Source organism: Lotus japonicus, chromosome 1 (genome assembly GCF_012489685.1).
Source record: "Lotus japonicus ecotype B-129 chromosome 1, LjGifu_v1.2".
Classification (NCBI taxonomy): Eukaryota; Viridiplantae; Streptophyta; class Magnoliopsida; order Fabales; family Fabaceae; genus Lotus; species Lotus japonicus.
Window position 1 is genome coordinate 104,763,005 of NC_080041.1, and position 72,089 is coordinate 104,835,093.

At 35.2% G+C, this 72,089-nt stretch overlaps 4 protein-coding genes across 4 annotated transcripts; all 4 read right to left on the reverse strand.

The window, feature by feature from the left end:
- Positions 1 to 10,820: 10,820 nt before the first annotated feature.
- On the reverse strand, positions 10,821 to 14,781 carry LOC130728704 (ribosome biogenesis protein BRX1 homolog 1-like). Its single transcript, XM_057580251.1, has 9 exons — positions 14,628 to 14,781; positions 14,205 to 14,433; positions 13,869 to 14,010; positions 13,321 to 13,399; positions 12,990 to 13,114; positions 12,300 to 12,401; positions 11,555 to 11,623; positions 11,371 to 11,469; positions 10,821 to 11,264 (listed from the first exon to the last, which is right to left on the reverse strand). The coding sequence occupies exons 2-9, from the start codon at positions 14,417 to 14,419 to the stop codon at positions 11,133 to 11,135; spliced, it is 963 nt and encodes a 320-aa protein (XP_057436234.1). The 5' UTR covers positions 14,420 to 14,433; positions 14,628 to 14,781; the 3' UTR covers positions 10,821 to 11,132.
- Positions 14,782 to 23,293: 8,512 nt separating this feature from the next.
- Positions 23,294 to 26,405, reverse strand: LOC130728705 (zinc finger protein CONSTANS-LIKE 2-like). The gene is made up of 2 exons (XM_057580252.1): positions 25,299 to 26,405; positions 23,294 to 23,888 (listed from the first exon to the last, which is right to left on the reverse strand). Exons 1-2 carry the CDS (start codon positions 26,136 to 26,138, stop codon positions 23,529 to 23,531), a joined length of 1,200 nt encoding a protein of 399 aa, XP_057436235.1. The 5' UTR covers positions 26,139 to 26,405; the 3' UTR covers positions 23,294 to 23,528.
- Positions 26,406 to 34,160: 7,755 nt separating this feature from the next.
- On the reverse strand, positions 34,161 to 35,661 carry LOC130732371 (uncharacterized). The gene has a single exon (XM_057584432.1). The coding sequence runs from the start codon at positions 35,609 to 35,611 to the stop codon at positions 34,478 to 34,480; it is 1,134 nt and encodes a 377-aa protein (XP_057440415.1). The 5' UTR covers positions 35,612 to 35,661; the 3' UTR covers positions 34,161 to 34,477.
- An 11,154-nt stretch (positions 35,662 to 46,815) lies between these two features.
- Positions 46,816 to 51,356, reverse strand: LOC130728706 (protein NSP-INTERACTING KINASE 1-like). The gene is made up of 11 exons (XM_057580253.1): positions 50,914 to 51,356; positions 50,709 to 50,841; positions 50,539 to 50,610; positions 50,181 to 50,324; positions 50,017 to 50,088; positions 49,859 to 49,918; positions 49,669 to 49,766; positions 49,289 to 49,438; positions 48,684 to 49,025; positions 48,097 to 48,476; positions 46,816 to 47,583 (listed from the first exon to the last, which is right to left on the reverse strand). The coding sequence occupies exons 1-11, from the start codon at positions 51,011 to 51,013 to the stop codon at positions 47,263 to 47,265; spliced, it is 1,872 nt and encodes a 623-aa protein (XP_057436236.1). The 5' UTR covers positions 51,014 to 51,356; the 3' UTR covers positions 46,816 to 47,262.
- Positions 51,357 to 72,089: the final 20,733 nt, after the last annotated feature.

A 72,089-nucleotide genomic window follows, 5' to 3' on the forward strand; every position in this document is an offset into this window, starting at 1 on the left:
TGATAATTTAGATGTTAAATGATATGAATGAATATTGTTCTCAAGAAAAAAAATGATATGAATGAATAATTACGCCACTGAAAAGCAATTTTTTAGGTGTTGTCAATCCCTTGAGGATGTTCACAAAAACTTTTCAGTGCCACATACCAAATTTTTCAAGGATGATAAATAGGCAATGGAAAGATTGAATCAAACTAAGAAGAAAGATATAAAGAAACTGTATAAAAGATGAGAGTTCATAAAGTTTAATTAGTTGGTTACCTTGATATGTACAACTTTTTAATGGCTAACACCAAGCCTAGCATGAGAAACTTCACATCAGTTACATTATACCTTAGAGAGTAGATCTACAACAAAAATAAATCACACAAAAAGTAAATTGATAAACATGAAGTCAGTGTTCCGGAAATCCTAATCTTACATCCTTATAGAAAATCTAAAGAAAACAATAAAGAACAAAACAGAATATGTACACTATCTAAAAATCACATTGTTTTTTTGTGCAGGATTTATAAAACTTGAAACCTAAAACAAAAGCTGGTAGCTCACCAATTTCACAGCAACAAAAAAAACCCTGCATAAAAGTTACTGACAACTCTGCAACTCAAAAGTGTAGATGGGGTTATAGGAAATATGAGGACAAATCAAACAGATGAAGAGTATTTATATCTAGAGACTAAACCATGAAGGATATGGAAAGCCTTAACAATTATCTTCCTCATTCCATTCATTAAATAATATTCATTTTAGAATCAATTGAAATTGGAAGAGGAGTTTTGGAAAATGAAAAGTCATGAATTATTAATTTAGAGAAGTTGAAACAATAAGAATATTAAAAGATCAATAATTTTTTTAAAGTCATAAAATCATTAAAGTGCTATCAAATTTTAAAATCAATTTCATAAGAGATGAATTAAAAATATTTTTTTGAAAATGTATAAATATTTGATTGGACAATGAAAACAAAACTACATAAATTCTATAAATTTAGAATAAATGAAAAACTATGTGCCAATAAAATAACATATTTGTATCACTCACAAAAATCACATAGAAAATAAAAATATTGTTTAAAAATAAGTATGCTTCTGAAATAATTGTTGATTTTTTTTTAAGCTGAATTTTGTTGATTAAACTAATGGAATACAAAGAATCAATGTTATAAAAATCACACATTAACTAATATTTAAATTTAAAACGTTAAGTTTTTTGGGAATATAAACATGTATTACCATCTAGGTTGCATAAACTTCTTTTTAAGTATAGATATATAGATAGATATTAATTAAGTTTGAATTAATAATTCAATAAATGAAAACTAATTATGTTTGCCCAATGGAATTCCATAACTTATATGATTTAAATGTTAATAAATATATTTAAATAAATTGTAAGGACGGTCACGATCAAAACTAATCAACGGTCAAGATTGATTTCCTAGAAAATATTCTACAAAATTACATAAAGACCCATGGTAAAATATTCATTCATATGTCATAGTTAATTGCATGACTATTTTACCCTCCTTGTTGCCAAACTTCACTTTTATATAATATATAGATATAGATATAGATATAGATATAGATAGATAGATAGATAGATATAGATATAGATATAGATATAGATAGATAACTTATTTAATGCTAAACATTTCTTTTGCAATAAGCAATTTTTTTAGTAGTCATACAATCACTTTAAGCAAAGTCACAAATACATAAAGATATAGATAGATAGATATTGATAGATATAATTTTTTTTTATTTTAAAATTATTTTATCTAAATTATTTATTAATAAATATTTAATTTTTAATTTTAATTTTTAATATTTATCTAATGCAAAGCCCAAGTCAATTTTAAGTTTATGAATGTTGTTATTTTATTTTAGTAGTTGAATAGTTTTCTAATTTTTTTTTCAGTTTTCAATATATTTAATATTTTTTTTATTTTTTAATATATTTAATATAAATGTATGGGAGCTTTATGGTTTAATGCATTTAATACATGCAAAACCTCAAGTCTCCTTTACATATATATATAGATATAGATTAGGTAGTTTGAACCCCCCAAAGTTTGATTATGGTTAAAACTTTATGGGTATTGCTTACCTAGTAACACTAATATTCAAATGGATTAATTAAAATAAATTTGTATGCTTTTCTAGTTATGCAATTACATTCTCAATGTTACTACTAAATTTTATAAAAATCATGCATCTCAATTTTCAAATGTTTGGTGGTATACCATGAGTCATTTTTTTAAGTGGCTTATATTAGACTTCGGCACATTTTACACATTAAGTATCAAAGATCGAATCATGATTCATTCATGAGAAAATTATTTCATGTTCCTTTGTGTGGGATTTTGTGTCTATTTCTCTTTTTATATGCATTAAATATGCCAGGTCATTTGAATATTTATAAAAAAAGAGATAGACACAATATTTCACTTACATTAATATATCCAAATCCATGAAAGATTATATTTTACGCAGTATAGTCCGTTAACAAGTTAAGAACATCAATTATGAGATCTAATATGGTCTAACGACTAACGTGAAAAATATTGTGCCAACGGATTTGGATCCTATCATGTCATGTGAAGACTAGAGCCTTTAATTATACTTTAATGAAATCTGGGCGCTTGATTGATATTTGGAGAGAGAAAATTAATATTATGCGAGAAATAGACCATCAAATTTCATTAAAAAAGTAATCAAAAATCTAATCTATCACATGACATGGTCATGTGAGATTGACACATGAGGGGATCCAAATCCCGTTCCAACACATAATGAATTTGTGCTTTTTTCTTTTACATTAATGTAAAATGTGATTTGACTTATGAAGTGTAAATAGAGAAGCATAATTTTTATAGCATCAAGCAAATGTTTGTTATTTATTATTTAATCTAAACCAAAACAAAATCTAGTTTTAAGCTTAAGTGAGTTAGGGATGGCAACAGATTGGGTCGGGCTCGGGTTTTGCCTTTCCAAAACTCAAACCCGTCGGGCAAACTCAAACCATCCCCCCCCCCCCCCCAAAACCCGTTATAGCCTCAAACTCACGTTCTAACCTAACTTGATGCATATAGTTTTTTGCAAAACAAAACACAACTTATAGATTTTATATAAAAAAACCTTTTATATCTTCTTCGCAAAGAAAATAGTATCTTGTTGTTCAAATATAATCAAATTGTTAACAAATCAAGTTGTTAACATGGTATATATAAGAGTAATTTTGTAATTATATATATATATATATATATATATTTTTTTTTTCGGGTTCGAGTGCGGGTTTCACCAATATCAAACCCAAACCTCATATCGGATTTTACCCGTAAAATCGGGTCGGGTTCGAGTGGGCCCCACGGGTTCGGGTTATGTTGCCATCCCTAATGTGAGCAGACTATAAATGTCAGAATTGATTATGAGAAAAAATAATATGATTCAAACCTGTTATAAGTTTAATATAAATCAGTGTTGAGTTCAATGAAAATTCAAGCACATTTAGTGTTCTTTTAATCCTGTTATGTGGAAAATGGAATGAATATGGAATTAATCGTGACTTGGTATGAGGAGAAAACAAGACTCTTTTTGGGGCAATTTGGTTTAAAATAACTCAGTGGGAGTGGTTGATGGAGGGGTCCTTTAAGACTTACTAACGGATCAGGTGAAGAATTTGTTGGGAAGCCACCCAGCACTCATATATTGTTGTAGCATTTGTATCACTTTTCTCACTCACTGAGTTTGGTTTTTTTTTATCTGACTGAGTCTGCATAATAAAGAAATTGGACGAGGATGAGATGATCTCAGTTCATGTCATATACCAAATATCACCAATGGGAATGATAGCTAGGAACCCAATTATTAGGAATAGGCCCAATACTACTAAGAGTTCATGAAAGTAAGAGGAAGAGGTGCAATGCACCAAATCTTTTCCCTTGAGAGGAGTAACCGCCTGCTGAGGTGGCATGAGCTGTGCAGGTAGAGAGAGAGAGAGATTGGGGATTATATAAGCATGTATTGTGTGAGAGAGAGGGTAGGCTTGAATTGGGTTTAGGCTTGGGACTTGGGAGAGAATAGAGGCACTCTCTAACTTGCCTCTGCTATCTTTTCATTTATTCTTCTATCTGTAACTGCTACACTGATTCTTTGTGATTTCACCAGAATCTCAGTAGATAATACCAGTTTATTTCAATCTATTTCTTCCATTTTTCTGGGCCCTAACATTGGTATCAGAGCACCAATCTAGGTGCTGTGGTAGCCATTGACTCATGAAGATGTTTCCAGAGTTTGATGGGAGATGGGCTTATGGATGGATCATCACAGTGGAGCAACACTGTGAGGCCAAAGGAGTATCTGAAGAGAAGAAATTCTCAGAGGCAGAGAAGGCGTTGACACATGATGCGCTGATTTGGTGGTACGACTGAAAAAGAAGAAATCAGAGGGCAACATGGATGGATTTTGTGATAGCATTACTAAGAAAATTCGAACCAGATTCTGATTCGTTCCTACCAGATCCAGTTCAAGATACAGGGGAGGAAGAAACTCAGAGGGATGAAGCCAGAACAGCCAAAGCCACCAACCTGGAACTGAGAATAAATTGGTGTGAAGAATGGATCCAGTTTCATATAAGTGAAGATGAACGGCTCGAAAATGACGGAATTTCAGAGAACAAGAGAAGTGAGGCGATTCCGACGAAGATCATCGTAACTACGTCGGAGGAAGAAGCTGGAGCAAAAAGGAACCAGCAGCAACCACCACCTAAACCACCGGATCTGGTTTTAGTAGCAGGGGTTCACGTGGTGGGGAATCTGACCAAGGTTACGGAACGTCAAGATCGCGGTTCAGCTCCGGCAATGTTCACCACCATGGCTAATCGGCGACCACCACCCAAGCCGCCGAACTGGGTTTCACAAGCAGTGGCTGAGGGGAAGCAAACAGATGCGACCTTGGAAGAGGTAGCATCAAACGCGAAAAAGGACTGCGTTTTGGGAATCAAAACCCAGGAAAGGGTAAGACCGGCATTTCAACATTTGAGCTCCACTTTTGACCTAATGGGCTTGGCCCAACAGGTTAGTAGTTGTGTTGTAATACAAAAATTGTTTCAAAAACCTCAAAGTGCTCAGGGCAGAATAGAGTGTTATTTAAATAACTTGGGCCCAGTGTTTGACACAAGGTACCATGGCCCAACAGTAAGTATACAAAACAAGCCTTTCAGTAAAATAAATTCTGAAATTATATTGGCTCACGTTGGGAACGCTGTAGATGGAGAACAGGGGCAGCTTACGTTCTTCACCCTAGAGCATCAATCATTCTCCCTTCTCCTATTTCTCCAGTGTATGTGAGTCAGCTAGAACTACCCAGGCCTGAATTGCATATGGATGGGGTGAGAGAAGTTATTCCAAGTAAAGACACTCCCAGGGGCAGAGAGAACATCGGAGTAAAGAGTAGAATTGATATTCAGACATTTGTTGGTACCCGTGTTTCATCTTCTTTAGCAATTGCAAACATGCAGAAAATCCAACACTCACCCAAAACTTTTGATACCATGGTGGGGTCATGCCTATGGCAAGGAAAACCAAGCTATAGTTGTACTGAGTTACATAGACTGAGGGGGGGACTTGAACAGAATTGGAAGCATTGCCAAGTGATAGTCAATTATTGGGAAAATTTGAAGTTGCAATCTCATGAATTAGGGTCATTAGATAAGACATCTAATCAGAATTTAAATGCTGATGTTTGCTCTAAGGGAAGTTGTGTTTTCTCATTTGCCTTGAGCTTTACACATTGGGATCCTGGAGGTTGTTCTTACTTCTCAGCAACAATTGGGTCAACAAGTGTTGCCTCATGTTGGCTCATTGTCTCTACCGGATTAAAATTTGAATTTCAAAACCGGGGTTCACAAGTTACTGAGTTCAACAAAATAAGGGGAAGACAAGAACATATTGCGCGGCACCAACCTTTTGGGAGTACTTTGAGTTCTTTTCACTTTTGTTCGCATGGAAGTATGGGGCTGATTTTTCATGGTGACTCTACTACTGGTCGAGTTAAGGATTTGTGGGCTCATTATATGTTTGATAATGGGGAATACTGCTACTTGCTTCTTGTATCATGGTTTGAAGAAGAGCTAGTACCTGAAATGTTGAGTACTATTCTGAAGGCACTAGATCAACTAAGTGCTCAAGCATATCAGCTGCAAAGACCACTGGAATTGCTGACTGGAAATCGACTAAATTCTCTGTCACAACTTCATAAATCAAGGTTACTAGCTGAGGAACCCTATCATGCATTCAATGTTGGTTCTCATGGGAATTTCAAGGAGATATTGAGCATGGGAATGGAGGAGTATGAGCTGAAGAAGACTTTGGCAACTCCACAGCAAAATCAACCTCTTTTGCTTATGTTCTTAGCAGAGAATGAACTGTCAATACAGACTGCACAAGCGATGACAACAATTATAGGTTCTCTGGTTGCATTACACGGACTGATTACATGGCAAAATCTGCTGGACCAAGATGATTTAGCGGTTGAGTAAAAGGGAAATTATGATCTCGCATATGCCCGAAGCTTGTCTGGTTTTACACATTGGAATTCAAGGGGCTGTTCTGATTTTTCAGCAACAACTTGGCCCACATCTTTTCAACAATGGGATCCAGGTGGTGGATTCTATAGTCCATACCCATATTCTGCAGGGAAATGGATCAAAGGGAGGCTGTTACAGGTCACTTTGGGGGCAGCAACATACATTCAAGAAGGATTTTCCACATCCATCCTTGAGGACAAGGATGTTTGGAGGGGGAGTGATGATAGGAACCCAATTATTAGGAATAGGCCCAATACTACTAAGAGTCCATGAAAGTAAGAGGAAGAGGTGCAATGCACCAAATCTTTTCCCTTGAGAGGAGTAACCGCCTGCTGAGGTGGCATGAGCTGTGCAGGTAGAGAGAGAGAGAGAGAGATTGGGGATTATATAAGCATGTATTGTGTGAGAGAGAGGGTAGGCTTGAATTGGGTTTAGGCTTGGGACTTGGGAGAGAATAAAGGCACTCTCTAACTTGCCTCTGCTATCTTTTCATTTATTCTTCTATCTGTAACTGCTACACTGATTCTTGGTGATTTCACCAGAATCTCAGTAGATAATACCAGTTTATTTCAGTCTATTTCTTCCATTTTTCTGGGCCCTAACAGGGAACAAAAAGCCAAAGCAATGGTATTCAAATTGTTAATTAGAGGGTTAAAGGTGGAATATGTTCTGTTTCCTCTGGAGTTACATGAGACCGGTTTATATTTTATGACAGTGGCTTTAGGAGGTAACCAAAGACTACTCTTCTAGAAGAGTGATTCACATGTTCTTAAAAATTCTCCTACAATTGACTATGAAGTTAAGATCAATTCTGATGAGAAGCTTCTCTTAGTAGCTCTTGAAGCCACAATTGATTCTTGGGGAAAAATATAAGTTGATCCAAACATGTTAAAAGAATTTGAGACCAAAACAGGAAATTATAACTTATGATGGAGGTGTCTTATCTGTCATCTAAAGGACAAAAATATGGAGGTTAAAGTTGAGATTCACAAATAGTATAATAAACTTAGGTTCCATTATGAAAATATATCAAATTAAGTACAAGACCAGATCCTAAAGCATATTGAACTATTTGAAGCACTAATTTCCTTGCATCTGTAATTTTCTAAAATCTTGATGGAATTCTTTCGGGTACAAAGAATTTGTGATCAAATCAGAAATTATAACTTATGATTGAGGTGTCTCATCTATGACCCTAAAGGACAAAATGTTCAGGTTAAAGTTGAGGTTCACAAATACCGTGCTTATAATAAGCTCAGGTTCCATTATGAAAATATCTCAAATAAATTACAGGATCGGATCCATAAGCATATTGAACTCTGGTGAAGCACTTTTGCATGCATGATTTATATATATGTATGTGTGTGTGTGTGTGTGTGTGTGTAAAATTCAATTTTTTGAAACAGGAAATGTAAATGTCTAAACAAATGTAAGAGAGAAAACATGACAGAACATCAATAAACCATAACTTAGTTAAATATTTAACTAAGTTATGAGTTTATCTACTTGCCTCCCTACGCGTATGGTGAAAAGAAGTAGAAACAAAAGATGAGGCAAGCAATTAAATAAGAAAATCAGCTATAACAAAATCAGATTTCACACAAGATTAGAGAAACATTTCACAATATTCAGGTTCAAACATTTCTTTATCACCACAGTTTCAACGAATTCCACTCTCAAGTCCACACAATCACTTGAAACTGTTGCAGGCTTGCAGCCACAACTTGCTCATCTTGGTCGCGAAACACAGAACCATAACCCAATAAAGCTTTGGTTGCGTCGACGTTGAACTCAAGAAATTTGTCAGTGGAGGACGCTAAGCATGCTTCGGGAGCTGTGCACCACCTGCCAAAGCTCAGCAAAATGCAACTGCATCAGTTAGTACTGGCACAACTCCTTGGAAGCATTTGAGGCAGTGGTAAATGCGTCTAGAGCCTTACCCCCAAAAGAAGAGATTTTGAACTCTCTATATTTGATAGCAAATAGCACAAACATGTTTAGTCACTTCAATTGGAGCTTCGAGGAGAATTTCATAAATTCATGTAGCAATGACTGGGTCGAATCAGGCTCCCGTGTGATGCCAACACTAGGGGTGTTCATCAGGTCGAATCGATCCGACGAAACCGAGCCAATTAAATTGGATCGGTTTTTTTATTCGGTTTAAAACCGATGGAAACTAATCAATATTTGTTCAGTTTATGGTTCAAAGAATTAAAAAGTGAAGAACCAAATCAATGATATATATATATATATATATATATATATATATATTTAAAAAATAAAAAATTTGACATGTATAAATACTTGTATTAGATGGAACTGAAAACCCTAGTTGTGTTCCTTTTCTCTACTCTCAATCTCCTCCCACAAAACACATATCAAAGTCTCCCTTCATCGCAATTCTAGCACACCACCACCCCTTCAATGACATCGCAGTTCCACCACCACGCACACCTCCACATCGTCGTTGCAGTTCCACCATAAGGCCTCTACATCGGTTCGACCACCACACATGCCTCCACATGAGTGAATTATTGATTTGCATTTTGCTACATTGTTAAGTTGTGAATAATATGTGATTGCAGTCTCATATGTATTGTTTACACCTATTTATTGCTATATATTTGAAGTTGTCTTAAAAAAAGTTGTGCAACCGATGAACAAAATCAATCCAAACTGTTCATCATTGGTTTGGTTTCGGAATGTTTTTGCTAACCACCGAACTAATGAATTTTGATTGTATCAATTTCTGGTTTCACCCAAAACCGGTCCAAATCGAACTGCAAACACCCCTACCCAACACCAATAGGAACCAAACTCTTATACTCCACTCGCAATCTGAGAAAATGTGGTCCACAGTCTCCTCCATTCCCTCACGTGGGCACCATAACGGGCTACCAACTCCTCTATTCCAAAAGCCATACCCGAGCTGGAATTGCGTTCTTCAAAATCCACCAAACAAGGTAGTCCTCACGAGTAAAACCTTAAGCTTCCTCAAGGAGCTGAGTGCACTAGTGACGAACCTGGGGCATCTTCCCTTTTACTAAAAAATTACTATCATTATTTGTCGTCCAAACCCAAAACTCATCACCCAAATGCTCATATTAAATATTTACCTCATTGTTCATAATAAACATTATAAAGATGTTTTTTACTGTTGTAAATTCTGAATTAGTCAAGTTCCAGAAGTACTATCGAAATATAACAAAATCATCTGAACACTGGTGTTTTTCTTCAAAAGTATAATATAAACAAGCTCTTACGAGCTTTTCAGAAATTAAATTTTAGAAAGCAATAAATTTCAAACTTAAAAGGAAAACAATTACTCAACTTTTGCAATTACTCAACTTTATTTTGTAATTATTATTCTTCCAATGACTTCTGCTGTCATGTTAATATTTTTTGTATTGAAAATGAAGAAAAAACAATTTGGTAGCCCGTTATGGTGCCCACGTGAGGGAGCCCAACATCCAATGTCAACTTAACAACATAGCCCTTTAACTGATGCGCGTTAACTAAGGACCCTACAGAGGATAGATGGGAGAGCTTGAAGGAATTTGTTGGACCTAGAAGTTTAAAGGCAAAGAAGGCTAGAGGTTTACTACATTCATACATGGCCTTTTTGTCTATTCTACCAATGATTCAGCATGAAAGGACATGATACACAACTAAAAATTATCTAAAACATGAGAGCTATGGCAATGCAATCAGAATGTATAATTAAGTACAAAGCATGCACACCATTAGTTTATCTTTTCTTCATTATCTTACTAGGTGTAAGTGCATTAAGAGTGTCAACCAACCATTATTCAAACAAATGTAACACCAGAATCAAAAATCATGTTTGCTTAACTTTGTTTTTCAAATGTTTTACTATTTAGTATAGAAAATAATTTTAGAACTTTTCTTCATAACCGGACATGACTTTATTGGGAAAAAGTAGAAGATTTAAAAATGATTTTATTGGGAAAAAGTAGTAAGAGTGTTAAAAATGACTTAAGCACCTTTTGTCAGTTGATGCTTTTTTTTATATAAACAAAATTGTAATGAAAATATACATTTTTAAGCTTTACTAAAAAAATACCATAAATGGCTGGTTATCCACATGGGCCTAGAGCAAAGCTCACACACAGCTCACATCTTATGTGGAGGCATCTTTATAAATAGCACTTGACTAAATAAAGTCTCAAAATAGTTGCAAAAATCAACCAAACCTCAGGCTGGAAATTACAACCTTCTCTACCAAATATTACTTTCCATAAAACCAACATCTTATCAGAATATATATAGCATAAATATATCATACAACTAAAGATGGATAGGAAACACCCTTGCAAAATTAAAGAAAATAACATGGAATCACAAGAAGAAACTACCTTTCATGCTAAAGATCATAGTGTTGATAAACAGAAGTTCAGCCTCTAAAGGAGTTCACAACATCAAAAGGTCCTATAAAGCATGGGCTGCCAGCAAAATTGCCAATTCATGCTGGATAGAAGGTAAAATATTGATTCTTACTTTTAGTGAAAGTCGCAGATGTGTTCAAATTAATCTTTCCACATATCTGCAAACTCATCAGGCTCCAGAGGATTAGCCATCTCGTGCATTTTCCGCCTTGTCTTTGCTTTGACCTTCTTTGCAAACTTTCCAGCCTTCTTCCTCTTCTCCAAAGCTCGAATCTACAAGAACCGGCATAAGTTGATAACCACAGCCAATGATGACAGTTATTTTCAGTAGAACACTATAGACACTAGACATGTGCATGGAGAACATTGTGGTCAGTACCTGATTTGGAGACACGTAGAATGGATTCTCGTATAAAGTTGGGCCTCCAAAACTGCCTCCAAATATTTTAATTGGGTTCAAGCAGAACCGCGGACCAACCTAATCAAGTAGTTTACAGACACAAGTTAGAGAAATTTTAGAAGTTGACAAATCAAAATATAAATCAATTAGAAAACTTTCATACCTCAACCAATGTCATTTTATCAAGGCCTCCTCGAGGTAATTTGTCTGACTCATTATGAGGAACAGAGATCTGCATGGGAATAAGAGTGTGGTTTAACATGTAATGTTTCTCAGTAAGCACTAGTAACAACACGAAGCAGAGAATGATCAAACAGCATGCAAATAATCAAATGTATGAACCGCCAGTGCATTAGAGCAGGTAGTGTCATGGTGTTCAGGACATGTATATCTCACTATATAACAGTAAGTACTTGATCTCACCCATTGCCAGTGTTAGGAGTTTTACACTATATAAGGTTTTTCCTGCAATAGTGCAATCTTAAAAATGGGATGGAGTTTTTGATCCATTGTTAGTTTAAAAGGCTTAACATAAGAGACTTCTCAGCCATCATTCTCTAGGTCTTCAAAGCTGTGTGCTAAAGCTTATTAAATTTTTCATATGCTTAAGTATATTTGTTAGGGAATCTATGGCTAACCCTCCAAATTGGAAAATATAGAACAACTTCCCTTCTGTCAATAAGCTAAAGCTACCCAAAACAATCAACATATTACATAATTATAATCAATACGGGTACAATTTGTGTTCTAGAATTAGGTTGGAATGGTTATCCAGAACAAAAGAGCAGCAGTCTTTAAACTCTTAAAGAGGGAAGTGCCCAAGGAAGGGTTGGGCGGTTCTAATAATGCAAATTTGAAAAAGGTGCATAGGCCAATAATTTAGATCTTGTGCAACTAAAAACACGAACCTGGTAATTCCGGAACCATATATGGTCATCAACTATTGAGAAAACAAAAACGTGATCATGGAAAGGCTTAGACTTTCTATGGTCCTTTGGTGTTTCAAATATCTGAATGAAAGAAAGTGCATGTCAGCAATAATCAAAATTATGTATAGCTTTATTAATTAATCACGCAGAAACACAAATACACACTCACACAACCCACTGGCCATGCTCAACACAGTACTCAGGCACAAATATCAAAATCAGAGAAAATTCTAGATAGGAATAATAAGGGTGTGGTCCAAAACACGCTCAATTTAAACTAAGCAAGATGTGCATACATTAATAGAATTTTTCTGGTCAATGATAATAAATCAAGATTATACCTTTAAGCAGATATATGAGAACTGTAGGTCTGTAGGATAAGATTACAAATAAAGTGATCATAAAAACAACTCTCTCATACTGCAATGTCAAGAAGAATTATGGAACAAACCTTTTACTCTTGAATCTCAAACAATTCTCATTTACAATAGAAATTTATACGGCACCCACAAAGCATTATAGAACTAGCCTTTACTCTTAGATCTAAAATGGTACATATAAATACAAGAGTAATCAACATGTCGATAGAAATTTCCTAATCTTGCTTTCAGATCAAACTAATTAGACAAGAAAGAAACACTGCTCATATGGAAGGAGAAAAGCAATTACCTGTAACAACATCTCCTTCAACAGTTTCCAATGTGCATCTTTTTCAAAATTTGTTGAAAACGTCAAAAGTGGGCGGGAAGCTTTTAGATGATTTCCAGTTAGCTTCAATTCCTCCATTGTGTGAACTGGAAAGCAGTGGGGGTAAAGAGAGATCAGTAAACTGGCCTCAATAAAAAGTTCAACAGGGAGAAAAGGGGGGAGAGAGAAAGAAACAATCATATAATTAAACAAGCATGAAGAACAAAGAATACAGAGCCCAGAACATTACATTATCATAACAAGCAAAATCATTAAAAGTAACCTTGTAATAATAATCAGATGAGAATATTACCAGCACTAACTAAAAACTTTACGGACGGACCATTAGGGCACTTTGACATCCAGAGAAAAAGATCTTTAGCCTTCCTGCACTGAAATTCATATATAGAAAAAGGGAGGAGAAGACAATTATCAGAATGACATAAGTTGAAAAGACTTAAAAGACTCGAGCAAATGTATAGAGGATTGCAAACTCAAGAGTTTGAGTGAAAAATATCCCCTCAATTGGATAGTTCAAATTAAATTAACTACATGTTTTTGAAAAAAAGAGAGGATACAGGCATGACATGCTTTAGAAATTAATATGGACAAAACATAAATCCATAAAATATATAAAAAAAATGCTTAACCCAATCAGAAAAGGAAGAGATCATATGGATTTGAAAGGAACCAACAATAACATATCAATTTGTGCAGAAAAGCTAATAACACAAAGATAAAATATAAAACAAAATCAGATGATTAAAGAATTCTTACACCATAAACAGGCAGAAAAGCTAATAGCACAAACATAACAAATAGATGGCAGTGGAAAAACCTAGTAACATATAAAAAGAATACCTCGAAAAATAGACAAGAGGAACAGTTTTTGAGCTCAACAAGCTCGTTCAGGGTGGCCCCTTTAGTTTCCTTGGATTCAACCTTGTTATCCTTCTTGCAATGAGGTAGAAGTGAGACCACATTCAACATCAGATGCCGATACCTGTAAACTCATGAGAAACACACCACCCTATCAACACCATATCCAAAAACAAACCCACAACACAAAGTAAAAGTTTCATTGAGCTTAATTTAACAACACAAACACACCATCATAACTTTTCTGAACATAAAACTAACCAATCCAAAATCCAAACCCTGTAACTACAATAAGATATATAGGTTTGTGATTTATACCTGTAAATAATGCGCCTAGAGCAAGTGACCAACACTTTCTCTTTATTCCTAAACACAGGTGAATGACCATTCTCGTTAACCTCATCATCTTGATTGACAACATTCTTATCCTTCCATCCCAAAAGGGTTCTAGCTGGTCTCTCTGGAGCAACATCATCCTTTTTGGGCGGTACCACAGCTTGAGCAGCTTCACTGCGCTTTCTCTTCTTGGCCATGTTTAGCTTAAAACCTGCAATACCCATCAACCAAAATCACAAAAAGAATATATTTTTGGCACTAACATACTTGGTCTCTTCAACTCACAGAACAATCACACTGTCCTCACAAACGCACACAGAGTGCGCCAAAGGTGGCAGAAGAACAGTACAAGCATGCAGAAGAACAAAGAAAGGAAAGAAGAGAGGAAGGAGAGAAGAAGGGTACCTGGGTTTACGCAAAGGAAGGAGATGAAGGAGGAGAGGTTTCGCCGGCGGTGGCGGCGTTGGGTTTGCGATGAATGAGGGTTTTGTGATTTTTGAAGGAGAAGGAGAATGTAAGGTGAAATTGGATCTTATATATGGGCTAGTTTAGGCCCAAGTAAATTGGGCTGTGCTGAGAGAAGAAAAAAAATATGGTTTTCATTGATATGAGCTTAAAATAGTTGTGGATCTATTGACAAACACAAACATAGTAAGGCAGTTTTTATTTTACCAAAAAATAATAATTAGTAAGGTGTTTTTTTTAGTGTCAAAGATATGTAAGATTGAGGCATAAGCTAAGTCAAACGGTACTTACAAATTAATAGTATCAAGCCTTAGAGAGAGCACTTGCAGCCTATCACCACTGACAAGCTATAGCATTCTCTGATGCAATTGAAATGTTGTCGACCCAAACTCAAACAGGAACAAGAAATCTAACATAACCATGACTAGAAAACAAGCTTTATCTACATTAAGTTCTTGATCTTCCAATCTTAAAAAGAAAAATGATTTTTATACTTTTTTTGTCGTTTCTTCTAATTTCCAAGCCTAGCCAGCTCTGCCGAAACTGCAAAAGTTCATCTGCGACAAAACCATCATCAACAATGGTGTGCACATGATGCACCATCAAAACACGAACTTATAAGAAAGAAGGGAAGTCATGTTGGAGTAAGAAGGAGTGCACAACAGCACAAGACCGAGGAGAATGGGGGTGGTCGATGGCAGTTTCGGGTGGGGGATGACGATCACAGATGGTGGTGTGGAGGCCGAAGGTCGATCTGCAAGTTGGCTTATAACTGGTGGCATGGTTGATGACGGCAAGATGCAGTGGTGGCCGCAGATCTAGTTATGAGAGAAGAAAAGAGAAAACGGTGGATGATGGAGGCTAAACGACAAAGGGAGGATGGTTGTGCTGGTGGCCAAAAGAAAGGAGAAAGTAAAAACAATCAAACTTATTTGGGTAATAAACCACCTAATGTGGAAGAAACTAACTTGATGTGGACGAAGCACATAAAGAAGTAGGAGGATGACCTTCCTAGTGGAGAAGGAGAACCCCCTAGAGGGTGATAGCACAACCTGTTTTGTGAAACCCTAGTAAAGGCATCCTTAAGTTTGTTGCTTATGTTCTTTAGTTTATAGCTCTATAGTAAGGGAACTATTGTATTCCTTGTTTAATTGATGACTCTTGGATGGAGGTTTTGTATTTTTTTTTAGTATTTAAGTTTTGTTTAACAACTTGAATGAGATTTTTTTAATGGTACTTAGATTAATGCTAAAACGGTTGTCCGGTGACACTAATTACATTAGTGAGACTAATATTCAAAGAGTGAAAAAATTCAATCAGATAAAAAATTTAGAGCAAAGCATACATGCACACTCATACTAACACAAGTAGCTAATATATTAGCAACCAATCAAAGCCTCTAAATTCCCAGGCTCAACACTGAATCAAGCTAATTATAACTATTTGAGAAAAACTTCAATCCTTTTTAACTAGAATCTCCATCTATATCACCTCATATGGATATGCCAGAGTTGCAATTTGCTTAGCCTTCATGGAAGCTTAGGTTAAGGCTTCAGCAACACCGAGAGGAACCAAGCTCAACACAGAGACCATGAAAACAAGGCAACTTCATAACATAGCCACCAACAAATAGAAAGAATAGAGAGAAAGGATGGAGATGGCAGTGGCGAAGAAGGTTGTGGCCAAGCCGAAGGCGACATCACCTTGTGGAGTGGAGGAAACCAATGGTGGCTACAAAAAGGGTGGAACCAGACTAAAAGGGGAATATAAGCTCACTTATTGGGTAGCAAATCCACCAAATATAGAAGAGAACCTATTTATTGTGAGAGAAATACCTACCTAAAAGAAGGAGAAACCTCCACGAAGGAGGGGAACCCCAAAAGGGGGTGCATGTCGATTCTCTCTCTTGTTTTCCAACCCTGGAAAAGAAAACTGTAAAAGATGATAACATTTTTTGTTTTAATTTGCTCCTCTTATTGCATAGTAGTATGCCTCTAGACGACCGTTTGGATTCTAATCTAAGTAGCTAGAACAAAAAAAAAGAATTAGTGGAGTCATAATAAAAGCCTTGTGAGCGTCATTTTCCCTCCCTTCGATAGGGAATCTTCCCCTTCCTCATGGGAGGTTTTCTACCCACTTTAGGTGTGTTATCTTCTTTTTTTGGTGAAAGTTTTCTTTCATCTTTGAAGTAGGATTTTCTTCTTTTTATCTTTCATCTCCTATTTCTTTCAACTCTAGTCACCCCAATCTACCTCTCTCTCATCTCTGATGAATTTTCTTTTAATTTCTTTTCTTCAATCTTTGTAAACTCTCCCACTTCTCTTTTCCTTAACCTCTCCATCAGACTTAATTTGACTCCAATCTACCACTACAAAGCATTGGTTTGGTGTAGAGGTATTTTAGGTGGGTCAACATGCAAATCATATTGTTTTAGAAGGGTCAACCTGCCACATTTTGAGTGTAATTACTCATCATTTATATATTTTTTATTTTATTTTTGACATGCCAACCTACAAATATGTTGTAAAATAGGGTGGGGCGCCTTACCCAACTCACTTCTCAAATTTGGGGTGGGACGAGTTGGGTCATTTTACACGAGTTGTTGATGGGACATGCTTGATTCACACGTTTTGCCACCCCAACCAATATTGCATTCCCATAGAATTTCCTCAAAAGCTATAAGAAAAAAGTTTTAATTGGTACATACTCATTGTGTCACAACACCATATTAGCCTATCTTTTTTACACAAGTATAGCTTCATCACTTTTATTTTACTTAAAACTTTTAAATTTTTATTTTGTACTGAAAAGTTCACAAATTGAAAAACTTAATCATCATATACACTTCTTTCCTTAATCTCTCTAATCAAAATATTAAATTTTAATTAAAAATAAAAAAAATCCCAAGATTTTATCCTATTTAAACCATAGTCTCATATCTTATCAAATCCTTAAAAATGTTTTTGAATCATAAACCCATAATATTGACAAAAGAACTATATTCGCTTAATATTTAATTATAATGAACTTAATTATCTCGGAAAAACAAAGTGAAACTAGTCCAAACTAGGATCGAAGGACCAAAGTGCAGTTAAGTTGAATCTATTTGAATCAGTAAGATGCCATAAATGACTTTACTTTAGGGCTTACCTTGAAATATATTAATTATTGGATTATAAGAGATTTTGAGCTTATTTTATTTTATAGTATAAGCGCTTAAGAAAATGTTTAGAATAACTTATGCAAATAGTTTATGACCAACCTATTAGCTTATGCGATAAACGCTTATATTGCTTAAATAAGTTGTTTTTCCAAACACCCCTAACTACGTTGCTTGGTTTTAAAAGTAAAACAAACCCGGCCTGGATGCTTGTATGTCATGGAAGGAAATTTTATTTCTAAGAAAAAAAATTGTTTGGGGAATCAATTTTGTGAGTGCATGTACTTGTCTGAAGCTCATCTCATCTGAAAGCCAGTGAACTTTGAGCCACAACCTCCACGAGTTCTTCTACATTATCACATGCCTTCAATAAAAGTGGAAAAGTGCAGCTACTTTAGGACCACTATGTGACTTGAGTAAAATTATTTGATGTAAGAAACTTAAAAAGACAACTTCACTAAGATATAGCACAAGCTTATATTTCTCTGGTAATTGTTTAATTACAATATTGGCAGAGACATTATCTTTGCAAACATCTCACAAACTTCTGTTCACCCTTGATGAGTTCTTTTTTAAATCGATGAGGATTTTGATGTTAAAATAAAAATTTCTATGTGTTTGACTTCATAACGAAGAAGATTTGCACAATTTTCAACATGAAAAGCATGCTCAAAGTCACAAGGCAAGAGCATAATTTACATTTTCTGAAGGAAAAAGAGATATGTCTGTTATTGATGAGTTCATTGCTGATGTCTGGATTTATCAGAAGATGAGTGAACTTTTATGCAACTTCTAATATACAGAGTTCAACAAGTTAAGAATGTTCCACTCACCGTTTTTACTTTATCTTTGTATTGCAGTCATGAAATGTGGCAAAGAATGTGGACTACTATCACTAGTTACGTGTATCAATAGCAATCCAGATTTTGATTATTCCAAATTCCAATATTTATGATCAACCAATGACAACCTGAAAAAAAATTGAGAAGCATCAGCTTGATTCAGCATATCTGATAGCAAGATCATATGGTCATGAATGTCTCTCCCATTGATTCATTTAGATACCACTATTCTTTCTTTTTTTACCTTTTGTCCTATATTCACTTCCACGATGGCAAAAAGTGCAAGAGAACTTTTCTATAGCACTCCAAGTCAACAATATGAAATTCCACTTTGGAAGGGGACAAAACATTACATTCTCACTATGTGGTGGAGAGTAAATTTGATTCCTCTATAGCTCACATCATATTGAGCCATGGTTTAATTTCAACCGTAAAAGTTTTCTTAATTTGTTTCTTTAATTTCTTCTCCTTTGTCCCAATCCAATAATCTATCATAATTTTTTTATACATGTATCTCTAACTTATAGTTTATAGGAGGGAGTTGATATTATCTATGCAAACATTTCATAAACTCCTATGCACCCTTGATGAGTTTATTGTCATATCAAGGTGGAGTTTGTAAAAATAAGGGTTTTGTTTTATTTCTGTTTTGGTTTTATGTTTCTAAAAATAGTTTTTAGAAACAATTTTTTAAAATAAAAAAAAAACCTGTTTGAATGAAATATTTTAAGGTATTAAAAAAATTTAGAACTAAAAAAAACATGTTAGTTTGCCCTTTGTGTCAAGGGTTGAGCATCGGCTAAATCAACACTAACTTTCAGCGTCGACCACTTGGCCGACATTACATGTTAGCTTCAACCCTCTCAATGTTAGCCTTGACACCGACATTAAATTGACTGTCAGTTTTCAAATTGTTAACGTTGGCTTTCGGTCGATGATAATAAACGGTTTTCCTGTTGTGACCTTCACTAAAAAATTAAGTGCATGCCTGACAAAAAAATTCTATAATTGATTCCAAAGTCAAAATCAATTATAGAGAATTAATTGTGATGAAAAAGAAGTTTATCTAAACATTTCGTAAGCCTTTAGCTTCTAAATAGAAGTGATTCTACAGCATTTTACAGTGGAACCAAACATACTATTTATTGACTTCATGTCTTGATTGATCAGATAACGAGTATACTTTGGCTTAATGGTAGCAATACTACCGCTTCTTTTGGAGCTATTGTTTGCAACTTCTAAGAATATTCCACTTACCCTTTTTTACTTTGGTATCTTTGCTTTGCAATCATGAAATGTGGCAAAGAATGTGGCCTGCTATCGCTAGTTACTTGCAGCCATAGCAATGCAGATTTTGATTATTCCAATATTTATGAACCAATGACAGCCTGAAAAAAAGTTGAGAAGCATCAACTTTGATTCAGCATATCTGATCACCATCCTTCTGACACAATGGGTATATAGCAAGCTCACTGTTATGGATGGCTCTTCCATTCATTTAAATATTACTATTTTTCTTCTTTTACTTTTTGTCAAATATTCACTTCCACGATGGCAAAAAGTGCAAGAGAACTTTTCAATGGCACCCCAAATTGGCAATATGAAATACCACTTTGGAAGGGGAGAAGACAAAACATAACATAACATTCACACTATGTGGTGGAAGGCTATATTGATTCCTCTATAGCTCTCTCATCACATTGAAAGTAGGTCTTATATTACAGATGTCTTGTAATTCATTTCAAATAGTACAAATTAAAGCATCTGCATGATAATCCTTCAATCAACTAAGTAGAGGATCAAACTCAGGGATGGAACCAGAAAAAAAATAGTAAGGGGCAACTAAAATATAACACACATCAACAAAATTTAACAATAACTAATTGAAATAGGTAATATAAAAAAGCAATGTATTTTAGGGAAAATATTATCAGACAAATGGGTTTTATCAACACACTAGCAGGGGTTTCTAACTGACGCCATTGTTTGCTGTTGTTTTGACCGCCGCTAAACAGTGTATGGATTGAATGTCCGCTAAAAACCTTATGTACACGTATGGTCACTCTTATTTTGTGTATATTTACTATGAAGTTTGACAGTTAATTTGCACATAATTCAAGATATTTTTACTCATAAACTAAGTGCATGTTAGGAAATTTCTTCTACAATTGACTATGAAGCCAAATCAATTCTAGGGACAAATTGCTGAGTGCCAAAAATTGATTCTGATGAAAATAGAAGGCGATTCATACATGTTAAGACTCATAGCTTCTAGCAGAAGTGACTCTAAAACCATGGAACCAAATATACTATGTAGTGGTTTCATTGCTGATGTCTTGATTTATCAGATGATGAGTATACTGCATTAATAATAGTAACCGTACCACTTGCTATGGATCTATTTCATGCAACTTCTAAGAATATTCCACTTACCCTTTTTACTTTGGTATCTTTGCTTTGCAGTCATGAAATGTGGCAGAGAATGTGGCCTGCTATCAGAAGTTACTTGCAGCAATAGCAATCCAGATTTTGATTATTCCAATATTTATGGACCAATGGCAACCTGAAAAAAAGTTTGAAGCATCAACTTGATTCAGCATATCTGATCACCAATCCTTCTCATACAATGGATTTATAGCAAGCTCGTGGTAATGGATGGGTCTCCCATTGATTGATTTAAATATTACTATTTTTCTTCTTTTATTTTTTGTCAAATATTCACTTCCACGAAGGCAAAAAGAGCATGAGAAATTTTCTATAGCAAAAATAGTAAGGGGTAAAAATTGAACATTAAGAAAAATCAACAATGAGTAATTGAAAGAGTAATATGACTGTTCAAAAAAAGAAAGAGTAATATGAAAAAGCTATGTATTTTAGTGTATATTTACTATTTAGTTTCATGATTTGCACATAATTCAAGACACTTGAACTCTCTAGAGTTAATTTTGAACTCAAAATTAATTGCTGGGAGAAGTTTCTGAGTGCCAAAATTGATTCTCTTGAAAAAGAAGCCGAACCAAACATGTTGTAAGACTTGTGACTTCTAAGCAAAAGTGACTCTAAAACCGTGGAACCAAACATACTATTGTGATTTCATTGTTGATGTCTTGATTTATCATATGATGAGCATACTTTAGATTAAGAATAGTATCTAACCATACCACTTGCTATGGATTTATTAGTCCAACTTCTAATAATTTTGCACTTACCCTTTCTACTTTGGTATCTTTGCTTTGCATTTATGAAATGTGGCATAGCATGGGGACTTCTATCCCTAGTTTGCAGCAGTAGCAATGCAGATTTTGATTATTCCAATATTTATCATGAACCAATGACAACCTGAAAAAAGGTTGTGAAGCATCTGCCTGATTCAGCATACCTGATCACCATCCTTCTCATATTGCAAGTTCATGGTCATGGATGACTCTCCCATCGATTCATTTAAATATTACTATTTTTCTTCTTTTACTTTTTGTCCAATATTCACTTCCACGATGGCAAAAAGTGCAAGAGAACCTTTCTATAGCTCTCCAAAGTTGCAGTATGAAATACCAATTTGGAAGGGGGCAAAACATTACATTCACACTGTGGTGGAGGGTTATATTGTTTCCTCTCTTGTTTACATCATATTGAAAGTAGGTCTTATATTATAGATGTCTTGTATTTCATTTGAAATGGAAATTAGTAAAGGGGAACGTAAATTTAACGAAGTTAAGAAAAATCAACAATGATTAAATTGAAAGAGACAATTTAAAATATTTTAGGGGGGCAGATATATCATTTGAATAATATTATACTAAGATTTTTTTTCTCTTCAAGGGTGACTGCCCCATTTTCTCTGTACCTCGATCCGTCCCTGATCAAACTGATATGTTCTTTATCTTACTTGTAGCCATGGTTTCACAGTATAAGCTTTCTTGATTTGTTTCTTTAATATCTTCTCCTTTGTCCAAATCCAAAAATCTGTCACTTAAAGTAATCAAGAATCAGATAGAAGCTGAAGTGTTAGAAGTATTTTCATGCACTCTGTATGTGATAAACCCATTGATATGTGTTCTAATATAGGTATAGATTTGGGTAAATTTCGTGTCATTTAGCATGAATAATAGGAGTAGGAGTTTAGCAAAATCTTCTAAGAAGTTGTCATATTTTGTGTTAGTTGCAATTAGAGTTGTTTGCTATAGTTTCTAGTGAATTTGTATGTTTACTTGAGAATTACTCGCCCTTTGTTCCTTTGTGACCTTCATGTTTCAGGATCCTGAGCATATCAAATATCAACCAATATTCAAGCCAGTCAGGTTTAGTTCACTTGAATGGTTGTATAAATTTTCAGGTCAAGGGAGCTTCTGAAATGAGGCATTCCTTGTAAATGAAACATCTTCAAAAGTTTGAAATTGAAGAGAAGCATGCTTACTGTCATATGCCTTGTAACTAGATGCTTAGTCTTAAGGGTGAACTTGTGATGATAATGAGTTTTAGTCCCACAAACTAACTTCTATTGGAAAGTCAACTAACTATTTAAAGGTAAGCACATAAATTTGATTCATGAAGTTTAAGAATCATAATTTTTTATGAATGTATCTCTAGAAAATTTCAAAGATATATTGATTGTAATTTGATAACTTAATATAGGACTGTATTTACAAATAACATTCTCATTCAGAAGACAATGAACAAAATATTACAGCTTATATCTAATTAGTGCAACTGCAAGTAATTAGAATACATAAAAAATACAGCTATCAGTAGAATAACTTAGTAATAGTACACAAGTGCTTGTGATTTCTAATGACCATGTTTCTCAACCTTCTTCTTCTTCTCAGTCTTCTGGCAGCAAATTCAGAAGGAAGGAACAATGCCATATCCAACTTCTGTGATTAGCGTTGTGGAGAACATCTGATCAACTTCAGCTTCTACATCAGTTCGCTTGGCGAATCGACCTTTTATCCGGGGTCTAGTCTCTGCATAGGCCTTCCTTGAGGCATACCTTATTGTCTTCTCAAATTTTCTTGTCTTTTTTTTCTCCCTGTACCTTAGGACCCTGGCCTCCCTGTCCAATGGAGAAAAATGAGAAGACATCTGAAGGGCAGGTCCAGAAAATAGGTCAATTGTTCCTTTTGAGGGCCTTGAATAGGAAACTGAGACATCCCTCATTGTTGAATCTGGTACAACACCAACATCCATTGATGAAACTGAAACCTGACAAGAAACAAAACATGTTATGAGATCATAGATTCAAGATAACTTTTTTAAGCAGCACCACTAGCAACCGGTGCACTTGGGCAAACAACTTAATTAAGTACTTATCTTATCGCATAAGCGCTTATTCATAAGATAATTTGAAACTCTTATTGAAATAAGCTCAAAACAAGTAATAAGTAACTATAAGCACTTGTCCATAAGCTAATTTGAACAGCTTATGAAAATGAGTTCAAAATAGCTTATATGTAGGTCATAAGGTGTTTACATAAGCTTTTCTAAACACTTGAATAAACGTTTGTGCTATAAGATAAGCTCAAATAAGCTCTTTACAACAGGGTCGAGTAATTAACATTTTTATCACCCGAATGCAACAAACATTTTATATTGGCACTAAAAATTGTAGCTAAGTACAAAACTGATGGAAATGGCTGAACATATGAGGGAATTTTTTGACAAAGAAAATTTCTATAAAGGGTGGAAAATTGATGAATATTTCCCTTGCAGACAAATGTTCCTATACATGTAACCACTGCTTGAGCTAGAAAAGATATGAGAATCTGAAGGGAAAAAGCCTCTAGCACTTTAGAGCTAGTCCAGTGACACAACTTGGTAGAGGAGAAAAGGTATATACTATTGAATAAATTTTAAGGAAAGGAAGGAAACAGCATATCCCATTTATAGAATTGGTGAAACCTCACCTAGACACCTACCATTTTGGCAGATAAAAAGCAAAAGCAGAAAGTTTTCTCATGTATATTGGGGGAAAAACAATCATAGAACCAGTCCAAGTAAGAAAGCTTGTTAATTTGTTGTTAAGATACCTTCCACTAAAGAAAAAAGTGAAAAGAGAAAAAGGGTAAAGTGAGCTTGAAAGTTGCAGAAAGAATCAGAGACACCTTATGTGGACCAGGCCAATAACCTGGTATGCAGAATTTGAACCAGAAATTTAAAGTTAGTATTGAACATGCCCGGAAAAGAAACTGCTTTTAAATCCAATTATGGCTAATTAAACAATATGATAATCATGGGGAGACCAAAGAAACTGCCACTTCAAAAGAAGATATACTACAAGTTTTATCAAAACTCCCATGAAAAAGTATCAATGACCAATTGTGTTTAGAATTTGAAACAGAACCAGAAAAAAAAAATTGAAACAGCTTTAAAATCCAACTTTGAAAGAAAGCCCACATGAAGAATTTTGTAAGCAAAACCATAGAAACTACTAGCATGTTTCGTTATCCTTCTAGAATTGATTCTACCGCCAAAGTCAATTCTGGAAAGAAGCTATTGTCAGTAACTTCTTAGCCTCACAATTGATTCCCGAGAGAAAATAAGTTGATCCAAACATACTATAAGTCAAACAGCGCACAACAACCCCCCAAAATAAAAGGAATTCAAGAGGCTTACATTTTGACTAATAGAAGAACCATTGTAACTGAACCCAGCTTTGGAGGGCTCAAACTCCAACCCAAGCTGAAAATGATGTGCTTGTTGTTGTTGTTGTTGCTGAACTGGAACCACACTATCCCCAGCATAGCCCTTTTGAGGAACACCATAATGTTGTTGATGCTGCTGCTGATGCTGGTGGTGGTTGTAATGATCAGTAGTGGTAGTAGTAGTAGTGGTGGTGAACTGGTTTTCACCACAAGAATTACAATCCACAAGGTCCAAATACTCATCCACCTCCCCACTAAACAAGAAACCATTACCCTGCTGATTGTGTTCATTGTTATTATTGTTATTGTTGTTGTTGCTATTTTTCACAGGATTCAGCAACAACCAAGAAGCAGCCTCATCTTCATCCTCCATATCAACAACCTCCTCCTCTTCATCTTCCATCTCACCACCACCACCGACAAAGCCATCATCTTCACCACCTAAAAGGTTGGCCGGAGGGCCATAGAGGCAGCCTGAGATGGGAAGAATGGGGACGCGGTGGTGGCGGCTGGCAAGAGGATTAGCAGAGTGGATGTCAGCATCACATGAGGAGCAGAGAGAAGCTGCATCAGCCTTGCAGAGAAACGCGGCTGGGGCGCACTCGCAGGCCTCGCAGACCCACACACGCTCGTGCCGGGAGGCTACCCGGTTCGCCGCATGTACCTGTGCGTCGCACCCGGCGCACAAATACGCCGAGTCAGCGCGGCAGAAGACGGTGCATGTGGCGGAGCGGCACGTGTCACAGACACGCGGAAACTTGGCCTTGACAGTGGTGGTGGAGGTGGAGGTGAAGAGATCATGCTCCAACATTATTGGAGTAGTAGTTTGATTTTGTCAGTGTAACTGTAAAGACAGTGTTTTGGTTTTTCCCAGGAAAGAAAGAAGGAAAGAAAATAGTCAGTGAGTTGTGTTTGCAGTGATTGTGGTTTGCTGTTTTTAGTAGTGTTGGGAGGAGGGAGAGAATCTGTGTGCGACACGTGGCAGAAAGTTAGTGGTGTGGAAAAGTTGTGAGATTATCTATCTTGTGGGTGGCTGTGCTTTGGGGTGGGGCCAAGTTTTAGTCAGAGGGTGGTGCTGTAGGTTTTGCTGCTGCATCAGCTGCTCTTTTCTTCATTTGCCTTCTTCCTACATTGTTGAGAAATGTGTAATATATATACTTGTGGGGTGGATCTGATCCTCATTTCTAATTTGGTGGTTCCACATTTAATTTAAGGAAAATTACTGGTACACGTCCATAAGAATGAGAGAGTAATGAATTGAATGAAGGAAAGATGAAGTGATACTGATATGTATATGTGATATTGGTTGTGACAGTTAAAAGTTAGCACAAAATTGTGTGTCGCAGGTGTGTCACTAAAATGTGAATGTCCACTTTTAATCATTTTATAGAAGTAGATCAAGAGAAAAATATGAGATATATTGAGAAGCCATTACTACGTACTGTGGTGTTTATGAATAGGGATAAATGTTAATTTAATGAGGCATGTGAAGCTTAACAAACAAGAAAGAGTACGTTGAAAATGTTGTTTGAGAGAGTAACATAAACATTTAACTTGAATAGTATGTTGGGGTTGTCTTGTTGTTTGTTAGGAAAACAATGCAAGCAGTCATGTGTCAGAGCATGCGTTTGGGAAGTGTTGGGTTGCATATGCAATGGTCAATCTCAGCTCATGTAGCTCCAGCTTGAACCAAGGTTTTTTTTTTACACATATTATTTATGGGAGACAATTGGACACCTCTTCTAGTGGAGAGTTTTTTCCATTTACGAGTCTCAAAACCTGAGATTTTATTTAAGAAAAATAAAGCATACAACTTGAACCAACTATTTATTGGTCATGCATGGCCATGTTATTAATTTATTTTTTCTTAAAATTAATTCTGATAGGATAAAATTACTTAGAAAAGCTTCTTTCTATATTATAAAATATACTTTGGAAAGATTTTCAAATATGTTGATTTGGTTAGTTTTATGGTATAGTCCCTACATATATACACACACATACTCTTAAATTACATGAAATAAAAGGTCTTTTTTATGAGAGGTGTTTGTCATTGTGTAAAATTAATATTGAATTATGTTTTATTTTAGAAAAAAGTTGAGTATCCATCACACTAATGAATCTTAAAATGAAGAGAAGTTATTTTGTTAGAGTGCCAATTAACGTGAAGGATGACTTTCCAGCCAAATATGAAGATTTTGAGACCATGTGCTACTCTTTCCTTCCCCTTTATGCATGCCTTTAATTTATTATGTGATAGCAAACTGGCTTCGAGTTAGTTTTTGTTGTTTTGAATCAGCGGGTAAATAGTCAAGTTCGTCCCTGAAAGTGTCCACCGCCTTCAATTTCGTCCCTAAACTTTTAAAATGACGCCCGTGGTCCCTGAATGTGCCAAATCTCTCTCATCAACAGTCCCTAAGTTAAAAAAAGTTCACGGCCGTTAACGGAAGGCTGAGTTGGATTTTTTTTTTTGTCATTTGAATGTTGTGAAAGTTTTTAAAATTTCGATTTAGTCCCCATGGTTAAAAAGAAATCCTTTTTCTCCCCATCTTCCTCTACCTCTACCTCTCCCCACCACCATCACCGTATCTCCATCTCCATCTTCTTCATCCAGATTCAATAACCCAAACAAACCAACCACTCATCCAAAAATAATACAATGTAAGACCTGGATTTTCAGAACAAGCTAATTTCCGACTCACGCGTAGAATCAGTGTAAGCGTGACAGGAGTTTGATATTTGAGAAAGATTAATGAAGAAGAAAGTTCAGGAATTGCTTGAGGAATGATGCGTAGTCATTTTAGGAATTAGAGCGAGTCGTCTGCACACCCGCCTTATGGCAAGCGTGTCCAGAATAGGCTAATTTCGCTTTAGAGCAACGTTTTAAGTGAGATTTCGAATCCTTGGAAAATTTAAAGATTTTCTTTATTTTTCCTTCGACCAGCGTTTCATTTCGGAACTCTGGACTGTACGCACGATAGTATTCACTTTTCGGATGTCCGCCGACGCTAATTTCTTTGCTTCGAAACCCTATTTTCGAGCAATGGATGAAGACTTTTTCTATTCGGGACTTCTAACGAAGATTCCGTCCATGTTGCCAGACTTGTTTCGACGTTTCCAATCTTTCTTCAGTTGGAAGTTTTGTCGTTTGAGCACCACAGCAAAAAGTAGTTTTTCGGGGCAGATTAACCGACACCGCTTTTGAGTTTTTCGATATCGTTTTTCCCAAATCCTAGATATTTGCTTTGAGTTCTGGAATTCTGACGCCAGAATCTCTCTTAGAATTTCTCGGTGATCGTGCTGCAAAAATCGGAATCGCGAAATTTTCATTTTCCCGCGATTTCACCCGCCTATAAATAGCGCGAAAAAGCAAAATCCTCTCATTTTCTTTCCATTTGTGGCTGATTTCGTGGGGAGCAAGGGGGGAGGAGATTTCCGCGAAAACTTGACCAATCTTCGTGCAGTTCGTCCCTACTTCTAGGTATCGAGGTAACTATCATGAATCCTGCCTCTGATTTCTGTTTCTGCTGAGTTTCTGAAGTCGTTTCTGTGCTCTAAGTTTTGAGCTTTTTCTAAAATTGTCCGATTTCTCTGATTTCTCGCTTGGGTTATGTTCCTTATGTTCCCCTGAGTCTAAAACCTCTGTCAGTAAACTCTGATTGCGATTCAGTTGTCCAGGATCTGAAAAATTGACTCAAAACTCTTTTTGTCTCACATTTCGAAACTTTATTGTCGAAAAGACTTAATCTGACTTCGTGCCTTTAGGATTTGTTGTCACGGATATCATGAGGATCGTTGCTGTCAAATTTGTTTTCCGAACTGATAACTTTGAAGTTTTGAGCCTTTATTTTGGACCAAAATGCCCCTGGATAGTCGTATTTCGACCCGATTGTCCGAAAATTGTTCCGACAATTTCTTTGCCTTAGTTTTACCCTAAAACTACCTTGTGAATTGATTTAGATCGAAGAAAAAGTTCGAAAACCCTATTTTCCATAGTGGCCGAAACCTAATTGCTTGGGTACCGTGTCCAAAAATAATTTTTGGGTCTCTATGACTTGAGCCATTGCGTAGCTCTTTCAATTGTCGAAATTTTGGCGCCGGTTTCGTGTCATTCTGAGTTCTGTAGCTCGAGTTATGCTCGTTTTAGCGAACGAAGTCTCCGTTGTCAATTTGTGCCTAAATAGGAACTCTGAAGCTTTAGAGGCTTTCTTTACGATTTCGATTAGTATTAGTAGATCGTGTTGCTCCTAGTGAAGCTTGTGTTGATGATTGTGTTTTCTTTGTTCTAGGTTCGCAATTTCCATGCCCAACTTCTACTCACGAAGGTAAGGGTAACTCGGTTTTAGAGCGTCTTTGAGTCTTGCATGCTTTTATCGCACTGCCTGTGTTTGAGATGAAGATGTTTATATTGATTGGCAGATGATTATGATTATTATGCTGAATTTGGAAAATGTTTTCTGAGAGGCTTCGGCCGTTTACTGGTTTCTGTCGTTACTGCTTCCTAGTGGATGGAACATGTGGTTACTTTGGATTGGTCCTTGGGTGGGCTTTGTTATTGTCTGACTTGGCATATAGGGCTTGAGTCAAGTGGCGATGAGGAGGTGTGTCCTATCATTGTCCCATCTTGCGAGGTGCTAAGTGGCGATCAGGAGGTGTGTCCTATGATTGTCCCGTCTTGTGTGACGTTAAGTGGCGATTAGGAGGTGTGTCCTATGATTGTCCCGTCATGTATGACGTTATAAGTGGCGATGAGGAGGTGTGTCCTATCATTGTCCCGTCTTGAGAGACGATATTGATCGATCCATTTTGTTAGCAGCATATAGTTGCATTATAGGGAACTAACACCTGACCCTATGTTGTTGGATTTTCGTATTGGTTTATTGATATCTGATTTGATGTTACATTGTTGAGGTTATTATTATCTGAGTCCAATTTATGTTTAAGTTGTTGATATATGAGTTGAGTTATGTTGCTAGTTATTTACCATGCCAGGTAATTAAATTCGAACAGCATGATTTTTCTCTTTTATACATGGTAATTGCATGGAGTTAACCCTTTCTATTTGCTACTTGTTGTTTGGGCGCTTAACGCTATTAGGCGATGGAGATCCTTCCGCCGAGGCATAGCTACTCGAGTTGGAGATCGAGTTGTAAGTGGTGGAGTAGAGGTATGAGAAGCAGCTTTGCTTCTCTTCTTGTGGATTATGTTGGAGTCTCTTTTACTTTATGAGAACTCTGTTATTAAAGTCTTGCTTCCGCCACTGTTAAAGTGCGCATGTTTATTCTGAACCTTACTTATGGTATTGTAAACTATTATTACTGTATATCGGGAAACAAGTTATCTAAATAAAGTTATGGTATGTTTCCAACCTTTTAGCCGAAGTGTTTAGTTGTTTTACAGAAAAAAAAATTCCCTTGGTTTTTAGGGATTGCAGATTGGTCCTTAGACTTTGTTAGGTTACTAATGTGACTCCTCAGTTGAGAAATTGGGGTGTTACATACAACACAGAGCTCAGCCATTTTTTCTCACCCAGACAACCCAGATCTGAAACGAATTAACCCAGATCTGGCAGTTGTTTCCCACCTTCCTCAGCCACTCATCCAAGCCACTTCTCCATCCCTTTCCTTTCTTCTACTTCGGTACCCATTGATGACTGAGTGCCTGGAAACCAATTTATCCCTAAAGCAACCATTTTACCAATTAATAAAATTACAAACACGTTCCAGATTCAATAACAACACCAAAACATTGAAAATTTCCAAGCTTTGAACGAAAAAACCAAATATAGCAAGAATCCACAAACCAAAACATTCAAAATAGATGAAATTTACAAGACCCATGGTTGAGGAACGCAGACATGGACATTGTAGAGGCCTTGTTGAATAAGAGCTTCAACAAGGTGCGTGAGGTCAGGGGATTCAACCACTGATGTTCCTGTTCAATTTTTTTGCAAACGCTTTCACCAACCAAACAAACATTCAGAGTATTCAGAAATACAAAAACTGATTATTGGTTTTATTCATCAAATCAAAAGGGGATCGGTGGAATTTGGCTTGTTAGAAAGAGGAACCCCATCGAACCCACCCATCACCAGAACCCCATGGAATTTGTCTTGTCTCTAGAGTTGGGGGTCAACAAACCTAGAATCCCATAACACAAAATTGTGAACAAACTCAAAAACTCATGAGCAAACCCAGAACACAATCATGAACAATCCCAGAAAAGTCATGGACAAACCCACAAAGTCGCCCCCAACCCCCAAATCGCAGCAATCAGATCTAGCAATCCACTATGGTGGTCGTTGAAGACATGTCCGAAGTAGAAGAAGAAGGTTAGAAGGGAGGAGATGGTGATGAAAAAGAAGAAGATGAAGTGATGATTTTGGTTCGTTTGTGGAAGTGTACTGGGTCCAGTGGTGGTGTTAGGTGGAGAGAGTAGATGAAGGGAAGAGAGGAGAGTGAGAGATTAGTGGATGAGGATGAGAAGAAGAAGAAGAAGGAAGAAGAAGATGGAGATGAAGAGAGGTGATGGTGATGGGGAGAGGTAGAGGAAGATGGGGAGAAAAATAATTTCTTTTCAATCACAGGGACTAAATCGAATTTTTTAAAACTTTCTGAACATTCAAATGCCACATAAGCCTAGTCTTGACAAAAAAATAATCCAACTTAGCCTTTCTTTAACGGCCGTGAACTTTTTTCAACCTAAGGACGATTGATGAGGGAGATTTGACACATTCAGGGACCACGAGCGTCATTTTGAAAGTTTAGGGACGAAGTTGAAGGCGGTGGACACTTTCAGGGACGAACTTGACTATTTACCCAAGAGAGAACTATGACATTGTAAAATATATGTGGTCGACAGTGATCCAGAGTGTAAAAGACAAAATCCAGCATATATGTGAGTAAGCATATAATAACCCATTTTATATTTCATGATTATAGGTAGAGGATCTTGCAGCTATGGTTTAATTTATAAAATTTGCTAGTGTGTGTTTACTTTGTTTGATCTAAGAAAGGATAAATGAACTTTTACACAAGTGATTACTTTTTAATGTACACAAATGATTACTTTTGTTGACTTCCATTTTTTAATAATAAGTGAACTATTATATGTAGGTACCTAACTTGAGCAGTTTCACTTATTATTTGTCAGTTTGTTCAGTTGGGAGCATTGCTATAGTGCGTTTTAACAACTCAGTGCAATGTGTAATGTGAATGAACTTTCATCTTCATTAATAAGAAGAGTTGGATTCATTTCTTACCTCGATGAGATTGCTAATATTATTTAGATATGTGAACGAATATTGTAAAGTGATGCTATATGATTTTTAAGTCATGTGTACTGTTATTGATTGTAAAATCTGTTTTCACTTGGACCAGAGTAGAGTTGTCAATACGGGCCAGCCCGGTCCATATGGGTCAGCCCGTATGGGTTGGGTTGAAAACGGGTTGGGTTGTGTCAACCCGGGGTCTTAACGAGCTAAGAAAATATGAACTCAACACGGCTTGCTACGAGCTCGCGGGCTGGCTCGCTGGTTGAGTGAAATAAATATAAAAAATTGAGAAATTGGATTAGAAAATGTTTAAAATGTTATAAAAAAAATAATTTCAAAAAAATACTTATAGAAATTGGTATCAACTCATAAAAAAGAGGTTTATCAACACAATTATTTTTATCTCACATTTGAAATATAGAAAAAGAATTTAGTTCACAGGATTTAAGAACACAATTATTTTACTGTCACATTTAAAATGAGATAAATAATATAATAACAATAAATAAAACATAAAAAATTGACTCAAATTAAAAGAAACGAAAATTTTCATTTTTCTATCTAAAATTAATCCATAAAACTAACATGGAATTAAAGAGAAATAAAATAAATTTTTTAATAAAAAATAACTCTAACCCGACGGGTTGGCTCGCTTGACCCACGGGTTGGCTCGTCTAACCCGCGGGTTAAACGAGCCGGGTTGCACTAATCCAAGTTCTTTTCAAGCTGGAATTTAACCAACCCAATCCGGCTCATTTAGTCAACCCGTCGAGCTGGCCCGCGGGTTGGAACCGAGTAATGATATATACACACCTCATTTTTTAAACACTTTATTTCCACCTCTTTTTTATTTCTATCTCTCTCCTCTTATCATCTATCACATCTCATACTTTCTATCTCTTACTTTTTCTTTTCTTCCTATCTCTCTCTTCCTTTTCACCTCTTTCCACCTCTTCTCTCCAAGAGGTGTGTACATAACATTGTTGAGGAACATGTTATCATTGGTGGACAAGTGGAAGATATTTCAGCTAGTCCCTACATTGGATGCTGTGAACAGGTTGAGGTGTAGCTGGTAGTACTTACCAGAGATAAATTTAATTCACATTCATGGCAAGTATACTAGAGTTGGGCGTTGGCGGTTGTTTTAATGCTTGAAAATTGAAATAGTATGAGTTAGGTTGGTGTAGGTATATGTTTGTATTGTTAGAGCAACTCCAACCCCAAAATTCTTATCTGGTTTCTTAACACACTATTCAGCACTATTCAGCACTATTCCTGTGGGCCCTGTCTGCCACATCAGACTTAAGAAACTCCTAAGAAACTGAAGCAGATTTTGCTCCAACCCATGGTTTCTTAAATTACTATTTGAAGGGTCCCACCCGTGTCCCACCATACAACATAAATTAATAATATTTATTTTCACTCAATTTAGATTTAAAATTTAATACTAAATCAATACTTCAACTTAAAAATAATTTAATTAAAATTAATACGAATTTAATTTAAATTTAATTTTACTTAATATTTAAAACAATTAAATTTAAATATCGGCATGCTAACTTGAAACAAAAATAAAAAAGTACATTGTGTTATTTCTAGCAAAAACAATTTTATTGAATGATAGAAATAAAGACGAAAGAAAATACATGACAATGAAAAATAAGCAACAATACATTTGAAATGAAATACATAATAACACTTGAAGGTTAATTTTCATTATTCTCGTTTTCGGGAAGCTGCCAAATATGCTCCACCAAGTCTGCTTGAAGCTGGTGATGAATTGACCTATCAATTTGATGTGCTCTTCTTTCCAAGATATTTCTAAAAGCGGGAATAGGACCACTTACTACTTCAGCATCCAATATGTCATTATTGACCTAATCATAAACAAAATTACCTCGGTACGTGTTGCGCTCATCTTCAACAATCATGTTGTGCAATATGATGCAAGCATACATTATTGACTTCATCTCATTCGGATGCCAAAAGCGTGATGGACCACGAACTATTGCAAACCGAGATTGGAGAACGCCGAATGCACGTTCAACGTCCTTTCTTGCTCCTTCTTGTCTTTTCGCAAATTTTTGCCTTTTTTCTCCTTGCGGCATTGGGATGGTCTTCACAAATGTAGCCCACGGGGGATAGATACCGTCTGCTAGATAGTATCCCATGTTATACATTGTTCCATTCACGCTAAAGTTCACCATGGGAGCATTTCCACTCAAAACCTCATTAAAAACCGGAGATTGATTTAGCACATTAATGTCATTGTTAGAACCTGCAATGCCAAAAAATGCATGCCAAATCCACAAGTCTTGTGATGCCACTGCTTCAAGCATGATTGTGGGCTTTCCATGATCACCTCGGGTGAATTGACCTTTCCACTCAAATGGACAATTCTTCCATTCCCAATGCATACAATCAATAGAACCCAACATACCTGGAAATCCACGAGACTCGCCCCATTGAAGTAAGCGGGTAATGTCTTCCTGGTTCGGGCGCCTCAAGTATGTTCCACCAAATACTGCACACACACCTTCCACAAAATTCTTTAAGCACTCAATTGCAGTACTTTCACCAATTCGAACGTACTCGTCAACACTGTCAGCAGGTGATCCGTACGCCAACATACGAATAGCGGCGGTGCACTTTTGTAATGGTGACAGGCCTTGTCTTCCAACTGCATCGACAAACATTAAAAAGTACGGGTCATGAGACCCAAGGGCCCCTACAATTCTGAGGAACACATGCTTTCGCATTCGAAACCTTCGTCGGAAAAGCTCTTCCGTGTACACAGGATTTTCGGAGAAGTAGTCATTCCACAACCGCTCGTTCCCAGCTACACGATCTCTCTCTATCACCTTTCTTGTTCGCTTGGGCCAAACGGTGTTGGCACGTCGTTGATAAAACTCCATCTCCTCCTGCATCATATCTTCTATAGTCGTGTCATTGATAAGTTCGTCAATGACAACGTCGTAAATGTCCAAGTCGGCCATATTGTTTGGATCCATTCTATGACACAATGAGAAACTATCAGTGTAATTGGATAGGAGGAAGAAAATATGAGAAGACAAAACAACTCTTGAATGTTGAGATGAATGAAATATGACATGTATAAATAAGAGAAACAACAACGGTTATATTCTCCAACGGCTATATTCCACAACGGCTATATTCCCCAACGGCTATATTCCCCAACGACTATATTCCCCAACGGCTATATTCTCCAACGGCTATATTCCCCAACGGCTATATTCCCCAACGGCTATATAGAACACATAAGTAGAAACGCAGTACACATTAAGAAAAATTCGAATACTGAAATTACAACATTAATGCAGAATACATAAGTAGAAATGCTAAAATTACAACACTGATGCAATACACATAAGTAGAAATGCTAAAATTACAACACTAATGCATAATCAATAAGTAGAAATGCTAAAATCACAACATTGGCACACGCTAAGAAAGACAACAACAAGAATTAAGACATTCCTAGTTCTTTCATGGCGAATTCAACTAGGCGCTGATGCGTTGCTAACTGCACCTCGTTCATTTCAGATGTGTCCTCCATAAGGATATCTTTGTATTCCTTCAATAACCGCGCCTTTTGAAGTTTGTTTTTTTCCTTTCTCACCTCCAGTTCTTCAGTCTTGAGCTTCTCAAAACTCGCAAGGAATCACAGTTTAGCTTTCCCGATGGCTATCATCTCGGAGTTAGGAACATAATCGAGATCACTTGAAGCTGTGTCTCCTACTTTGGCCTTCCTTTTCTGGTTCTTTTTTCCCAACGGGCGGGTTGCTGGTTGTGTGGCCTCATATTCGTCGCCCTCGATTGATGCACTCCGGTCAGACGATGTTGCATACACCCCATCTACTGACTTCTTCTGCCTCGTTGAACTGGTTGTCATAAATGTTCCCTTCCACTTTGGTTCATCCTTCACCAACCGCCATTCATTCTCATGTTTGAAATCTTTACCCGTATCTACATGATATAATTGATGCGTCGTAGCCATGATGTCCTTATCTGAGTGTCCACTTTTCCAATGATTGACGGCTTTAGTGTGGCAACCAACAAATTTTTGAAGATCAGCATTCAATTTATTAAAATGAGATTTCAGGGATAACCATGTCCTCGAAGGAGAGGCATCGTCGCGGTACTCCTCATATTGGGCTCGAATCTTATTCCAGAACAAATCTGACTTTTGCTCATTTCCCACGACCCGATCGATAGAAACGTTGAGCCATGACTGAAGAAGAAGTATATTATCTTTACCACTCCATTTGGTGCGTTTCTTTCCGGATTCTTCAAGATCAATATCATCTAGACCCCGTTGAGTAGAAAATTCAGGCTCCTCGGGCATAGCCTCACATTGTGTACTTGAGACTTTTGAACTACTGCTGCTACCAGTAGGAGGTGCTTGGAATTGTGGTGGATACATGCAATATTGTGGATTGTTTGGATAAGACATTTGTGATGGATATGATCCCATTTGACCCTGAGGTTGGTTTTGATGGTAGAACGATTGTGGAAACATTTGATACGAAGGATTTTGAACATTACCACTGGTGTGAGGAGGTTGGTTTTGAGGGTGACACATCTGCGGATGTTGGCTTTGTGGTTGATACATTTGCGGATGTGGGTTTTGTTGTTGGAACATCGGCATAGGTTGGCTTTGCGGGCGAATCACCTGCGAATGTTGGTTTTGTTGTTGGAACACCATCATAGGTTGGCTTTGCGGGTGAATCATCTGCGGAGGTTGGTTTTGTGGCGGAAACATAGGCGAAGGTTGCAAACCTTCACTTGTAGGAGGTGTTTCATTGTCGAGCAGTGGATAATATTGCTCATAAGGATTAGACATTGTGAGAAATTTGAGAATTTTTGGACAAGAGAGAAATTGTGGGAGTAAATGTTGGTGTTTCAAATGGTCTACTGCACTATATATAAGGTAAAGAATCTGAGAATTGAAAAAACGGTCGGAGAATTGAAAAAACGGTCAGAAAACGGGCAGAAAAACCGGTCAAACCGGTCAAATTAAAAAAATTCAAAAAAAAAGCCCAAACGGGCAGAAAACCGGCACCAGCCGGTGGGATGACCGGCTCAGCCGGTCACCCACTATATAATCTACTTTTCCTCCCTCACTCTCCATTCTAACCCTAGCCGCTCCTCTCTTCTTCCTCTCTTCTCTCACGCAGCTTCTTCTTCAACCTCTCTTCTCCTTCGTCCTCTTCTTCTGCAACCTCACCAACCGATCACCAAACATCACCAACCGATCACCTGCGTCCTCTTCTCCTTCGTCCTCTTCTTCTCCTTCGTCCTCTTCTCCTTCGTCCTCTTCTTCTTCCTCACCAAACCCTCCTCACCGCCACCTCACGGCCTCCTCACCCTCCTCACCCTCACCACCGCCACCTCATGGCCTCCTCACCCTCACCACCCTCCTCACCGCCACCTAACACCCACAACCTCAAACAAAACCCACCTCTCCGCCACCAAACACCCACAACCACAACCAAAACCACCTCACCGCCACTGACCCGCCACCAAACAACCTTCACCGCCACCAAAACCGCCTCATCACCTCCTCACCGCAACCAAAACACACCCCAGCCGCCACCAAAGCTTCAATCTCGACCCAAATCGCCCCTCAAGCACTGGATCGGAGACATGCAAGCCTTCCTCAAGGGCCACCCTCTGCCACCGCCACCAGATCAGAGAAAAACAACCGGATCAAGCAAAAATTTATTGTAATTTTTTTCTGTAATTTTTTTCCTTACACCCTTCAGCTTCTGTAATTTTTTTTTTTTCCATTTTTCTTTGTAAAAATTTATTTTTCTGAAGCTTTGTAATTATTGTTTGAATAAAATTGTAGTAGTTCATACAATCTGTTAACCCTGTTTCTTCCCTCTGTAATCTGTTGGAACTGAATGTGAGAGAAAATATAGTATTTTGTTTAAGAAACTGATAAAGCAGAGTTGCTTCTGCAAGCAACTCTGCCCACTTTTTCTTAGCTAAGAAACCGGATGGAACCCTGCTCCAATGGGTAAGAAACTGGCCCTTGGTTTCTTAGCACCTCCAACCTGGTTAAGAAACCAGCGTTGGAGTTGCTCTTATGTTAGCATCAATTCAATTAATAAGAAAATGACACAGATGCCAGTATATCAAAATGAATAAATGGACAAAGTGTCAGAGGACTCCCTTCAACCCAAATGTAGTTGGCAAAAGATGGTGCAATCCTAGCAAGAAAGTATGCAACACAATTGCATGTTCTTCAAACAAAAGAAACAAAACCGAAGCAAGAAAATGACACTTCCAAATAACAGAATCAACGTAAGAGGTCCTATGAGAAGGCCTCTTCCAAGAGTCAAAAAGCTGAGGACAATCTCTCTAATAAAAACTCAACGGAAGCAGAGATCGTACGTTAAAATCAACAACCACCGAAACGCCAGAACCTCCGCTATAGCCAAGGGCATGACATCAATAAAAAATGTCGTCACTGAATCCATAATTTCTAGCTTTTAGGTTAGAGTTAAGTCCAAATTAAAATTTAAGAAGTTACTCAGCGCTAATGATACTTATATACAGTGTTTTTCTTGTCAACATTAATATGTAGCAAAGATTATGACGCAGACCCACTAGCTAAACATGTTAGGTACATACTCCAGTAATTTTCATGTAGAGGGGTGTGGTGGGGCAACGATTCTCAACACAAATTGTCCTTTCATGAGCATCAAAGTCTAATTCCATTCGAGAATAGAACGAATTAGCATTGTTGAGACATAAGTTTATCAAACACTAATTAATACATGAACTCTTCTCCTGAATTTTGTGCTATCTAATATGTCCGTAAGTCTCCAAGATGTGACACGGTAATGAACAGCATCCCAAGAGCACTCAATGGAAGCATATAATCTTAGTAACTTGTGATTAGCTAATAATTTTCCATGTTTGAGACGATTAGAGGTTACACGATGGCTAAGTTTGCAATTAATTTTTTAGTTACAATCATGAGACAAAGGTGTGAACTGAAGACTAAATTACACTACTTCAATCCTAATGCTTTAGTGTATGTTTGTATAACAACGTGAATGTGCTTTCATTCAACAGAAGTTCATAGCATCTTTCACGTTTGAGGTTTGGGAATGTGTGATCTCGATTTCTAATGTCTCAAGCGGACCACCAAACTGAAAACTAAGCAAAACATTATTAAATGTTTGGGCGTTTCCCTTAATGAGGGTTTTATGTTTTTTCAATGGGTCCTGCAATTTACACCTTGGCGAGATTGAATGTTGGATCATATTCAACCCAAAGATGTTCTTAGGAAGTGTATAGAAAGTTAGATTATATTCTTTACAATTAAAAAAAGTTAAATGGTAATTTAAATTGAAATTAATTGTTTTTAATTAAGGAGTCAAAATTATACATTGTAAATCTGCATGATTGTGGCGGGGAACCAAGGGATATCATATCAAACATATTCGCAGGTAATACTTTATGAGTCATTGAAATTTAGATTACGCAGACAAGACATGAACATCGTATTATTGTTATTCATGAATTCTCTGTTTTGACATGAATAGTTTTTGAATCTAAACCAAGCAAACACCATCATGTACAGAGTTATATAAATATACAAAATAAACGTCTGTTACTTTTTGTTAGTGGATGTGATCACTTTGGCAAACAACAACTTGGCTAGGCTTGATGAAGTGTCAAAGGAAGAAAACTAGTGGTAGCAATTTGCCGTAAACAATCTCCAACATAACAAGGTCTCAGCTTGAAATGAAGCACGACACAACACATCAGCAACCCAATGCTGACTTGTTTCAACCTTAATCACCTTAATTAGCTGTCAGAGTCTATGGTGATGTGGAATCCAAGTGAATGCTTCAACCACAACACCAGTTAGAAGGGGCAGCAAACGTTGTCAGCCCAGAAGTTTGCGTGTTCGATTTTTACTGTTAATATGAAAATTGTCTTGGTGAATGGTCTGTAACTACCGGTATAGATGATTTATGACTCGAAACATTTCCGACTTGTGATAGTAACCGAAGCCGAATCAAACTGAACTTTAATATAAAAAAAAACACCACCTAGAAGGGTGACTCAGATAAATTAAACTAGAGGGAATTATAAGATCAAGTATCAAACTGCCGCGTAGGAAACAAAATAGATTAGGATGCTTGTGCACCACAAAGCTTGGTGGTCCTGGCTTGGATGCTGACCCTTATCCTATTCTCTTCACATGGCATGTGGGTCACTACACTAAGGTGTTGTTTTTCATCAATTGCTGATCCAACAAAAATATGAATGTGCCTTTCACAAGTCATGATTTTTAAACAGCAAAACAGTATTTAGCAAAACACTATGTTTATCATTTAACTGGATTTAGATTCCACGCAATTGATCTGCAAATCCCACATACAGTGTAGTTAGGGGCCATTAGCCGTCTGATTTAAAGAGATTGTTATACTTCAAAATAGTCTATTTAAGTCTGAATAGAAAAATATTTTTTAATTAATCTGATATTTTTTTTTTGAGGGTTTAATCTGATAGTTGTAGTTCTCTGATCTTAGACAATTCAGATTTCCAGATTGCAGATCTTCAAATTTTATTTTTCCCTCTTCTTTTTCATTCTTTCTTTCTTAATTAGGATATAGACACTCCAGTTAGATATCTAAAAAAAAGTTTCCAATATTGCTAACTTTGTGGAGGAGGTGACTAATTCAAATTTGCTTTGGCTTCAACCATAATAGTCTCTCTAAGGAGATAGATGTGTACAGTGTTCTCATGCTATGTGTTTATTTCTTTATATACTTTTTTCTTCCTTTTCTTTATGTTGCTGTTGACTATAGATTCTTTTGTTATCAAAGATGACATAAAATGGCGTTTAGCAAATTGATATTGATTTGAGTGGGAATTCCAATTTACAGTCGGCAAAACCCAAATTATAAATGTGCACAATATGATATGGTGGGTTCACTAGCTTGCGTATTAATTCTACGTTCTTAGATCCTTTAGAGACTTATATATATATATATATATAATTCAGTGACGGATCTATGTGGTATGGTATGAGGGCAAATGCCCGTATGAGGGCAAATGCCCTCACTTAATTTTGGAAAAGAACATTAGAAAAAAAAATTGAATAGTAAAAGTATGTGGTTTTTTATGGTTTTTTTGATGAAAATGCCCTCACTTATGTTTCACATTGCTAAATGCCCTCACTTGTGTCCTACATTGCTAAATATTTTAACTTGAGTAGTACAAGTATGTGGTTTTTTATGGCCCCTTTAGTAAAAAATGCTTTCACCTGTGTCCCTTTGGATAAAAAAAAATTCATCACTTTTAATAGTATATGTTAATGTTTTTTACTATGAATTTATACATATATATTGCCCACTGCATCAAATTTCTGGATCCGTCCCTATATATATATATATATGTGTGTATGGTATTCTTTTTTTATAAGACCTCTAATCAATTTCTGAAAAATTTATATACTTAATACACTAATTAGACGTTACTTAATACACTAATTGAGAGTAATATATGTAGAAGCTTGTATATACTTTTTTAAAACCAAGATCAATTAATCTCATTAGACGCTTTTTTAATAAGCATAATTGTCCTAAGATGATCTTATAATTAGGAACTGATAAAGTATGTTGGTAAAATTCAACATACTTTATATATTTTATATATTTGGCTATCCGATTTGGAGTTTTTTTAAAACCGATTTAGAGTATTTATAAGTTAATGAAAAAGATAAACTACACTTTTGTAGCAGTTTCTAACACCAACAGTTTTGTGACGGTTTTTAGCGGTCAAAAAACACCAGGCCAGTAAATGCATATATACTTGTGGTAATTAAATGCATATATACTTGTGTGATATGTTATAAGGGCTCTAGTTTAATTCACAAAATTAAATATTCTCTGTCCATACCTAACAAACTCATATCACATTTGCTCCATATCACTCATGTGAACTCTGAATTCTTACCTCCAATGCTACCACTTGCTGCTTCCCACTTTACTGTCAGCCTGCTTAAGGCTTTTTTTCCTTAAACTGACTTCAGTTTTGACAACAACTATAAATTTTCTTTGTTTTTAGAATTTCTCACATTAAATTCTTATATTGTCAATTGCGCTTCTACGTACTTTTAATTTCTCTATGATGCACTACTAGATTACTTACTCAGAGAAATTAGAAGGAGAGAATATTGTAGCACATGCATATGGAACGAGACCTCCCCAACCCTTAGAGTCACACATATATAGAAGGTCAAAACTTTATGCAATAAATATATTTCATTGTTTAATAGATGTAGCATGGCTTACTGGGGATCAAGATCAACACTGACAAAATTTTATGCGCCAGGCGACAACAAAGATATGCATGTTGATGTGACATGAAATTACAATGACCCTTTTGATTATGATACCTAATAGCTTGCTGAGTAGTTAGTTTGTGATGAGGGAGGACACAATGTGTGGCTTACAAGTGAGAGGAAATATTAAGAAACGTGGAAGGTTTGAAGAGAGAGTGCACTATCGACATCCTTTGCAAATGATTTAGTTGCCTCCTATGCTCACTTAATTGAAATGTTTTTTTCTCGTTTAACACATTGTATCATTTACGGGAGATAATCATGTTTAAATCGAAAACATTCACATTTTTATTAGATTAACTTTTTCGGTGAGAATTTTTTTCATGTGCAAAACTGAAACTCGAGTTAATTATGAAAAATCAATCATGTATCATTTGAGAGTACCTTTTGAGGAAGGGGTCAAATTATATTACAGCTGATAGCACCATTTGAGATCATGGGCAGTCATTATCTACCCCATCCCCTTTCCCATTTGAATGCTCCCAACCCCACAAATTGAGAGAAAATAAATACCATAAATGAGAGGAAAAGAAATGACCTTGATGATATGATGTTAATTTTGATACATTTAATTTCCAGTACACACGGAGAAACCAATGCACTTGTGTTGAAATTCATTTTAGGTTCATTAAATCATATGGATTCACATCTCAATTTAGTTGGTTCTATTTCTTATTTGGTGGGACTCACCTAAAAAAGATATATAGTACCATGTTAGATAGAGTTTGTTAGTACAACTTTTCTACATATATTTTGCACAAATATCAAACCTCTATATATATATATCACTAACTTCATGGTTTTTAAAAATTGAATAGAAATTTAACTTTTTTTTAATCAACTTTTTGAAAAGGATAAATTTAGTTATGTTTGTTTAAAATTATAATTATTTTTTCACTTTCAAAAATGATCATAAATTGTTTTGATATCCTACCATAAAATTATTTTTTGTCATTTAAAATTACATGAAATTGAAAAATAATTTTTAAGAGGTGTAAGGATGAAGTCGTAAATTTGAATTCAAGTATTGCTACAAAAATCACAAGGGGTGGCACAAGTGGTGAATGTGCATTTCCTTAAGGGATTTCACCTAGACTTCTGGCCCGGGTTGGATCCCCTCTGAGGTAAAAAATAAAAACTTTTGTGGCCAGGGACATCACTACCGTATCCCGAGCCAGATTAGTCATGTGGGGTCCCTTTCCCACGTGGAGACTGATGGCCAAAGGAGAGAAAAAAAAAGTATTGCTACCATGAAAATAAGATTTAATTTCTCTCTCCTAAACCATTAATTATTATTATTTTTCAGAAACTACTAAGAGCTTAAAATATAATCATATTTCTATATTTTTTTATTTTTTTAGAAGTATACAGATCACACATAAAAATATACGTAAGTGATTTTTTTTTTGTCAAAAAGTGATAATTTTGTGCATCAGAAAATAAAATAAGTAGTTATTTAACAAAATAAGCAGAGTTCATAAAAAAAAATACAAAATAGGCAGAGACAAATGAAAAATAAAAAACAATTTCTCCACAAACTGAAGTACTGAACACTGTATTTTTTATTCTGGTCCAAAATTGATTGCAAAGTGAAATTGGCCATTCTTTGAATGTAGCCCAAATGCCTCACAAATATGGTTGAATATCAGGCATGTATAGTATGAAGTTTACGAATGGGTTGGACCAAAAGCCCAAAATAGAAAGCAAGAAAGAATAAAAAAATGAACACAAGGCTTTAATACATTGACAAAAAAAACGGCTTTGACATTACAAAACACCACAAATGCTTTCGATTTGTTCATTCACCACAAACTCTAGTACTCTACTATCCATTTGAGGCATTTGATTGGATATTATTAGCAGTGTTTGATGGACTATGGTAAGAAACTCAGAATGATCTAAATGGAATAATAATACCAAAAACATGTTATATCCTTCTAGATTGAAAGTATAACAACATTGAACAGTGAGTTTGTATATAAAACTAGAAAGTAATGCTATAAGCTTGTTTTAGATATATGCAACTATTTTTTTTCAAGAGTACTTCATTCATTAAGAAGAACCGGACACAAATGTCAATACATCTAGATGAACAGAGAGGAGAGTCCTTAAATGATTTCCTCAATCCAAACAATACTGTTCAAACAAAAAGAAAGCTCAATTAAATAATCAACAACACAATTACTGGTATGACGCACAAATGAAAACTCAAAAACATCAAAATAAAAAATTAAATCACTACAATCACGAACAATAGAAGTAAAAAAGAACTACCCTTAAAGGGTGTTTCCATGCCTCAAACAATTGAAGACAATCAGTTTAAAGTCCACCCTCATGAAAACAAAGATCAGGTGCCATAGAAACAACTCACCTAAAACTAAGAGCCTCCGTGATAACTGAAGACAAAATCTCCATCGGTGTTGACATCGCAACCGCCAACACTTCCCCATGATCGTCCCCAGCAGCGAAACATAAACCTGCCAAGCTCAAAGGTGAGACAAATGCACCAAAGTTAAGCTTAACAACCTCCCCAACTGGTCATTGGAAGAATAGTTCGGGGTTTTCATACAGGTTGTGACGCAACCAATGAGGGACAAAGCCACTGGCACGACACAAAATATGCTCCAAAGAAAACTCGGCTATGTGAAATGCAAGTTGTTCTTTGCCTCCCAAGTATAGTGTAAAATAGAAAGCAAGAACCAATACCAGATGAATTAGCACACACAAAGAAGCAAGCCATGAACTCATGCATGAGACATTCACGATTAAGACGAAGACCAATGAGAGAAGCGAACCACACCCCTTTGATTGCCTGACATAACAAAAAAACTTGGTGAACTGACTCCTGAGTTGTGAGGCATAAAGGATACAAAAGACTCAAAGAATAGAGTTGTCTTGGAGTATAAGGCCTACTTATATTTTATTTTCATAAGGTAGGTTTTTTTGGGGGGTTTTCGTATAGCATCTTCAACCCAATAGGTGAGAAACTAATCTCTCAAGATACCATCAGGAACCGAAGTGGGAAACTCTCCCTACCGTATTTTTCATACACATGAGTTAAGGGATCAAACCTAGGACCACATGGTTAAGCGGCCCGAGCCCCTTCCACTCCTACCAACACATTTATGGTATTTGAAGTAGTTTATAGCTAAGTCGTAGCTTATAATGTTCGTTTCCCTATTTTTTTAAAAACAAATCAGTTATTTTCCCAGTTTTATACCCAATTTTAATAAATATCTCATTTATCACTTCTTAATTAATCAATTAAATCATTCTTTGCCAAATGCTAAATGAATTGTAATTTAAAAAATTCCAAATATTTAATTTACTTCCATCATAGTTTTTACTATTTTTGGTGTTATTTTTTTGAAAATATTAAATTACTTAATTTGTTATACAATTATTTTAACTTTTTAATACAAAAATGATTTTCTAACAAAAACAGAAAGAACTCAAAATTAGCTAAAAATATACAACCATAATTACAAAATCATACTTTTGTCCATAAAATTTGAATTGAGTTCATTTAAAACATTACATAAACGTGTCCTTCCATGTTATTTTAGATTCATCAACCAGTTCAACAGTTGAATTTTACCAAATGTCCAAATATTTATAAGCATGTCCATTTAGAGCAGCATTTTCCAACAATCTTTATGTTTTAAGAGAGAAAAACTTGTTGCTTTATGCAGGGACACACTAGTTTGTACAAGGGTTCACAAATTGGAAAGTAGTAGTAGATCATAAGACAAAATGGTGTAAAATAAATTCAGATAAGTCATAAGTGAAATAACATTCACAATTTTTTGTGGAGCTTTAGGAGGAAAACAAAGAGAAGTTGTGATCATTGTTCATATAAGCACAGGATGTTACACTGCAAAACCAATACAGGCTAGGCCACATTGATTTAAGATTACAAAAATTTGCACTACAAACTAACACTCAACGAATCAGATTCTGTACATTTGGTAGTAAACATCATCAAAAACCATTTTCATCCTTGAGACACCTCTATCATACAACATATAGTGTGTGTTTGGTTTACAATTCACAGACAACTTCGACTAAAAATTCCAGTAGAGCAAATGTAAAATGAACCCTTTGCTTCCGTTGGCATGAACGTGCTTTCAAGTTGATGTCAATTCAAATCCAAACACACCCTATAATCTTAAAGGGGTTTGGAAATAGACTCAACTATCATATGCTCTTCAATTTCATGTGCTTTCTTTAGAAAACTTTGAAACAAAACCAAAAAAATGACTAGACAGTTCATCTGGGTCCCGAGAGCTCCATGGCTTGGACTAACAAAAGCGAGTCATCAGTGAGATCAGAGTACCTATCTGATGAAGAGGACTCATGGGGTCTGCACTTGCTAGTGTCAGCTCTCTGAGAAGCTTCCCATCTCTCCGCTAAACCATCACCTTCGAGCATGCGAACCACTTCAGACATTTTTGGCCTGTGGCCTGGGAGGTATTGAGTGCACAAGAGAGCCACTTGAACCATTTCCTCAAGCTCAATCTGGTCATAGTTGCTCTTGAGATCCTTGTCTACCAGCAACTCAAGCTTCTTTTCTAGATGAATTTTCTTTACCTGAATGTCAACAGTAAAAGGTCTAACTATTTGATTTGAGATAAGGGCTGTTATAATCCAAAGCTTAAGCCGTTGAGTAAATGAAGCATGAATGACTTAATATTATATTCTAACGCGCCCTCTCACGTAAGAGCACATTAGGCTTGAAGCATGAATAATGAACAAGTTCACCTACATTGTGCTAAAATTCAACTTTTTATTATAATAAGTGAGAGCTTGTGAGATTAGCTCACAACTCAGACTTTTTTTGATGGCCCAACCTGCCAAACCACTTCAGAACAAGGCGTGTTGTAATATTAAACGCATATTTTGGTGGCGGCTCAATCCGTTCCACCCCCTTATAGGAAGGTTGGTGGCGTGTTAACCTGTTTTGACACCCCCCCTAAGAGGCTCCGATACCATATGATGGACCGACTATCTCAAAAGCTTAAGTTGTTGGTAAAGAACACGTGAATGATATATTATATTTCTAACTGGAAAGGAATTCTAATGAATAAAGGGAAACAAGCTTACCCAATCAAGCATGGCTCCTTTCTGGTTAGCTGCTTTTCCAAATTCCAGAGCTCTTTGGCCTGTGATTAACTCAAGAAGGAGAATGCCAAATCCAAAGACATCGGTCTTCTCAGAGGATTGACCAGTGGATAAATACTCTGGGGCAATATGACCCACAGTGCCCCTCACTGCAGTTGTGACATGAGAGTCTTGGTGATCCAAAAGCTTTGCTAGCCCAAAATCTCCAACTACAGCTTCACAATAGTCATCAAGCAAAATATTAGCAGCTTTGACATCCCTGTGGATTATCTTTGGATCACACTGCTCATGAAGGTAGAGTAGCCCCCTTGCAGCTCCTAAAGCAATATGTTTCCTTGTGCCCCAATCCAAGACTGGCTTACCTGAAAACAAAACCAAATTGGCATCAGAATCAACCCCAAAACTAGGTACTTTGATAGCATGTTTCTGTTCACGTTCAGATCTTCCAGAATCAATTGTTTTATCACAAAAGCTACTAGGAGTAGCTTCTCTCAGACTCAATTCTTTTTCCTTACTGTGTATCCAAACATGCACTGAATTTGAGTTGGAAAGGTTACAACTGAGCTTACCCTTCAGACGCAAAGCAACACTGCCATTAGACATGTAGGGGTAAACTAGAAGCCTTTCTGTTGGTGTCATGCAAAATCCATACAGTTTGAGGAGGTTTCTGTGCACTGCCAGGCTGATCATTTCAACTTCAGTCTGAAACTGAATCTCTCCTCCAATGGCATTGCCATCTTTAAGCCTCTTGACAGCTACAAGAGTTCCATCTGAGAGAACTCCTTTGTACACATTTCCAAAACCACCTTTTCCCAGTATATTCTTGTTGCTGAAGTTGTGAGTAGCAATCTGGAGTTCTCTGAATGGGAACCTCTTCAAGTTTCCAAGGTAGACTTCTTCATGATGCCGGTCTGAAACATTTAATAATGTCATAAATTAGATCAATATATAGCTAGCATGTTTGAATTAACGTTTAAATATTGCAGAATCAATTCTTCTCCCACAAAAGCTACTAGGAGTAGCTTCTCCCAGAATCAATTCTCCTTCCAACGTGAAAATCTACCATATATCCAAACATGTACTATAATTGAAAATGTTAACCTGTATTGCACATTAACATTCTTGTATATACATTTAACCTCCACTTAAAGGTTCCAAATTGCATGTAAAGTACCTTTAACATCAAAGAATGCTTGTTGGTTATGCTTGTGCCTCCACCAAAGAAAAGCTCCAAAACCAAGAAGTATAAGGCAGAGGCATCCCAGACTCAAGCCAAAGGCAATGGCCATCTTATGAGTTTTCGGTTTGCCTGATGGCAAAGCATCTAGGAAAGCAAAGATATTACAGTCAGAATTAAAACAATGACTATGCAGAATATATCATAGTACAGTACATTGGAAGGGAACACAAGGCATGAACAATCAAATTCAAAAAGTAAAAACTAAATGGCTTTTCTCATAATCAATTCTGAAATTTAGAAGCTATTTACAGAAACTTCTCTCCAGAACTGGTTCTGATTTTAGAATTTCCAAACATGCACTAAAAAGATCATACCTTCAGTATTGTTTAAATTCATGGACATGGGCATCAGTGTGATCCCATGGCAATTTGGTTCTTTTCCAGTAGCACAAACAAGGGGGTTGCCAAGAATGCTGAAACAAGAGGAAAGGAATGAAATTAGTCTTTCACTTAGTACCTCCTAGAAGGAAATGCACAATCATAAGAGAGACAGAGAGAGTATTACCTGAATGATTTGGCCAAAATTCTGGGTACTGGGCCACTAAGATTGTTGTAGGACAAATCTCTGAATTGTTAATCACAAAACAAGAAAACATCTTTAGGAACACAAAAAAATAAGAACAGAATGCATAAGACACAAAAGAAGAGGATCATGTATATTACAGAAAAGAAAGCTGAGTCATGTTAGCCAGTGATTCTGGGCATTCACCAACAAGACTGTTATTATTGAGCCTCCTGAAACAAAACAATTTTAATAAACCTTTAGCTTTAGAGTTTAGACATTCACACTGAAAATAGCTTCTACTTGTATAATGTAACATCCTTACAGGTATTGGAGGCTTCTCAGGTGACCCAGTGAGGGAGGAACTTCCCCACTGAAGGAATTATTAGAGAGATCAAGTGTTTGAAGCTTGGGAAGTTTTCCTAGCGCTGAAGGGATTGGTCCACTTATGTTGTTATTCTGTAGCAACCTGAAAGTGGTCAAAACACTCATCTTAGTGCATGTTTGGAAATTCTTCTGTAATTGATTTTGAAGCCAAAATCAATTCTCTGGCGAAGAAGCTTCTGTGAGTAGCTTCAGAGTGCCAGAATTTGATTCCGAGTGTCAGAAATGATTATGAGAAAAGGTAAGTATATAAGAATCTTCCATCTTGGGTATATTAAACTAAATTTCTGGTTACTTACACAGTCTGAAGATTGGTTAAGTTGCCTATGGTTGCAGATAGAGTACCAGACAAATTTTGACTGGGAGTGCCCCTGCAAAATTGCAAGACCAGTTCATTTAGCTTTTGCTGAGTGTTCAAAGTTCAAACAAATATTGCAACTTCAAATAGAAGATTGAAGAAAAATCTTACAGGCTAATGACCAGGTTGTCACTTGAACATGTTACCATGGCCCAGCTACATGGATCAACTGCATCCCCATCCCAATTATCTAGAACACCACGAGGATCATGTAGAAGTTCCTTTATACCCATTAAAGCTTGCACTGCATTCAGAGAGACCAAATTGAAAACTCTGCATATTGAACTGATATGAAGTGGAAAGTTACAAAATTTACCTTCAAAGTTCACTCCTTTAGGAGATAGCAAGGCACTTGCAGAGCTCCAAACCAAGAAAATTGCAAAACAAAGAACAGAAACTCCTCTTGGCATCCTCATTGATTGGAGTTTCCAAGAACCAGAAACAGGTAAAGATGGTGTTTGAAACTATTTAACAGTTTTCAAATAATGGATGATGTTGTTCTTCCTTGTTCACTATTCAAAACTAGAAAAGAAACACAGTTCCTTCTTTCCATGCTAGAATCTCATTCACCAAAAAATCCTGTGTCAGAGACCAAGTGGGGAAAAAAAAGATGTGTTCTTCTGCAGTATAAAGGGAACTTAGCATGCCTGCCACTGAGTGAGTCAGGAAGCTGTGAACAAAATATAATATACAATGAATGGCCTTTAATCCTTAGAAGAACAAATGAATATGGTGAGTGAAGGTGAAGGGCAGGGGAGAGAATGGGAAATTCACTTGTGTGTTAATCATACACATGCACATAAAGCAGAAAGAAGATTTCATGAATTATTAATATATATGAATTAGGACAACAGTATTAGAAAGAAAAAAGAAGAGAAAAAGTACTTTGAGCATGAGAGATATCATTAGATTTCATTGGAGAACATTATGCATATACTTTTGGAATAAAAAGAATAATACCACAGTGTTTTTCTTTTTCTGTTGCCTTTTTTTGACAAAAGAACCAAAATTCTACATGTGCTATTCAATAGCAGTGACTAGAGAGCTAGAGAGAGTTTCTAATTGCCAAGATGGGCATTCTCTTTCTATTTTGTTATTGTGAATTTTGATATCGGGTGTGTTTGGATGCACGTTGGATCAGGCCTGATCCACGTTTAAAGACCTCAAACGTGATTTTTCCATCTCCATTGATGTTTGGATGTTAAATGTTGATCCAATTCTACACAACAATTTGTTGCTTCAGCATCAATGTTGATCCAATTGTCCCCTTTCCCTTTTACAGATCCAATTCAAGTCTATCAGATCCAATTCCTGATAAATGTATCCAAACATAAATCACGTCACTCAAACTCACGTTTACCAGATCCAATTCATATCAGATCCAATTCTGGCCAGATCCAATTCTACTAACGCCGAGCCAAACACACACATCAACTTAGGGTAATTGAAAGTGACTTTTATCTTATTATAAGAGTTCAACTCAAGTTCATTCAGTCTTAATTTCTATTTGCAAATGTGTTAACGAGTATTCAAACATATATTATAAACAACTTTTTATAAACACTCAAACATTATTGACACTTTATATATTATTTTTCCTCTTTATCTATCTTTTTATATCATACTATCATATTATATATCTTTTTTCGACATTTCATCGTATTATATATTACATTTGTTATATCTTTTATTTTCCACTCAATCTCTTTTTAATTTAACTTGTTTGAATACCTGTCAAAAAACATGCTTATCATGAAACACTTTTTTTTTTATTTATAAAATGTCTCAATTTACTATTTTTTCATTTTCATACTTATTTTCTGATTGGTACCAAAACATGTCTACATCTAAAATAGGAGTGAGTTCAACATTTTCCAAATTACCCAAAACTTGCCACATAAGTTGTAGTATGAATGGTTTATGCTTGCTTGGGACTGTAAAGAATCCAAAATTCCCTGTGTTTGGCCATTCAGTAAAGTCCTAAAGCACATTTTTTTATTAAGGCAATAAGGTATAGAGAATGTTAGAATCTCGAGGAGGACATGGGGTATTCTAGGGGCTCGAGATTGATGATGGGTTTGGTCACCCACTATAAAAATTGAAAATCTCTGTTAGCTTTCTCATGTTTTATATGTGAAATAATGTAAACAAAAACTATATAATATAATATAAAACATTGGATATCTTTTGTGCTGGAAATGTTGGTTGATGACATGGGGTATGTGTTGCTTTCCTAGATTCCATTACAAAGCACTCACTCACTATGACTATGAGTGAGGTAACGATCACAATTGGGTCTGTTTGGTCTATTCGCATAGCAGACAGTCATTCCCCTAAAATTGTTCCAAAAGAGTAAAACTTTGAAAAGCAAAAGCTGCCAGTGCCATTCCCCTCTCTCTTTCTGTGTGACCCACACGTCCTTTTCGGCAAAAATTATGTTTTTTTTTTCTGTGCTTAGCTAACTTACAATGACAGTGTGAGTAGGAGATTACCAGTTACATTATACACCATGAACCACTAATTATAAGGTTGGAGGTTCGATTTTCAACTATAAAAATGTAGCACATTTTGTGTTCAGCCAATTTATCATTTGGTCCAAGCACTCGTGAGCCGTGATGAGTGAATTAGTGTGTGTTTGGAAAACTTCTGTAGATTCACGTTTGACCTTAATCCACGTTGGCAGAAGCAAGAAATAGTTGCTTTTGAATTTCTGGATCCACGTTTGGCCTCTCCAGATTTAAAACCAAACACACACTTAATCACTGCCGTAGGTGTAGGTGGTAGATATCATGATCTTAATAAAAAACATACTAACACTACTTTCTCCAGTTATACGCAAACAAAGGCGCGTGCTCCATTATACTCTAACAAGGCAAGTGCTTTTCATGCAGCTGCTACCAAGAAAATCCACCTTTCACCTGTAGGATAGATTATATCTTTTACCAAAGAGCACGCTAGATAGGCTAAAGGCTTGTGTTAAGGTTAACTTCAGGTTAAAGAAATTATATTCAAGAGGATATGGACCCTTTACATTTTGAACAGTTCCTTATCCAATCGTGTGTGTAATGTTCTGTTTTTTTTACATGAAAAAGGAGGGATCTAGTAATAATTAGTAACAAATTTAAATAAAATGTGATTTGTATTGATCCAACAGTTGAAATATAACCACTATTATTTGTGTTAAAATCTAATTAATTTAAACTACATGTTTATAATCAACCGTTTCTTATTGTCATATATTTTGCGATGTTTCTGTAACGTTAATCTTGTTGCATCTTAATCACATTTCCACTTTGGGAAGTGTGCCAAGTCATAAAATTGAATTCAGATCATTTGTTACCATTGTAGCTTCTACAACAATAAAATAACATGTGTATAAACATTTTTTCAACAATTTATGAATCAATCTAAGTTATTTAATATAAGAATTAAAGGTTCAAGAACTTGTAGCAACAGAGAGCTGCAAATGATTCATGTTAAATAAATTCTTGATAAGATCGAGTGTTGTCTTCATGATGATTAAATGAAGGACCTATCAATTTGCATGTAGAGACTTTTTACTTGTCAAACAGTTAGGAGTCCAAAGCTATCTAGATCATCTCATTGCTATCATCCGAGGTTGTACGGAGTTTCCTAGCGGGGTTGCTCCTTCTTTGGTGTTGGCTAGTGTTGGGGGTTGTTTGGCTGTTCCGAGTCTTGTTTCGGGCGTTTTTGCTGCTTCCTCTATTTATCCTTGTAGGTCTTTTTTCTTTGTCTTCTTTTAGTTGTCTTGGGTGCTCTTTGTTGGGATTTCTAGCCGGGCTTGGTCTTTGTGGGTCTTTGCGGGCGTTTTCCTCGCTTTGGGGTGTTCAGAGGTCTTCATGAAGCTGCTGACCTTATCTGCTCTGTATTCTCTACTCTCAAGAGTTTTGCTCTCAAACTTTTTTGCTAATATATAATTTCATCTTTCCATAAAAAGAGTACCAATTGCAAGTTAATCAAGTCTAAGCAAACTACTAGCAAGAAATATTTTATACAAATGTCGAAAAATTTACAAAATACTTAAAGATAATATAAATGGAAATTCCTATAGACAATTTAACAAAAATTGGAATTTGTTTTTTTTATTTTATGAAGATCTTAGGTACACACTACATGAAAACTCGCAATCATCAACTGGCCAAGAGTTGTTGGCCCGACCAAAGGTATTGTCAAGTTTTCGACAGATTACCGATAGCCTAGAATCCTTCAATAATAGCCTCGTCGATTACTATTACCGACCACTTTTATCTAAAATCATCTTACCAACATATTAAATCATCGGGAACCTACCGACATATTAGACAGTCGGTAAGCTGCCATAAATTATGTTAGCTTCAAGTAGAATAACTTCTTTTTGCTAGGGACTAAAGTGCAATGTAACGCCTCAATTTCTAAATCGCGGATCACATTAGTAACCCAATAAATATGAGGACTAACTCAGTTTTTTTTTTCTTTTTTCAAAGGGTGATAATTTCGAAAATGAGAAAGGCCTATCATCGCCCAAGCAATGACCTGAGAAGTTCTCATATTTGTTGGGTTACTAATGTGATCCCCGGTTTAGAAATTGGGGCGTTACATCTGTGGTATCAGAGCTTTGGTTGAGATAACCAGAGCTTTTGGGTAGACTTGTTTGCTTAAGATGTTTGAACTCTAAAATCAATTGATGGGGTGTCAATCGAAAGAAGAGTGAGTTGATTGCTTGTTGTAATGTGTTTGTGTTTGAAGGTTGTTCTTAGGTGAAGAACTTGATATTTACAGTAGTTATATAGTTGATAGCTATAACTTACATTATTGGATGCAATCATAAATATGGATTGGCTATCCCACCATCATGTATTGCTTGATTGCACCAATAAAGTAGTTATCTTCTCCAATGATATATTCGTAGAATTCTTAAACTCCTATTTTATTTATTTATTTTGAAACTCTCTTCGAAGAATTGAGTTTTGAAATCCCTTTGGCTACTATCGTGGTAGAGTCGAAGGAGAATGGCTACAAGGGAAGCGATGACTTGATGACTTGATGCCTTTACCAAGGATTGATGACTAGGCGGACCAGTTTTGAGGAGTTATTAATGATGAGGAATCAACCCCGACAGAGTATAACGACGTTAGAGACCTTGCTACCTTCTAGTTGTTTTAGTTAACCTAGTTTAACTTTTCGTTCGAATTACCCACTTAATCTTGTGTCATGGTAATCTTTCAAAAAAAAAAATCTTGTGTCATGGTAGTTGTCACTTTTGTGTCTCATTTGTGGAAGTCGTAAACTTTTGACCATACCCCCATAAAAGAAATTTATTGTCTTTCACTTGAGTTCTGTGATAGTTTTGTGGTTACGGTGTTCAGTGTTGGGACGATGTCCTCTTTGGTTGTCACTGTGGTGCAGATTGTGTTAATGCGGTCGAGGGATGGTGGATGGAACCATCAGTTAAATATGGATGGAGGAGGGATCCATCGGTTGAACATGGATGGTGAATGGAACCATCGGTCAGACCAAGATAGTGGATGGAACCATTGGGAAAACGAGATTGGTGGATGGAACCAACGATCGGATAATATGGTGGATGGAACCAACGATCGAATAATATGGTGGATGGAACCAACGATCGAGCACGGTGGTGGACAGAACCACCGAAAAAATCAGATGGTGGATGGAACCATCGATTGGGCAAGGTGGTGGATGGAACCATCGACGAGTGAAGAGGTGAATGGAACCATTGAACTCAAAGTCTGGAAAGATTTGTTTTTCCTGTGTTGTTGTGAAATGGTGGATGAAACCATTGAACTCAAAAGTCTGGAAGGATTTGATTTTTTCGTGTCTGTACTTTTGTTGTTGTTGTTGTTGTTGTTGTTGTATTTGTTGTTAAAGGGTTAAGGAACCCTTAGACTCGAAGCCGTGAGGATTTGTGTTCCTTGTCTAGGTGGTTATTGTTGTTGTTGTTATTTAGGAAAAAAGTGGAGAGAACCTTTTAACTCGAAATCCGTGAGGATTTGTTTTCCCATGTCTGGGTTGTTGTTGTTGTTGTTGTTGTTTTTTTGTTGTTATCGAATGGTGGAAAGAACCTTTAAACTCGAAGTCCGTGAGGATTTGTTTTCCGGGTCGGTGTTGCTGTTGTTGTTGCGGTTGTCGTTGTTGTTGCTGTTGTTGTTTGGGTTGTTTTCGTTGTTGTCATTGTCTTGGTCATTGTTGTACTCGAATCCCTAGTCGGGATGACGACTAGTGTATCTTGGTAGGAGCATAACACTTTGTGTTTGGAGTGGTCCTTGAGTTTTTCCTTAAATGTAGGATCGAGCAATTGAAGAACGAGCAAGTTCCTTAGTTGAGGTAATTTGGAATCAAGTCACATGTAACACGACTTAGGAGTTATAGGACAAGATGAAGGAACATTATCCCGAACTGTTTCCTTACTCTTAAGTTTCGAGGTCGAAACTTTTGTAAGGGGGGTAGAATTGTAAGACCCTAAAAATTATTAAATAATTTATTACGAGATAAGTATATTATTTTGATAATATATGATTTAGTTGATCTTTGTCTGTTGTTTGTTTTTCCGTAAATGAATTTCTGTTGATTGATTTACTGTTGTTGGAATTATGAGAATGTTTGAATTGCATAATGTGCTTGGGAATGAGAGAAATTTTCCACGAGGATTTTTTTTTCTTTTTTGAAAATAGGATATTATTATTATTATTATTATTATTATTATTATTATTGTTGTTTTATTATTTTTAGTCTAAATTATTGTTGTGTAGCATGTAAATTATTTTGAAGTTAAACTACTGCCAATAAGTAGTAGAAATGGATATTAAATAGAAATAGACTTAGGAAAATTATTAAATTAAAAATATAAGTTATAAAAATAAAAATAAATAAAAATAATTCCATAAATGCTTGAATTTTTGTGAATAACGACTAGTAGAGAGAAAGAATGTGATAGTATATTTAGTTTGGATTTATAACAGAAATTTTGCACAAATCTTGACCAAATCTTATGGAAATTAAGGAAAAGATGATAAACTTAAATAAAAGTGGTTGAATATCTGAATGTAATTAAGAATAATTTTTTTTTATAAAAATAAATAAACCCTTGACATATTTATATTTATTTTAACTAATGGTTAAAATAGGTAATTTAGAAACTGTATCTTGGAGTTTTTTTAAAATAAATAAAATATGGGTAGTAAAAATATTAGAAAATCATCTGAGGATGATTATAAATATTTTAGAAGTAATAAAATATTTAATTTCGGAATTTTGATAATTTTTATCTTAATTACTTAATTAAACTTAAAATTGTTTGTTAAGAGAATTAAGCTATTTTAGTTTCAAATTTTTAGAGGGGTTGATAAGTTTTTATATGGTGAATATTTAAAATTGTTAATATAGGAATTTTCAGAAAGAAAATTTGTTGAGATTTTATCTAGAAATTAAAATAAGGGAAACTGTTGAACCATGACTTGCAGAAGAGGCAAAGGGGTTGAATTCAAAATGTTTTCTCCCCCTTTTAGAGTGTGTGGCCGAAATTTTGGTGGCCTATGGCTAGAGAAATAGTCTTTCTTATAAATAGGACTTTGGAGTGAACAGAAAACCCAAAAACCTAGAAGTTGTCTCCCTCACCTGAAAAACATACTTGAGAGTATCAAACTCAAGTGTCCTTGCTCTCTTTTGGCCGAACCCCTTATCTCCCTTTGTTGATCAAGAGTGATTTTTCCTTCCTTCGTTCGTTGAGGTTCGTTCATCGTCAAAACTTCTTCTTCTTTTTGAATATACTACAAGATACGTCTTCTTTTCTTAAATTATTTTGTAAAGACCTTTGGCAATTACAATCTTTCTTTTATTTGGACTCAATTTTTTTGAAAGAGAATCCAAGCCTTGAAAACCTTTTTGTCATGTTAGTATTAAGGCTTTTCTCTTTTTGAGGGAAAAGAAACAATTTTGAAAATAAAAATTTATCCTTTCCTTCTCCTTGGGTCGCGAGCTATAGAAGGTTAAGGGGGGTAGTTTTCTCATTTTTTAACACATATTGATGATGGATATTGTTCTATTTTGTTTAGGTTCCCTCGTATGCACTACTACTTAAGGAGGTAAAGGTAGCTTCTTGCTTCTTTCTTAGTGCGTGAGTCTGCCTGATTTTTATTTTCTTGCATGATACGTGAAGTTAAGGTGTTTAAGGCGTTGAATTGGTTGAATAATTGTCTTGGTTGTTGTTATTTTCTCTATATTGATAACATGCTTTCTTTTGTTATTTGATTAATCAAACAACAACCAACAACAAGGTTAATTCCATTAATTTTCAAACAACAACATTTAATCAATATTTCGCCCAACAACGATTCAACAAAAGAAAGCATGTTATCAATATAGGAAAAACAACAACAACCAAGACAATTATTCAACTAATTCAACGCCTTAAACACCTTCACTCCACGTATCATGCAAGAAAATAAAAATCAGGCAGATGCACACACTAAGAAAGAAGCTACCCTTACATCCTTAAGTAGTAGTGCATATGAGAGAACCTAAACAAAAGAGAACAATATCCATCATTAATAGATGTTCAAAAAAAATTAGAAAACTACCCCTGAACCCTTCTATAACTCGAGACCCAAGGAAAAGGGGAGGAGAAAATTTTATTTTCGAAATCGTTTCTTTTCCCTCAGAAAGAGAAAAACCCTAATACTAACATGACAAAAAGATTTTCAAAGCTTGGATTCTCTTTCAAAAAATTTGAATAAAAGAAAGATTATAATCCCCAAAGGTCTTTACAAAATAATTTAAGAAAAGAAGACACATCTCGTAGTATATTTAAAAAGAAGAAGAAGTTTTGACGATGAACGAACCTCAACGAACGAAGGAAGGAAAAATCACTCTTGATCAACAAAGGGAGAGAAGGGGTTCGGCCAAAAGAGAGCAAGAGCACTTGAGTTTGATACTCTCAAGTGTGTTTTTCAAGTGATGGAGACAACTTCTAGGTTTTTGAGTTTTCTGTTCACTCTAGAGTCCTATTTATAAGAAAGAATATTTCTCTAGCCCTAGGCCACCAAATTTTCGGCCACACACTCTAAAAGGGGGAGAAAATATCTTGAATTCAACCCCTTTCTTCTTCCGCAAGTCATGGTTCAACAGTTTCCCTTATTTTAATTTCTAGATAAAATCTCAACAAATTTTCTTTCTGAAAATTCCTATATTAACAATTTTAAATATTCATCATATAAAAACTTATCAACCCCTCTAAAAATTTGAAACTAAAATAGCTTAATTCTCTTACTTAACAAACAATTTTAAGTTTAATTAACTAATTAAGATAAAAATTATCAAAATTCCGAAATTAAATATTTTATTACTTCTAAAATATTTATAATCATCCTCAGATGATTTTCTAATATTTTTACAACCCATATTTTAATTTAAAAACAAAATCCAAGATACAGTTTCTGAATTACCTATTTTAACCATTAGTTAAAATAAATACAAATCAGTCAAGAATTTTTTTTAATAAAAAATTAATCATTCTTAATTACATTCAGATATTCAACCAATTTTATTTAAGTTATCATCTTTTCCTTAATTTCCAAAAGATTTGTGCAAAATATCTTTTATGAATCCAAACTAAATCTACTATCATTCTCTTTCTCTCTCCTAATCATTATTCCCGAAAATTCAAGCATTTATGGAGTTATTTTAATTTATTTTTTATTTTTATAACTTATATTTTTAATTTAATAATTTTCTAAGTCTATTTCTATTTAATATCCATTTCTGCTACTTATTGACAGTAGTTTAACTTCAAAATAATTTACATGCTACACAACAATAATTTAGCCTAAAAATAATAAAACAACAACAACAACAACAACAACAACAACAACAACAACAACAATAATAATAATAATAATAATATCCTCGTGGCAAATTCCTCACATTCCCAAGCACACCATGCAATTCAAACATTCTCATAATTCCAACAACAGTAAATCAATCAACAAAAATTCATTTACGGAAAAACAAACAACAGACAAAGATCAACTTAATCATATATTATCATAATAATATACTTATCTCGTAATAACTCATTTAATAATTTTTAGGGTCTTACATGCAACCTTGGTGGAAAGAAGTTCAACTCTTAATCTATTACGTCATTCATAATAATGGTGCGATCTCCTTTTATTTAATTTCAATTTTTCCATCTATGTTCCCAAAGCACCACAAAACAACTATCCTTAACCAATAAGATAATAATGAAATGATGAACTAAAATAGCAGTAAAATGCTAATTTTGTTTTAAAATTGTAACACTATATTTGTTTATTGTTGGATAGGACTGGAATTTGGACATAAATTTTACAACATCAGGAACTTTAATATGAACAGTTGAATTGATAAATGAACTTCCAGTAAGCAAAGATTTTACTCGCTGAGGGAATATGAAGTAATGTTGCACAATTGAAAAAAATATTGGACTTGGTGAGAGAATTTTTACCCTTTTAGTGAATCGAGATTTCCTAACATCGAAGAAATATGCACTCTCTAAGCTAGTTTTCCTTTGCTAAGGTAGTGCACTTTTCCCGTCGTGTTTTAAAGGCTGAAATAGAACAATTTGGGGTATGTCTAAAATTTCCCTCTCGTGAAAACAAAGCAAGGAGGCAGAGCACGATTCAAGGGTACTCCAATGGAGAGGTTGGGAAGGATAAGAGCTCCTAGATGTTGGTGACAACCACGAGAGACATGCGACATCTCCTGGAGGTTATGTAACTTGCTTCCATGGCCATGGATTTGTCTCCTTCTCTTGGGTTTCACCTTTTCCTTACTTACGACCAACAACCTCATTGAATGTAGCAAGTTCTAGAATTTTAATGAACTGCTACTTTACTAATGGCCTAAACCGTCGATAATTTCAATTTCAAATTTCTCAGTGTCATGACCGTTGATGTACAATAAGTCATTAACCTTTCAGAACTTGTCAGGGTTAATGAGATCATTGAGTTAATAATCGCTATGGTTGTTGGTAATTTACGGAATATGGACAACTTTTGTTGTTAGTAAATTAAATATTTTTCATTGGGTTTTCATATGCTATTGGCAGATGTATTTATTACTAGGTAAATTATGTGGTACCCATAAAATATTTTGGGTATGGTACCCGCGTTGAGTAATGTAATAGATGGTTATTATATTTTTGTAGGTAAATTTTACATTTTCGCATTTCATTTCACTATTCAATTAATTTCATCTCATCAAATTTGTTTTTTAATGAAAAATGGTTTAGTTATAGAAATGAACGATGATGGTTGAGATGCGCACAAAATGACCATGATTGACGGATGAACAAAGCCTAAAAAAACACAACGTACAAATCTCATGTCTCTAAGAATGAAATGTTGCATCACTACGATAAAATAACATCAAAATTATAACTTGTACATGTTTCTTTATTATTAAATTATCTCATTTTGGGCACCATACCTTGATTTGAGTTAAGGTACCATAGCAAACATCTTATTACTAACTGCTATAGTCATCTGTAAACTAACAAATAATTACCAGTTGTTGATAATGAGGACAATTGTTGACAGTCCTAGCCTTTAGTAAGTATGTGATTACCTAAAATGTTGTGGTTGTCAGTACAAAATCGTCCATAATAACAATTTTTTTTTTGCAGTGTGGCTTGACAAACAAATTTAAGTAGTGTAGATGTAGGGGCATATCCAGGATTTTCTTGTTGGGAGGCGAAATATAAGACAAAAAAATCTTCATTGAATATTATATAAACTTTAAATAATAAAAAATTATTTAAATACAATTCTTCGTTCTTTTATAGTACTAAATTTATCTATTATTGTATCAATAAAGATTTTTTCAACAATTTCTCTCTTGATATATAAAACTAAAAAATTTCTGAGAAGATCATCTTCAATTTTGTTGCAAAGCCGAAATCTTAACAACTTTCATTGAAGAAAAAGATCGCTCTGTAGATGCGGTTGGAACAAGGAGGGTCAAAGCAAGACATATCAATATATCAACAAGTAGAAATATTGTTGTTTTTCCAGTTTCAACAAACTTATGGTTAAACTTGGATAAACTGGAAATTTTTCCTAAATTAGGATCTCGGGAAACATTTAAATGATAATGTCTCAGTTGGAACAACAAATTTCTTTTTTCTATCTCGGAAAAATCACCTGTATAAAATTTCTCAACAAACTTACAGATTTTCTCATTAATCAAATGATTTAAAATTTTCCTTAGGTTATAAAGCTGAACTAAGTATGAGAAGTTCCACTGCCCCTGCATTAAATCTTCTATTTAATTCAGATAGTTGCAAATCAATTGCAGAATAAAACACATATATTCTATATTGATGTTCCATATCTCCATCTTGTTTCTTATGACAACCATTATCCATAAAATAAAGAGATTTCATGTCAGGAAATTCAACTTGATTAGCATCACAAAATATTATTACATTTTCTATATAAAAATACCTATAGTCGGTGAAGATTTCAAAATTCTCGAGGGGGCGACGACCCCTACCAGCCGCTCCCTAGATACGCCCAATGTAGATGTCATATGCCTTATGTACGTAGGAGTATATTTTTTCATTCATGCAACATGTCAAATTGATTCACAAACAATCAGCAAATTTTACTTAGTATAACTTGAATTACATGCAAAATGCTAGATTCACATTCTCAATCAAATCTATATATTTGTTTTCATCAAGATCATCACGGAATCAAAATCTTTGTAGGGTGCATTTCAATATAATTTATCGATAAAAAGAAAAGCAGAGATAATGATTCAATCACTCTTGCACATATTCATGCTTGCTTGATAAAAAATAATAATAATAATAGTCGACCTCATACTGATCCTAATTAACTTTTCAATTAATTGTTAAAGAAAATGTAAAAAATGAAGAAGAAATTAATAGAGTTAAAGGAAGATAATTAAGGCCTTTATCTGTATGGTGGAGAGTACTATGATCAATATATAGGATGAGTAGGAATCAAAGTAGTGGTCAATTATACAGAGCAACAAAGGAAAATAAATTGACCCAACATAAGAAAAGAACACAGCACTTAAATACTACAAAGTGACAAAAACACCCACTAATTAAGGACCAATAGGAAGTGATAACAGCTAGGATGATATTGTCCCTTCTTTACATCACCCACGCCATAAGGTAATTGGCCTCATTCTCTTAGGATATGTAAACTTTGATCAAGTTTAAACTAACTCTCCATTTGTCTCCATTTTTTCTGTCTTTTCTACTCTTTTGTCTTTGGCCATAGATATCCCAATTTTGTGACAATGCAGTCACGGACACCCAAACATGACAAGCAATTTGAATTTTGAAGAAGTAAAATAAAAATAGCCATTGCTTGGTTGATTTAATTACTGATCAACAAATTTATTTAGTAAATTTATTTTTTTATATATAGTAATTAAGTATATAATTACTTTGATTTCATAAAGTTTGTCATTATAAGTTCATCATTTACTAAATAATTAAATAATATATAAATATATCTTAACTATATCATTTTAAAAACAAATTCAAACTCAACCTCTTTTTCTTATTTCTTCCTTGTGAATGTCAAATGCCAAAACCATAAATAAATGAATGCAATGAGCATGATGTTATGAATAATGAACTACATGAGATTTGCTTATATTTATATATACTTTAGGCTATAAATGGTCCAAATTAAACTCATTTGTCATAGTACACTTTAAAAGCTAAAATCATTATCAGAGTTTGTACCATGCAGATGTTGCTGGTAGCAAAGTACCTATAAAAGTTAGGTATGTTGGTTTGAGTAAATTAAAAAAATGGAATATACTGTGTGTTTTTATTTTAATTTGTAAAACAGAGTTTGAGTTAACGTGGAATTGCAAAATAAAGCTTGAGTCAATGTGAGTTATTTGTAACATGACTTATGTTTGAATTATTGAATACTTTTATTTTAAATGTAAGTTTGATAAATAAATCTTGTTTGAATAATTATATTAGTTAAAAGCACTTTCAAAAAAAAATGTATAATGACAAAAAAGGGTAACAATTGAGTTGTGTTGAGATGAATGTGGGTTCAGGGCTAACAGTTCCACCTAATCTCCACAAGCTACTCTCACCAAGCTTGAAGTTGCAATATATCCCCTTCTCAACTGATTAATTTTTGTTGAAATTCTGTTTAAAATAAGCCTCCTAGAAAAAGTATTTATTTTCGAAGGCACCAATGACAATGTATATTAATGCTATCTTCTAATATGTCATTGATCTCTTTAAGATATTATTTCTCAAAAAAAAAATCTCCTAATAATTAATTAGGTAAATAGGTTATAATTAAAATAACAATTAATATTTAATTGAACTTCTAAGTGATAAATGAAAAACAATTTTTTTCTTCCAAAACAACACTTACAAAGTAACAGAGAGTAGCTATAATAATGATATAATAAAAAGTTGGAACGAAGTAAAATATTAAAGAGATAGATGACATATTAAAAAACTAAACAATAATTTGTATATCTGCCCTGTTTTTAATATTTTATCTAAACATAATATATGCCTTAATATGTTTATTTAGCAATATGTCAGGGAACTTCACGCTCTTAAGCACAATTGAAAAACAAAAAACAAATTCAATATGTCAACATAACTTTCCAGTTTTGATTACTTCACTGCACATAAAGTTCCATAATTAAAACAGAGTGATGCTACTTTTGAACCTTAGTACTTCTTACACTAAGTATAAATGGAAGAAGCACCAAAATAAACAAACAAAAAACTTGAAGTACTCAATCACGTGATACTAATTTGCCAGTGTGTTGTTTAGTTAGAAGACAATACAGAACATCCAAGCTAAGCTCAGATACGTACATTGGACCCCATCAATATATAGACTATATTTCAAAGACTATATAGTATGAGACTATTTCCTTCTCTAATTGGAGATGCTTGCATCACACCAAGACTAGTACTCATTGCCCTTTCCCATCTTCTAATGGTTTTCAATTTTCTCTATTCCACCATCTTCCGTTACTGTTATTTGTTCATTTGTTTGAAGGTGTTCTCTTCATGAAAATGGGCCACCTCTGCTCGTGAATTACTAATGATGCTGCCAATGTGGATCTAATGGCATGATCATCACAATGTTCATTTGAAAAATAATGGCAATGCCCTTGACCATTGTACACCTTCTTTCGGTTCCACAAATTCTAGTGATAAAAATTCCTATATACAATATGTTGAACAAAGGGTACACCACAATTTTTTTTATAGCACAAATAACCGTGTTTGAGCAAAAAACATCCACATATTGATAGGACTAGCTTTCCCAACAAAATTTTTTATCATGAATAATACTTGAACATGAGACCTTCTTTAAAAAAATGCTTGATTGCATTTTTAGTCCCCTTAATTTAGACCATGTGTAATTTTGGTCCCCTAGTTTTTTTTGAAAGAGAGTTCTCTATTTTTATAATTAAGAGAATTTGGTCTCTCTATGAATTATCATGTTTATAAAATCATTAAATATTCATTTTTTTTCAAATATTTTGTGTTTATGATAGATCTGATATATGATACAATTTTAAAAGTATAAAAATAAAAAATTTGGTGAGAATTTGTCAAAATTTGATGGAAATGAGATTATGGCTTAAGGATGTGGAAAAATGGAATTTTAAATTTTCTTATTGAAATTTAATATTTAGGTAAGTGAGTTTTTGTATGTGAATAACGTCTACAATAGATAAGTTGATTCAATTTGTGATGATTTTCTTAAAAATGAGAATTTGAGAGTTTTAAGTTAGAGTAAAAATGATATGGGAACTGGCTTTGCAATAATTTAAAAGTTGAGGAACTAAATCCACTTAAAAAAAATCCCAGGGCTAAAATCACTCATAGTCAGAACTTAGCGGACCAAAAGTAGAATTAAGTAAAAAAAAATCAAACCTGAACCAACCACATGTTGGTACAACATATGTTTTATTTAATGAAGATTTTATCCACATCAATTTTAAAAGCATATATATTATAGTCTCTAATGTTAAAAGACAATTTGAGTAACTAGTATTCTGAATTAGTCTTCTAAAACGTATTGACAGGGGGATACTTTAATTCCATCCTTTATAATTATATAAACTATACTGATGAATTAACTTCTGAGAAACAAAATGATTACAAGCATGATTGAATTTTTTTCAACCGTTAGTTTAAAAATAAAAGACATCAGTAGTTCTAGAACTTCTAAAATAAAGTGTGTTTATCCAGGGGTATAAAAAATAGTATGAAAGCTAGCAAAATGTACATAGGGATAAGCTAGTAACGCATGAAAGCTTTCTGCAGCGCATGGACATCATTTCCTTGGCCACCATTATCATTTAGCTTCTGCTCCTTTAGGCTTGAATCAAAACTTTTTGACAAGGTGCTTTATTGTATCAATGTCTCTAATCTAATACCTCTGAGAGCCATTGAATAAATTACTTTCGTATTTTTTATCTTTTCTAACTATTTTGTACCTCTTTTCTTTGTTGGCATTGCAGGTGGCTACATTATTTATTATGCAAATGTCAGGGACAAAACTCAATCATATTTCTCATTATCCTATGTGAAGATGATCATTAGAGATGTCTGGATGTCATTGATGACACATTAAGATCTCATCTTAAATTAGTCATAAACACACAAACAATTATGTGTTCACCTTTATCTTCCCTTTTCGATCTTCTGCAGGACAAGCTGAGATGGTAATTGGTGGAAAATGTATTTATTTGGCTATACTTATGTATCATATTTTAACATTTTCTTCAATGCTAATTTTTTTATGACACATAGCTATTGCAATTTGATTATTATGTGTTATTCAAGAGAAAGAGTTTCAGAGTATCTCTAGTCTTAATTGTGGTGGATGTGGGGTGAATACATGGTGGCATGAGGAACATCCACGACAGGGAATATATCTAGAAAAAACACTCCAATGCTTAAGTAAACTTCTAGATCAGAGAGAGATTCAAAGTTTTAGAAGAATATCTAATAAGCAAAATGAGTAATGCTTATATAATTAAATTATCAAACTTGTATTTAGAGTGTGCGGTATGACTTGTATTTGAGGCACTTGGTGTAAATGAAGTCATCGTTGTCAACTTGTGAGTGAATGGTAATTGGACAATCTTTAAGTGTTTAGTCATGTCCGCTCTACTTTTGCTCGAGTGCATGTTGGACAAGATAAATCTCGCTTAGGTCTTCATGGCTGGCCATCACGACATTCACTTGGTTGTGAATCCTTTGAGTTGTCCAGGATGATATTGGGCCTCTTATGGCTATTTGGCTCGGCTAGAACATTACGGTTCTCAATCAAGACTGACAACACCATTTGTTTTTTATTTGACACAAGTATTCTTCATGGATCCTAATTGAGCTTTGAATATTCACATTCTTGTGGGTGAATTTTTTCCATACACAAAACTCAAACCCGTGACATTTTTTTAAGGAGAATCAAACATATACCACTTCGACAACTATACCATTTGTTTAAGTAACTAATATAGGACTTTTCTGCTAAATTTCGTCCTGCTATGGTCTATAATTGATGGTTGTATAGACTCTTGAAATTGATATAATGTTGTAAATGTACAGGCAAGTCGAATACTGGCCATTATCTTCCATGTCCATGACATCACTTACTAGTCACTTAGAGTCTAGGACCATTAAATCCTTGTTATAGTGGATTGTATCAACAAGTTATAGTAATTAGATTAACCACAGGGAGAACAAATAAGAGAGCCAAAAACCGAAATTTTTTCATTATTTTGTGGTTCATGTCCAAGGCAAATGTGACAAAGGGGGTCTTTGACAGGAAAGTAAATGTGATCTTCATGTGTCTACAAGATGAAAGACAGTGATGGAGCTAACATGGCTAAAGGAAAGATTGATTGAGGGAACACCTTGTCCCGTTTTCTACTTTTGCTTTTTCAGCCCTCACTCTACAAAATGTGTCCCATTTTCTTCTCACTTTTATGAGATTGATGTTTTAACATCTTGATGAGATTCCAAAAACTGATCAGTGATCACCTTACTTTATACCTGTGCTCTTCCCACACAATAATTCAAGAGTCTTATGGTCCTTGCATTCCTCTTACACTTCCTACCACTGTGAAACAATGATTTCTTTTCTTTTCTCTCCCTTATCCAAATTCACCCTTTTACTTTCTTGCTCCCTTTGTAAATTAAAGAACAAAAATATTCCCTCTTCCATGAATTGATGAGCAGAAAACTTTTTCAAGGTCTGCTTGCAAAGTTTTGCTCTGAGAATTAAGAAGCATTTTAAAAATATAGTGGGTTCTAATAATTTTTGCAAGCATAATGGCTACTTAATTATATTTAGGACACTTGGAGCCTTCCTTTTTTTATTTTTAATAAAGACAATGACATTTTTTTTTACAAGGGTGTCTAGCTACTATACCCGGTAGTAAGAGACTAATTCCTTTTGAGATGTATAGAAATCACTGAAATGAGTTTAGTCTCTCCCAACAAATCTTGTTTCACATACGCGATCAATGTTCGAACTGTTGTTGGCATATTTAAGAGACTCAGCTATCTAATAATTGTGCCGGACTTTTGTGGTACACCATGTCATATTGTCACTTGGTGGAAAAAATCGAAAGACAAATATTAATTGCTCGTATAATCATATTGGTGTACTGCAGTAAAGCAATTCTACAAGAAGCCGTTATATATGCATATGGACAATTTAAACCAAACTTAAAACCTTTGGTTTCAAGCAACAACGGCGGGCACAAAAGCTTATGGCCTTATGCAATTCTACTCAACAGCTACATTATGGATCTTCTTGCTAGAATTGATTTTGGATCCAAAATTTAATTTTAAAAGCTAACCAAACACACTCATTAATAATGAAAGGTAATTCCCCATTCTAAATCCAACGATTTTCCCTTGTTGCAAGAAGAGACTTATCTAGCTAAGCTAGCTAAAGCTTTGAGTCACATGTATCTCTATTCCCATTATTATGGATAGTCATAAGTTAGCACATTTTGAAGGGAATTACATACTATTGCCCATTATTGCTATTTCAACTTGCAATGCAATAACATAAACCATCAATGGTCATGTCAAAAGGCCAAACGCACCACAGAGTGAACCAGAGATCTAGAAATGATCACTGATAACTGATCACTTCACCTTTAACTGAAATCCTAAGTTCCTAACTGATATTAATATCATTTACAGTTAAGTTTTTTATGATAATGTGCACATTCTTTCTTCACAGGTTTGGTCCCATCTTCTCTTTGCAATAGATTCGGGGGAAGCAATAGTTACTACTAATCATCAAGAGATGATGGGCTGCGTCTACCGTGTGTCAGTTTCAAACTGACACTCGGTGCTTCAGTTTTATTTTTAGAGTAATAAGACAAAAATATCCTCTATTTCTAATAAAATTCCGTCTTTCTCCCTCATCATCTCCACGGTCCCAACACCACCATTTGCTCCTAAACCACCACCGCTTCTTCAATGCTTTGTGATCAAACTTTCATTTTGTTTCTGAAAAACAAACTTAATTTGCGTTTTTGCTTAATGCTTTGGGACTTTGGGTTGTAATCTAGCATTTGATGCTCATTTTCGTTTTGATTTTTTTTTTCTCTGCACATGAAAAGCCTATTCATCACCTGCTTCATTAAGTATCTGAGAAAACAAAACCAGAGCACAAAAAAGCTTGAGTTTTTTTCATTATTAAGGGCATGTTTGATAAGTGTTTTTAAAAACAGTTTTTTGTTTTATAATTTTTAAAAACAATAAAATCTGTTTGATTAGCATGTTTTGCAATAATTCATTTGAAAACTGTTCGCTACTTTTTTGTTTTTAGAACTGAAAAACAAGAACAGTTTAAACTTGTTTTTGTTTTTTAACTTTTAATTTTTTTCCTGAAATATCAACACACGGAGAACAGGTTGTTCTTTTGTTTTTTCATTAATGGCAAGGCTGTAATTATATTGAATTAGAAAATAGATTTATGACTAGCCTCTTCCTTTTCGATGTGGGACTACTCCTCTCATATATATGTGTGTCCAACCATGGATGGCATCATGGCAATAAGGAAAACTCAAAGGCAATTCGATCTGGTTTGATGGAGAAGCACAGACGTTGGTTGCAGTGATGGGAGATGGAAGTTTATGAGGAAGAGGACATCTGTAACAATAAGCTCGTGGGGTAGAGCTACCCACTGTTTGGGCGTGGAGATGGAGAAAGACACATGACTAACAAGAAGAGGGAGCCATTATTCCATTAACATGGGGTGACCAAATGATTGCATATGGTCATGGTAGACGAAGTGAGGCTAGACTAACAATCAAACAAGTTTTTGATTTTTTATTTACAAAACATGAATTTAGAATAAATTTATCAAACGTGTTTTTATGTTTTTTCATTTTTAAAACTGTTTTTAAGTTAATATTACCAAACATGTTTTTATCTGCTTTTATTTTGAGAAACAGTTTTTAAAAGTTATTTCACAAAACAATTTTAAAAAACAAAAAAACAAGAACACAATCAAACAGGCCCTAAATATCTCTTTTTCTAGATCTGGAATTTTGGTGGGGGAAACTTTAATCGAGCTTGAATTTTTTTTGCGTTTTTGAAAGTGGGTATTTGGAAGGATGAAGGGTTTGCATGTTGCTGAATTTTCAAATCTGGGTTTCTGGTGGGGGAGGCTTTGGGTGGAAGTTGTTGTGTTTATGGATCTGGTTTTTGGTGGGGTGGCTCCGATTTGCTTGAACCTTGATGGCCTCCTTGGATTTCTCCACATCCTCAGCGGTCATGGGAAACTTCATTGCCCTCCATCGTTTTTGGCAGCGTGGGGGTGAGGGTTAGTGGATGTGGAAGGGAGAAGGAGTGGGCTGCGGAGGAAGGAAAAGGGGGTGGGGAGGGAGAGGAGTAGGAAAGGTGGTGGGGTGGGTCTGCATTCTGCATTCTAGAGAACGTGAATCATGGTCAAGATTGGGGGGAGAAGGTGGGGGTGGGTTGAGGAAGAAGAAGGGTGTTTTTGTAAATTACAATATAATTAACAAATGTATTGCTTTAATGCTAATTTATTTGAACCGTTAAAATTAAAAAATATCAGATCCAACGGTGCATATGTTAACTGAAGCACCGTGTGTCAGTTTCACGGTAGATGAAACCGTTGTTATAAGGTGTAACTATAGAAAGCTCCAAGAAACATTAATTTCCTACTTGGAAATTTTGTGGAAAGAAGCACTTGTTGTTGTGTTGAGGAAAATAATGTTGAGGTGAGGAATAACAAGTATATAAAAAATGTTGATACTAAAGACAACACTGGTCTTGTTTGGTCACACTCAGTTCATCAGTCATCACGTTTTGCTCGTAGATAAGTCTCATTCTACTTCTTGGGCCATCAAATTGGTAACGCATTAAAGGCTTGAAAAGGACGTGAGATTGAG

Excerpts from the sequence above, each read along its gene's own strand:
- LOC130728704 (XM_057580251.1), bottom strand. The coding sequence starts at position 14,419 with ATGGCCAAGAAGAGAAAGCGCAGTGAAGCTGCTCAAGCTGTGGTACCG. Across the intron at positions 13,400-13,868 it reads CCTCTTGTCTATTTTTCGAG|TGCAGGAAGGCTAAAGATCT; the intron begins GTATTCTTTTTA and ends TATGAATTTCAG. Across the intron at positions 12,402-12,989 it reads TGAAGGAGATGTTGTTACAG|ATATTTGAAACACCAAAGGA; the intron begins GTAATTGCTTTT and ends TCTTTCATTCAG.
- LOC130728706 (XM_057580253.1), bottom strand. The coding sequence starts at position 51,013 with ATGAGGATGCCAAGAGGAGTTTCTGTTCTTTGTTTTGCAATTTTCTTG. Across the intron at positions 50,611-50,708 it reads GACAACCTGGTCATTAGCCT|GGGCACTCCCAGTCAAAATT; the intron begins GTAAGATTTTTC and ends GCAATTTTGCAG. Across the intron at positions 48,477-48,683 it reads TGTTGCTTTGCGTCTGAAGG|GTAAGCCAGTCTTGGATTGG; the intron begins GTAAGCTCAGTT and ends TTTTGTTTTCAG.
- LOC130732371 (XM_057584432.1), bottom strand. The coding sequence starts at position 35,611 with ATGGATCCAAACAATATGGCCGACTTGGACATTTACGACGTTGTCATT.
- LOC130728705 (XM_057580252.1), bottom strand. The coding sequence starts at position 26,138 with ATGTTGGAGCATGATCTCTTCACCTCCACCTCCACCACCACTGTCAAG. Across the intron at positions 23,889-25,298 it reads GTTCTTCTATTAGTCAAAAT|GTTTCAGTTTCATCAATGGA; the intron begins GTAAGCCTCTTG and ends GTTTCTTGTCAG.